Here is a 72089-nt window from a genome sequence, read left to right on the forward strand (position 1 = left end):
TTACTTGACACTAAGTCCATTAATAAGATTGTGCCCCTTCCGATGGGGAAGATCACACGCTATTAATTAACTTCCTATAGTCATCCTAAGAATGGAAGTTTAATCCAGTGATCCGCAAACAAGCTCATCCGATATGGAGAAAGGCACTCAGAGCCAACGCGCAAGCTTGTTGCATCACTTATAAACAAGTAATTGAGACCATGGAATTTATTTAAAAATAAATCCCTCTCCCACTTAGTTATTTAAAGTGAGGAATTTTGACTATGCTAGCCTACTAAACATGCATACTAACAAGCACACACAGTCACAGCATAAAAAGCAATAAATAGAAAAACTAATTTTCAACTATTATGGCTTTTATCTATTGCTTTCCTCCGTGTGTCGCCAACCCTAGCTGCTTCCATCTTTGGCCATTTCCACCGGGTCTAGTTGTCGCATCCATCTTGCCCCTTGTTCCACTGCATCTCTGGTCCTCAAAAAGGTTTCATGCCTTGCAAGATTCGATCCGTGACATAAATAGAATTATACATTTTTCGATCCTATATTCCTCGAAGGAATGTACATGCGAACTAGATCGAACATAAAATAAAAATTTAAATCCATCGATCCTATATTCCAAAAACGGAATGTACATGTAACTAGATCAAAAAATAAAATCCTAATAAAACTAAATACAGCTCCTGCTGTATTTTATAATACAATCATGCACACATAATAAATGCCCTTGACATGTCCAAGGGTCCAATCACACACATAATAACTATAACCCATAATAGTTGGATCCTGCATCCACAAAGTTAGCACATCCTATTATTAACCTGCCTAAATTATGTATGACATGTGCATAATTAAACTAATACCAAATACACAGAGGCAAAACCTCGCTCTGATACAAATTGTTGGTTGCTACTTAGAAAACCCAATGGCTCCACTGTACAAAAATTTTGTACGTGATATGAACCTTTCCTAGCTACCATGTGTTCTTTTAAGTTAAACTTGTATCTCCTGCGGAACTTAACACGTTTGATTCCAAGTTTAACTTATATGTTCCTTTAGGTTTAGATTTGGATCTCCTACGGAACTTAACACGTTTGATCCAAATCACCTAGGTTATAAATTCAATTAAATATTAGTTTCCAAAATTAGCTTCCAGTACTGCATAGCGAGGCACTTGGCCTTCTTGGATATGGGAGCAACCACCACGGACTAGACAAAGCCTTTTAAGGAAAGTTAGTATTTAATTTCCTTATATAACTCTAGGTTAACCAAAAGGAACAATCAAATCACAAGGAAAAAAAACACAACATCGAAATTAAATTCGAAAAACAAGAATCGAATGCCTCTTGTATTTGGTATTTATACAAAGAAAAATTAACTAGTATGATGCGGAAATTAAATACTAGTTGTACCTCTTCCTTGTATGCTAAAAACCTCGAGATCTTCTGCCGTATCCCTCGCCTCCTCTTAGACGTCGTGTGGGCGACGGTCCTCCAAGACGAACACAACCCAGAGAGCTTCTCCTCCTTCTCTAGAATTCGGCCACCACCACCACAAAGGAGCAAAAGAGAGCAAAGGGAAGAGAGGGAGAGGGGCCGGCCACTTGATAATCTCCAACAACACAATATCAATTGTTATGTTTTTCAAGGCCTCCCCTTCCCCCTTTTTATATTAGTTTCCCAATTGAAAATTATGGAAAGAGTTTTATAAAAAACTAGACTCATTCCTATTTCCTTTTAATTTTTTCTTTTTCTTTCTTTTTAATCAATCCTAGATTGATTTATTAATTAAACAACTATTTGTTGATGTTTAATTATTTGACTGGCCCCTTGCTTGGGCACCAAGCAAGGTGGCCGGCCACTTATTAAAAGGGAAAGAAAGAAAAAAAATTTATAAAATTTTAAAAGAAGAAAACTTCTAATAAAATTTTACAAACTCACTTTTTTTTTTCTAATGTGGATATTAAAAGGAAAGTTTTAAAATTTAAAACATCTCTAATAATATTTCTTTTTAAAAGAAAGTTTTATAAATTTTACAACTCTCTTTTAAAACCTTGTGGCCTAATTTAAATTAGGAAAATTTTATAAATTTTTAAAATCTCTCTTTTTACAAATTGTAAAATCTGAGAAAATTTAAAAATTCAAAAACAACCTTCCTAATTTAAATATTGCGGCCGGTCCCCTTGCCCAAGGCAAGGGCCGGCCACTTCTAGAGAATATGTGGCCGTCCATTGCTTGGTCACCAAGTAATGAATCGGCCCCTTCTTGGACACCAAGATAGGCTTTTCTTTGGATGGACTTGAGGCTTTATTGAGGCTACAACAGGGACCTAGAGGAGAAATTGGTTTTGGCCTTCCGATGAGCTTGAGTATCCCGTGCTCGCCCCGAACACACAACTCAAGTTCATCGATAATAACTCATTCCACTGGAGAGTTATTACCGCACTACTGCACCAATCCCAAATTACATTATGGGCTCCTTCTTAACATGAGTGTGTTAGTCTCCCTGTGTTTAAGATTACGAATGTCCACTAATTAAGTGAGTTACTGACAACTCATTTAATTAATATCTATCTCTAAGAGTAGTACCACTCAACTTTATTGTCATGTTGGACTAGGACCACCTGCAGGGTTTAACATGGCAATCCTTATGAGCTCCTCTTGGGGAAATTCTCAACCTAGATAACTAGGACACAGATTCCTTCTATAATCAACAACACATACTATAAGTAATATTATTTCCCAACTTATCGGGCATATTAATTTATCGAGCTAAACCTCACCCTTTGATAAGTCAAAGAAATAAATATTAAATATACATGCTTGTTATTATATTAGGATTAAGAGCACACACTTCCATAATAACTAAGGTCTAGTTCTTTTACTAAGTCAGTACAAAAAGAACTTACCTAAATGATCCTACTCAATACACTTAAAGTGTATCAGTGTAATTTATTAGTCAAGATAAACTAATACTTAATTACACTATGTCTATTCTGATGGTTTGTTCCTTTCCATCTTAGTTGTGAGCAACTGTTTATAATTTATAGAGAACCGACAACATGATCTTCTAAGTGTGACTCCACACTCCATGTTATCTACTATATAAATTAATTGAACAATTACATTTAACAAATAAATATAAACATTTGACCAATGTGATTATTTATTTCAAAATAAATGCGTACAAAAGCTAAACTTTTAAGTATACACTCCAACATAACTGCTGGGAATGAAAGGAAAAAAAATGGTTCAATGACGACTTGACTAAGACTAAGAATTGAAGATTGAGAAATTTAAACGACGATTTACATTGAGCACGGAGAATTCATTCTTAGGCTAATTAAATCCATTTATGATCATTCTCATTATTGAAACTGTTTGATAGAGTTAAATTAATTCACCAAGGATTATGATGCACTTATTCCTACACATGTTTCAAGACTGTAGAATTTTATTTGATAACAATCGAATGCCTTCTTGTAGATCATTCTTGATTATGCTCATTAGTTTCACTACTTTGATAGAACTGAATAGAATCACTAGGGATACTTATTATTAGCTCATGAACCTAGATTATGAAGTTTGCTTAAGGACAAGCAAAGTTTTAAGTCTAGGGGTATGAAGCACGTAGATTATATATGTTATTTTTCACTAGTTGACGCACATCTACTTATATTTCATGTTTAAGATCTATGTGTTCTACACCGTTTTTTCTACCATATTTCAGTATAATTACTATTTTATGTCTATAGATCTGCTCGGTGTCTGTTTTCTTTTTCAGGAGCAGTTTAGAGCGGAAAAGGATTTAGAATAAGCAAAAGGAGACAACATGAAGAAAACTCTAGCCTAGCTATGTCTTCTCCTTGGTGAGGGAAGCAAAGGAGTGGAGTGCCCAAGTCAAGGAGCATAAGCAACAACCATTTCAGAAACAAATTGGACCTAGCCATACCTTGAGGCATGGCCAGGAGAAGCTCTAGGAGTTGGCCGTGCTAAATGTCATGGCCAAGAAACAGAAAAAGGATGCAGGTCGTGCCAAATAGCATAGCTAGGAAGTAGACCAAATACAAGTGAAGACATGACCGTGCCTCAGAGCAAGGCCAAGAGCCTACCCGTGCCAATTTCCAGAGAAGAAATGGACTAGGACATGCCTTGGGGCATGACCATGCTTCCAAGAGTCAGAAAATTATAGAGTTAAAGAACTGGTCTTGCCAAACGACACATCCCAGATAGAGAAAGTAGAGCGGTCTCTATTTTGGCTCTAATATTTAGCATGGCCATACACCAAAGAAAGCGCTGGCCCTGCCATATGACAAAGCCTGGTACCCAAAACTAGAGCCAATTTGGTGTCTATACTAGAATTATTATATTTAGACCTATTTGACTTGCATGGGATTAAGTCAATAAATGGTAACCTGTACTGTCAAGTAATAATTGATTATTATTCAATATTCACTTGGGTAAATTTTTTAAGAAACAAAGATGAAATATTTAGTAATTTTTGTAAACAAACTGAAAATGAAAAAGAACTAAAAATTAAAAGAATTAAAAGTGATAATGGTGAGGAATTTAAAAACTATAAGTTTAAAAACTTTTGTTTAAAAAATGGCTATCACCAAGAATTTTCATGTCCTAAAACACCCCAATAAAATGGAGTAGTAGATAGAAAAAACAGAACTCTACAAGAACCTATTAGGACAATACTTAATGAATATCAACTACCTAAATACCTCTAGACTGAAGCTATAAGTACAGCTTACTGTGTCCAAAATAGAATAATAATTCATAAATATATAATAAAACCTCCTTTGAGATTTATAAAAACAAAAAAACTAACATTAATTATTTTAAAGTATTTGGATGTAATGTTTACATCTTAAATACAAGAAAATATTTTTTGAAAAAATTTTATCAAAAATTGAAATTGGGATATTTGTAGGATACTCACTAAATAGTAGAACCTACTGAGTTTGCAGTACCCTAAATATTGAAGAAACCAAAAATGTAAAATTTGATGAAACCAATAATCCTAAAGAACCTAACCAAAGTCAAACCCAGTTTGAACCAATCGACTTTGTTAGATCTAACTCTAATCAAGGGGGAGATAGTGAAACCTTAAACCAATTAGAAGAACAATAAAATGAACCAACTCATTTAGAAGAAAATCATCCAACATAAATTGAGTCTAAAACAAGTAGAATTAGCCCAGATCATCCAATGGATCAAATAATAGGAGACCCAAATCTCACTACAACAAAAATGTTAAAAGACAATGGATTTTATCCGTTGTCATAGGCCCTTTAAAACCATTCTAATTGGCAGTGTTGTTAAATGTGTGGTAAAAGACAACGGTTTAAAACTATTGTCTTTGAACACAATAGACAACAGTCATGCAAGGGATTAAAGTGTTGTCCATTAATACCAAAGATAATAGTTTTGCAATAGTAAAAATCCGTTGTAATTGTCACACCCCGAGGAGTCCCAACCAGAGGAAAATTCATCAACATCTCCCCTGTACCAGTGACAATCTGAATCATTTCTACATCCACAGATATACATCATCCACACATGGCTGGAATATATACACAACCACGCAGTTTATATTCAGCCCACTCAGCTGTAACATCTAAAATACAACCACACAGTTATATATATATCTAAGAGCCCACTTGGCTGTACTAAAAAGAAGAAACACAGTGAAAATATGATAGAAACCATCACAGACCAAAAATAAGGACCGCTAGTGGGCTAGGCTTACACAACACAACAAAACAATATAAGACACCACATCACAACAAACCATAAACAAAATCGGAATATACAATGCTAAGTGTAAAATATCGAAAATAGGCGAATATTAATAAGGGAATTTTCCAGAATTTTTGAAAATTTTTCGGGAATTTTTCGGAGCTCGTATGGATGAGTTATCAGGGATAAAAAACAGGGTCCCGGGAAAGCCTGTTTAGGCTACCCTGTTTTAATGAGAAAAAGTTTTATTTTCTTTTCCTTTTTCTCTTATTCTTCCCCCGCATACCCGACTCCTTCCCTCGCGTGTGCCGACGCCGATTTGCCCTAACTGACGGCGGTTTCTCCTCCCTCCTTCGCGTATAAGCCTCGGCCAAGTTCTCTTTTGCCTCTCCTCTGCCCGACGCCGACCATCTCTTCCTTCTTCCTCCATGAGCCCTAAATTCCTTTTTTTTCTCAGCCACTTCGTCGAGTGACAGTGTTGATCGACGTTACTGTCGAGCCCCGATCTCCTCTGTGTTGAGCCCTAACGACTTCACCGCAAGTCGACGCCACTACTGAGCTTGTGTCTCGATTTCCCTTCTACTTCACTCTCCTCTGCTGACATGAGCCACTTGTGGAGCGATCTCGACGTCATAGCTGTGCCGACACAATTTCTCCATCGACCATGCCCTAGATCCCTTCAATTGACCTCCGGTAACCTCTATCTGTGCCCTATGTCTCTTAAATTAACCGCTGGCAATTGCTATCTGTGCCCTAATCCGATCTAGTGAGGTGGTTGGTCTTGGCCGAGACCAACAGTGCGGGAAGCTGACTACGACTGAAAGATAGCTTGGTTTTGTACCCCTTGCGCGGCTGAGCTGTTAACCTGAGATCCATTGCCCTTCAAGTTTGGAGAAGAGGATAACCATCGATGATACTCTCCTCGTCAGTTCTGAAGTGGAGGGTTCTTTCTTCCTTGCAATCGCATCTGGATCTCTTCACCAAGTAATGTTGCATCAGATTAAGGTAAGGTCTGTTTAGTACTTAAACAATAGAGGATTTGTTCTGTTGCTATATTAGATTGATTATCGGAAGGAATTGAATCTTTGCTAGGGTTGATTTCAACAGAACAATGTTTGGTTGAGAGATAGGCATCTGATCGCTGTTCGCACATTAGGGTAAGTGTGTTTCTTCTAATCTGTTTTGTTAGGAATGGAACCCTAAGCTTTGGATTAGGGATAGTTAATTGTGATTAACTATTTAATTAGGGTTCTTAAAGGAAAATAGTTTTGATTTAACTATTTGAGTTATAATTAAACTTAGCTAAATTGTACGATTTATTACAGGACATTGATACGAGACGAGTATATCGATTACCGGATTGGACCTTTCTTTTGGAGGCGGGTACTTTTGACTTTATGTCTTTGATATGCATAGTAGTGAATTTAACAAGTAGCAATAATTATGTTCTCTTATTTGTTTCGGTTAATCACTACCTGATACCCGTTACATGATTGATTGATTGCTTGTTTTGCATCTCATGTATTCTTTACCTGCTTATACAAGCTTATAGGGGTAGTGATATACCATGCTTCACCATGTTTAGGACCTAGGTTTTATACCTTCAGTGTACCTTTGATTTGATTCGTTGACTTATGGTGCACTTTTATATATATATGGATTAGCTCAGGATATTTTGTGGTTAGTGTCATGCACCATTTCCATGATTGCATGCTGTGCGATAGTCCACTCTATTATTGTTGAGCACATCGCCAATTACATGGATCTGCACACACCACCACTCATGGGTTAGTGGTCGATTCAGGCAGTGTGTTTTGCAGCAGGGACTTTGTTTGGCTCCGTTGGTCCGCTCATGGGTAGTTTGACACAACGTGGTAGCCGGCAAGGATTCCTCCCCGTCATCGTGTACCGGGAGTTGAGAGCATTGCGCTCCCCCATTTATGATTTGGGGTAGGAGGATAGGTGTACTCCGACAGCATCCCATCCACTCGGTCACCCATCAGGAGTAGTGACGACAGAGTGCACGGTTGTCACAGCCCTACCCACTCGACCTCACTATTGTGTGTGAGATTGTTGACTGGTGTCAGGGGTGACCAGGACGCATCATTGACATCATATGCATGATGCATTTATTGCTTGTGTTTGTGTTTGCTGCATTTATAAGCTGCATATTGTTTGGATACCTATGTTTAACTTGCATACAGGATTTCTATACCACTCAGACTATTTGTCCTTATACCCAGGTCCTGGTTAGTACAGTTTCTCTCTTGTTTACTTCAGTTATATTTTTATCTTCGTATATCAGGAGACTGTACGCATGATTAGTGTTAGGTGTTATTACCCTACTTTGCATATCAGGTGTGCCTGCTGAGTGTTGGACTCACCGTGCCTCCATTGTTGTTATTTTTTAAGTTGATGCTGTCAGGAGAGAATTCCAGTTGCTAGTCCCAGCAGACCTCGAGGATATTATTGGTCTTTTGGTTTTCTAACATAGACTATGCTATATTTGTTTTGTTTGATGGTATGGATATGATATGGATTCTTATCATAAATGGATTTTGGTATGATTTGGTTTTGCTTTTACTACATGCCTGCCTAGACGGCAGAAGTGGTAAATTGATCTTATCGTCGGATTTGTGTTTTATGAGTGTAGTGGAGTTGGGTTATTTTCGAGTCATGGTATTACTGATTTAATTATTTCTTATTAAACGACGTGGAATGCATGTGTGGTTGTATTTTATTATTGTTTTTATTCCAGCCGTATGTGGCTGAGGTATATGAGGATGTAGAAAAGTTTCAGATTGTCCGCTGTACAGGGGAGATGTTACCAAAATTTCTTCGGACAGGGACTTCTCCGGGGCGTGACAATTTAGTGGTATCAGAGCTTAAGTTTTACCATCTTTGTTTTCATATTTTGGATATTTGGGATAACCTGATACCAATTGATATGGTATCAAAGCGCCAAAGTTTGGCGATACTTGTTTGATTTTCGTGTGTTGGATTTTTGAGATTTATCTGATACAAATTTATTGGTATCAGAGCGGGTTATGTTACCTGCTTTTGGTGTTCTGGATATTTGGGTTAGCCCAAGTTTGCGAGTCAAACTGGGTAGTTATTTTGGATTGCACGGATTTTCCATTATGTATATGTTATGGATTTCCGTTTTGGATTTATATGGATTTCCGGTGGTGATTTTCATGTTCTGAATTTTGAGGTCAGAAGTTGGGGACTGGACAGCGATGGAACATCTCCAGACGGCATATAGGTATGATGTTTAATTTTATAGTTTATGACATGTATTAGCATTCTTTATTTAGTACCTGTCTGGTTGTTGTAAAACATATTACATGTGATGGGTTAGCCATTGAGCATGGTTGACCTTAATAGAGATCAAGGATTATAGTCTCTGGTGATTTTTCATATCATACCATCAGTAGTTTTAGCTTCTGTTACTACTAGTAGGAGATGGAGGCACATAACAACCTCTGCTATTGTTAGCTGGGTAGTGGATGATACCTACGTATTCCTGTAGACTTAGCTAGTAGAGTTTTTATACTCATATCTTTTGGATATTAGGGTATCCGATATGATGAAAATTGGTCATTTGGGGAGTTATCATGTTTGATCATTGTTGAGAATGGTTTGAGGTTGAGGGATATTGTGAGATCAGATATTGTGATATGTTGATTTCTAATAATTATGAGAGTAAATGTTATGTGGTTGTCTGATGATCTATTACTAGATATTTGTTTTGATGATCTATTAGTGGATAACTATTTTGATGATCTATTATTTGGGTTGTCATTGATAGTGACATAGTGAGTGTCATGTATGATATTCATAGGTTTGATGATTATAGTTGGTGATCAGATTATAAATCGGGTGCTAGAGAGTTTACGGTTGAGTGTGCCTATGAGATTTTAATAAATCTGGTTAGTTGTGGTTAGTTAACAGGATGATAAAATTGATATTTGCTTCCTCTGATATTGGACTATGTGGATAAATAATGATTTGATGTTTTGAATGCTAACTTGCTCTCATGGGGAGTAGAGACTTATTCATCTGATATTATGTGGGCTGATATTTTTGAGGATAAAAATGAGAGTGTCTTGATGATCTTGAATTCTGACTTTTTCTTTTGGGTCATACACATTTATACATATGATATTATGTGGGTTGGCATTTTCTAGTTTGAGTTGATGTAATTAGTGTTGAATTGACCCATGAACTGATTTAGTTATGTGACAATTTATTTGGGGGTCAAGTTGTTACTTGCTCTGGTGTCTATAAAGATGGATCCCTTCGGATAGTTCTGTATGGATTATGGATCAATGAACTGGTAGGATTTTTGTCGTGCTGCCTTTGGTAGTCATAGTTGAAATTTTTTCTAGGTCTGCTGAGTGGATACGTTGACCGTTGTGTTTGTTTATACAAGAAATTCATTTCTCTTCTCAAATATATATAATCTTATTAAAATTTCCATGAAGCAAAATGTCTCTAAACAATGTATGAGTCGGGAAAACTGAACAGTATTCTAAAGATGTACTAAACCTATGTTTAGTATAAGATGGTTTCAAATTTGCATGGATTTCTTTCAAGTATTACAATTATAATGGATACATGTATGGAACATGATATCCGATTGATTATGATAGGATTGGTTTGTGAATCCTGGCAAAATTTTTGATCATATAAATCCATATGAATGATTAGTAATGGTTTCAGATATTGACGATATAAATTTTATTGAAGTGTTAAATGTAACCAATTTTTCATCAATGTCAAGGTTGGATGAAAATGGTTGAGTATTGTGTCGGATTTGGATAACCTAGAAGGTAAAATAGGGAATGCTAGGTTGATTGGATTAAATATGTTGATTTTTGCATATTTATAAGGTGTGTACATATGATTATTATGTGTTGTGGGAGTTCTTGATAGACGGTTTAAATTGCACGTAGTGGGTGTATACTTGTCCAGTTATGATTATTGTGGGTTTCTAGTAGATTATACCCGACATATGTGTTTGAGTGTTTTGATGGAGGTATCTTGTCGATTTAATCTGAGTTGTGATATGTACATATGTGGTTGGTGTGGTATCTGAGTTATCTTTTTGATTATGTTTGATTTGTGAGTGCACCTGGGTTTAGTATGCTTTATTGGAAGTATATGTTGGTTATACTCTTGGCATAGGTGTATATATGTCATGTGAGTGTTGTTTGAGGTGTATTGTTGATTTTACCTACATTGATTTTGCACACGTGTTCGGTGTGTATTGTTGGAGGTATCATACTGAATATACCTGAGTTGTGTGTGTGTTTGGTGTGTACTAATTAGAGGATTATGTCGATCATACATATGTTGTGTGAGCACGTGTGCCAGGTGTATTATTGGTAGCAGCATGATGATTCTACTTATGTTGAATGCAAGATGTGGAGTGTCTGCATTATGTCATTTGTTGGATTAACCCGTCAACTAATTCTCCTATCAGTGGATGACCCATTGGGATGCTGATAGAGTTGATGATGGATTTGATTAGCTTACTAGGTTGTTATACCCTAGGCTAACCACAGTGATTGGTGGTAGAGAGATCTCGTGCAGTTTCTAGCTGGATAGTTAGGTGCCTTGGGGCACTTATGTATTGTTTTGTGGTGGGGTGTTGCTCCCACATATGTGGTGTTTCCTGTGATGGAGCGTTGCTCTCACACTGGAGGATTTATTCTTTGATGATTTATGTTGTTGATGATCAGATTTTCGACTTATTATCGGAGATCTTATGGATAGGAATGTTTGTGATACGGACATTATGTGTCTTGGTTTTTTCCATATAGGCTTACAGTGCCTTAGATGTTTTCAGGGACTCGATGATCCTGGTATGTCGAGGATGTTTGGATTGGTTTCCATTGTCTTTGTTGATGATGTTGTGATCTATTTCGGATCCGCGGTGAGTCACGCACCTCATCTTTGCATAGTCTAGAGATGTTTCTATGGGAACATCTATATGCGAAGTTCAGTAGTGCGTTTTGGGTTGTCTTCTATGAGATATTTGAGACACACTGTCACCAGTAGGAGTATACCGTGGTTCCACAGGAGATCGAGGTTGTTATCATTGGGAGTAGACGGAGTGTATAGAAGAGGCTTCCAACTTCCTTCGTTTGCCTCGATATTTCTGGAGATACGTTGAGGGTTTCTCTCGGATAGCTATGTCACTGACACGCCTGACCAGGAAAGGCGTAAAGTTCACGTGGTCCGAGGACTGCGAGATCAGCTTTCAGGAGCGGAAGCGGAGATTAGTGTCGGCTCCAGTTTTGGTTTTACCTTCTGGAGAGAACAGAATTGTACTCTACACTGACGCTTCTCTACAGGGTTTGGGTGCTGTTCTGATGCAGCACGGCAGAGTAGTCTCTTATGCTTCTCGTCAGCTGAAGGAGCATGAAAAGAACTACCCAGTTCATGATCTGGAGTTGGCCGCTATTATTTTTGCCCTAAAGATTTGGCGGCGTTACCTTTATGATATTACATTGAGATTCTCACTGACCATCAGAGTCTCAAATATCTGTTCACTCAAAAGGAACTTAATCTTCAACAGAGGAGATAGATGGAGTTCCTGAAGGATTATGATTGTACCATTAGCTATCACCCGAGAAAAGCTAATGTAGTTGCTGATGCACTCAGCCGGAAGTCCAGAGGGACTTTAGCTTGCCACCGAGTTATGGTCACAGACTTGATTCAAGGTTTCTCTGAGTTAGACCTTGAGGAGCAGGGATAGATAGAACAGGGTATTCTTGTTACCATAATTGCTCAGTCGTCGATCAGGATGAGAATCCGAGAGGCCCAGTTGTTGGGACCTCATAGAGCTCAGCGTGAGGCAGATGCTCCATACTATCAGACGGAGGATGTCAAAGGCATAAGACTGCCAAAAGAGTTATGCTGACCGAAGTCAGAGACTCTTAGAATTCTCCATTTGCGACCATGTATTTCTGCGAGTTTCACCCACGAAAGGGGTGAAGAGATTTGGCCTCAGAGGTAAACTAGCTCCGCGGTACATTGGTCCTTTCGAGATCTTGGAGAGGATCGGAGCGGCAGCTTACCGACTGGCACTACCACCGTCCTTGTCAGGCGTGCACGATGTATTCCACGTATCTATGCTGAAGAGATACGTACCCGACCCGACGCATGTGCTGGCAGATATCCCAGTTCCAGTTCAGCCTGATGTCACCTATGAGGAGGTTCCGGTATGGATTTTAGACCGGAAAGAGCGTCAGTTGCGGAACAAGACTATTTGGCTTGTTAAGTCGGATGACAGTATCATTTGGACGAGGAAGCTACATGGGAGCTCGAGAATACGATCCAAGCTCGATATCCCCATCTTTTCACTTGAAGTATGTGATTTAATTTACCGTTCAGCATTTATAATTGTTACCTGTTATTAGTACTTTCTGATGGTAAATACTGAAATTTGGGGACCAAATTTTTATTAGTGGGGAGGAATATAAAATACCAAAAATAGACAAATATTAATAAGGGAATTTTTCAGAATTTTTGAAAATTTTTTGGAAATTTTTTGAAACTCGTACGGATGAGTTATCGGGGATAAAAAATAGGGTCCCGGGAAAGTCTGTTTAGGCTACCCTGTTTTAATGAGGAAAAGTTTTATTTTCTTTTCCTTTTTCTCTTATTCTTCCCCCGCATACCCAACTCCTTCCCTCGCGTGTGCCGACGTCGATTTGCCCTAACTGACGGCGGTTTCTCCTCATTCCCTCGCGTAAAAGCCTCGGCAAAGTTCTCTTTTGCCTCTCCTCTGCCCGACGTCGACCATCTCTTCCTTCTTCCTCCACGAGCCCTAAATTCCTTTTTTTTCTCAGCCACTTCGCCGAGTGACAGTGTTGATCGCCGCTACTGCCGAGCCCCGATCTACTCTGTGCTGAGCCCTCGCGACTTCACCGTAAGTCGACGCCACTGCTGAGCTTATGTCACGATTTCCCTTCTACTTCACTCTCCTCTGCTGACACGAGCCACTTGTGGAGCGATCTCGACGTTGTAGCTGTGCCGGCACAATTTCTCCATCGACCGTGCCCTAGATCCCTTCAATTGACCTCCGGTAACCTCTATCTGTGCCCTATGTCTCTTCAATTGACCGCCGGCAATTGCTATCTGTGCCCTAATCCGATCCAGTGAGGTGGTTGGTCTTGGCCGAGACCAACAGTGCGGGAAGCCGACTACTACTAAAAGATAGCTTGGTTCTGTACCCCTTGTGTGGCTGAGCTGTTAGCCTGAGATCCATTGCCCTTCAAGTTTGGAGAAGAGGATAACCATCGATGATACTCTCCTCCTCAGTTCTGAAGTGGAGGGTTCTTTCTTCCTTACAATCACACCTGGATCTCTTCACCAAGTAATGTTGGATCAGATTAAGGTAAGGTCTGTTTAGTACTTAAACAATAGAGGATTTGTTCTATTGCTATATTAGAATGATTCTTGGAAGGAATTGAATCTTTGCTAGGGTTGATTTCAACAGAACAATGTTTGGTTGAGAGATAGGCATCTGATCGCTGTTCGCACATTAGGGTAAGTGTGTTTCTTCTGATCTGTTTTGTTAGGAATGAAACCCTAAGCTTTGGATTAGGGATAGTTAATTGTGATTAACTATTTAATTAGGGTTCTTGAAGGAAAATAGTTTTGATTTAACTATTTGAGTTATAATTAAACTTAGCCAAATTGTACGATTTATTACATGTCATTGATACGAGACGAGTATATCGATTACCGGATTGGACCTTTCTTTTGGAGGCGGGTACTTTTGACTTTATGTCTTTAATATGCATAGTAGTGAATTTAACAAGTAGCAATAATTATGTTCTCTTATTTGTTTCGGTTAATCACTACCCGATACCTATTACATGATTGATTGATTGCTTGTTTTGCATCTCATGTATTCCTTACCTGCTTATACATGCTTATAGGGGTAGTGATATACCATGCTTCACCATGTTTAGGACCTAGGTTTTATACCTTCAGTGTACCTTTGATTTGATTTGTTGACTTATGGTGCACTTTTATATATATATGGATTAGCTCAGGATATTTTGTGGTTAGTGCCATGCACCATTTGCATGATTGCATGCTATGCGATAGTCCACTCCATTATTGTTGAGCACATCGCCAGTTACATGGATCTGCACACACCACCACTCATGGGTTAGTGGTCGATTCAGGCAGTGTGTGTTGCAGCAGGGACTTTATTTGGCTCCGTTGGTCCGCTCATGGGTAGTGTGACACAACGTGGTAGCCGGCAGGGATTCCTCCCCATCATCGTGTACCAGGAGTTGAGAGCATTGCGCTCCCCCATTTATGATTTGGGGTAGGAGGATAGGTGTACTCCGACAGCATCCCGTCCACTCGGTCACTCATCAGGAGCAGTGACGACAGAGTGCAAGGTTGTCACAGCCCTACCCACTCGACCTCACTATTGTGTGTGAGATAGTTGACTGGTATCAGGGGTGACTAGGACGCATCATTGACATCATATGCATGATGCATTTATTGCTTGTGTTTGTGTTTTCTGCATTTATATGCTACATATTGGTTGGATACCTATGTTTGACATGCATACAGGATTTCTATACCACTCGGACTGTTTGTCCTTATACCCAGGTCCTGGTTAGTACAGTTTCTCTCCTGTTTACTTCTGTTGCATTTTTATCTTCGTATATCAGGAGACTGTACGCATGATTAGTTCTATGTGTTATTTCCCTACTTTGCATATCAGTTGTACCTACAGAGTGTTGGACTCACCTCACCTCCATTGTTGTTATTTTTCAGGTTGATGCTATCAGGAGAGAGTTCCAGTTGCTAGTCCCTGCAGACCTTGAGGATATTATTGGTCTTTTGGTTTTCTTACATAGACTATGCTATATTTGTTTTGTTTGATGGTATGGATATGGTATGGATTCTTATCGTAAATGGATTTTGGTATGATTTGGTTTTGCTTTTACTACATGCCTGCCTAGATGGCAGAAGAGGTAAATTGATCTTATCGTCGGATTTGTGTTTTATGAGTGTAGTGGAGTAGGGTTGTTTTCCAGTCATGGTATTACTGATTTGTTATTTCTTATTAAACTGTGTGGAATGCATGTGTGGTTGTATTTTATTATTGTTTTTATTCCATCCGCATGTGGCTGAGGTATATGAGGATGTAGAAAAGTTTCAGATTGTCCGCTATACAGGGGAAATGCTGCCGAAATTTCTTCGGACAGGGACTCCTCCGGGGTGTGACACTAAATGCACCAAATACATAAACTAAATAAACTATAAATAAAACCAGAAACCAGGTCTTCGGATGCGATGTAGGACTGGAAGACAGGATACTCTAAGAGACTCCACAAATATCTACCTGATGCCTGAAATTGAAATAGCTCAACGGTGTGAGTTCAAAGTGAAGGCGCTGGAATTTCGTTCTGTTTAAATTTTCCTATACAAAAATTGTACAAGTACAGAACTTTTCCTAGCAACCCGCATGTTCGATCAGATATGTGTTTGATCAATCAAGCAAGTTCTTAACAGATCAAAGTACACCTTGATCAAAGTACAAAATTGCTGGCCTCTTGTGTTGGTATCCATAAACGATACAAAGAAAACTAACTAATTACGCAATGGAATTAAAGAACTAGTTGTATCTTTTCTTTGTAGCTAAAGACCTCTTGATCTTCGGCCATATTCCTCTCCTCTTCTTGGATGTCGTGTGGATGATGATCTACCAAGACAACACCACCCTCCTTCTCTTCTTGGTTTCCAAACCACCGGCTACAAAAGGAGCTCTTAGGATGGGGCACCTTCTCTTCTTCTTCCTCTTCTTCCTCTTCTCCAAGATGCCCCCCACGAAGGAGTAGAAGAGGGGGGTGCCACCCTTAGTAAGGAGGGGGTCACCAGCCCTAGCAAGGAGAGGGGCCGCCGGCTCTTAGCAAGGGAGAAGGGGAGGGGCTCCAGCCCTAAGCAAAGAGGAGGGGAGGGGTGCCAGCCTTAGCTGAGTAGTAAAGAGAGGGGCGCCGGCCATAAGGAGGAGAAGAGAGAAAATTGGGTTTTAGGAGCCACCACCTACTACTCTTTTATAGGCTTGCCGTCGATTACAAAGAAAGAAAAATAATAAAATTCTGTTTAGAAAAAATCTCTCTTTCTATAACCAATTTAATCCAAACGAAGTTAATTTAAACCAAACCAAGTTAAGTTAAACCAAAACAAATTAAGTTAAACTAAACCAAGTTAAACCAAACCCAATTAAACAAACCAAGTTACAGATGGGTGGATGCGAAGCTTTATATAGAGGCTACAACAGGGACCTAGAGGAGGAATTGGTTTAGGCCTCCTGATGGGCTTGGGCTTCCTGTGTTCGGCCCGAACACCCAACCCAAGTCCATCAATAATAACCATACCACTAAAGGGTTATTATTGAACTACCGCGTCAATCCCATATTATAATATGGGCTCCTTCTTATCATAAGTGTGTTAATCTCCCTGTATTTAAGATATCGTATGTCCATTAATTAAATGAGTTACTGACAACTTAATTAATTAACATCTGATTCCAAGAGTAGTACCACTCAACTTTATTATCATGTCGGACTAAGTCCACCTGCAGGGTTTACATGATAATCCTTATGAGCTCCTCAAGGGGACATCATGAACCTAAATAATTAGGACACAGATTTCTTCTATAATCAATAACACACCATATAAACAGTACTATTTCCCAACTCATTTGGCCTATTGATTTAACGAATAAATCTCACTCATTCATAAGTTAAAGGAATAAATAATAAGTATGCGTACTTGTTATTATATAGGGATTAAGAGGACGCACATCCATAATAATAGAGGTTCTATTCTTTTATGTAGTCAATACAAATCGAACAACCTCAAATGGTCCTGCTCAATACACACATAGTGTACTAGTGTAATTTTATAGTCAAGACAGACTAATACCAAATTACATTACAATCATTCCAATGGTTTGTCCCAATCCATCTTGGTTGTGAGCTACTACTTATAATTTATAAAAAATCGATAACATGATCTTCTGTGTGGCACCACACACCATGTTATCTACAATATAGATTAAATGGACAACTACATTGACATATATATAAATATAAAATGCATACATTTGACCAAAGTGATTCTCATTTCAAAATATTTCAAAACAGATGTTCATACAAAAGCTATGCTTATAGTATACATCCCAACAATCTCCCATTTATACTAAAAGACTATGCTGCCATTAATACTGTCATACATTTGATTCCCATCCCTTCAACATGCCTATCAAAAGCTCTCGCCGGAAGGGCCTTAGTGAAAGGATCTGCCAGGTTATCTGCTGATGTAATCTTGGCGACAACAACCTCTTCTCATTTTATAATGTCTCGTATCAGGTGGTACTTGCGCTCAATGTGTTTACTTGCCTTATGGGCTCGTGGTTCCTTGGAGTTTGCTACTGCACCACTGTTGTCACAATAAATTGTGATAACTTTGGGCAAACCGGGAATCACATCTAAGTCCATCAAGAAATTTCTGAGCCATACAACTTCTTTGGTTGCCTCAGAGGTTGCCACATACTCAGCTTTCATGGTGGAGTCTGAAACACATTTCTGCTTAACACTCCTCCATGCTATGGCTCCACCTCCCAAAGTAAACATATGCCCCGAGGTTGATTTACTGCTGTCCCTATCTAATTGGAAGTCTGAATCCATGTAACCCAAAGGGAGCAAATCATCTACCTGGTTAACCAACATATAAACTCTAGTCCTTTTCAAGTACTTTAATATATGCTTTACGGCAGTCCAATATCCTGATCCTGGGTTACTTTGATATCTACTAACCATGCCCATGACAAAACAGATATCCGATCCTGTACATAGCATCGTATACATTAGGCTTCCTATAACCGAAGCATAAGGAACTGTCTTCATCTCCTCTATCTCCTTTGATCTATTAGGACACATCTTTTTTTTTTAGATAAAGCTACTCCATGCCGAAAAGGTAGAAAATCTTTCTTGGAGTTTTGCATACTAAAACGAGCTAAGATAGTATCGATGTATGAAGCTTGGGATAAGCACAACATCCTTTTCTTACAATCCCTTATTACTTTGATTTCAAGAATATGTCCACATTCTCCCAAGTCCTTCATATCAAACTGCTTGGACATCCATACCCTTACATCTGACAACACTTTAGCATTGTTGCCAATGAGCAAAATGTCATCTACGTATAGTACTAGAAATACCACCATGTTTACGTCAATTTTCTTGTATACACAAGACTCATCCGAACACTGAATGAATACATAAGACTGGATCACTTCATCAAACCGGATGTTCCAAGATCTCGAAGCTTGCTTCAGTCCATAAATGCACCGATTGAGCTTACATACAAGATGCTCTTTGCCCTTCGCAATAAATCCCTCTGGTTGCTTCATATAGATGTTTTCTTTAAGACTTCGGTTAAGGAAAGCCGTCTTGACATCTATTTGCCAAACCTCATAATCCATATGAGCAGTAATAGATAAAAGAATCCGGATAGACTTAAGCATGACTACCGATGAAAAGGTTTCCTCATAATCGATTCCCTCTTTCTGAGTATACCCCTTCGCAACAAACCTCGCTTTAAAGGTTTCCACATTCCCTTCTTTTCCTCTTTACCTTTTGTAGACCCATTTACATCCAATGTCATTTACACCGTTTGGTGGTTCTAAAAGCTCCCAGACCTTATTAGAATGTATAGATTCTATTTCAGAGTTCATTGCACTTTTCCAAGATGCTGCATCTTTATCTTGGAGTGCTTCATCATATGTCCAGGGATCAGGTTCATGTTCACCAGGGATCAAGTCTGAAGACTCTCCCAAAAACATGAATCTTTAGGTTTTTTAACAACCCTCCCACTACGACGAGGCACTACCTATAATTTTGCATCATTTATGACACGTATTGCAGTTACTTGTGTTATCTCATCTTGTACCGTTGGTACTAAAGTAGAAGTGTCCTCTCTTATTTCCTCAAGAACAATTTTACTCATGGGCTTATGGTTCATTACATAATCCTCTTCTAAAAATTGAGCATTGGTGCTAACAATGACTTTCTGATCTTTAGGACTATAAAACAAACCACCTTTTGTTCCTCTAGGATATCCCAAGAACAAGCAAACTTCTGTACGTGATTCCAACTTATCAGCGTCTCCCTTTAGCACATGTGTTTGACTACCCCAAATCTGAATGTGTTTCAAACTAGGCTTATGCCCATTTCACAATTCTGTGGGAGTAGAGAGTACTAACTTAGAAGTTACCAAGTTTAGAATGTACGTCGTCATTTCCAGAGCATATCCCCTAAACAAATTTGGTAATTCTCAATAACTCATCATTGATCTAACCATTTCCATAAGACTCTTATTCCTTCATTCCGCCACACCATTCTGTTGAGGTGTACCAGGTGCAAACAATTAGGATTGAATCCCGGCCTTTGATAAGTAACTCTAAAACTCTCCTAAGAGGTACTCGCCACCACGATTAGACTGTAGTGTCTTGATACTTTTACCATGTCGTTTCTCCATATCAGCCTTGTACTCTTTGAACTTATCAAAACACTCAGACTTACGGTGCATCAAGTAAAATATACCCATATCTTGAATAGTCGTCTATAAAAGAAACAAAATATTCAAAACCACCTCTTGCCTGGATAGTCATAGGCCCACACAAATTAGAATGAACCAATTCCAACACTTCTTTGGCTCTATACCCCTTTGCCTTAAAAGACCTTTTGGTCATTTTTCCATCCAAGCAAGACTCACAGGTCAGAAAGTTTTCCACTACCAATGAATCCAAAAGTCCATCGGTTATTAACCTTTGAATCCTACTCAAGTTAATATGACCCAACCTTAGATGCTAAAGATATGGTTGGTTCATTTCCGAAGGTTGCTTTCTCTTATTAGAATTAGAAGATGTGTTATTAATTTCCATTTGTTGCGTCGTGGGAGTTATTGGATTAAGAGTATATAAATTACCAACCAACGCACCAGAACAGATAACCACCCTATTTTTCTTCACAACCACTTTATCATCAAAAGAAATAGAATATCCATCCATAAATAGTTTAGAAACTGAAATTAAGTTCTTTCTAAAACATGGTATGTAAAGACAATTTTTCAAAATCAAAGTTTTATTCATATCAAAAGATAGATAAACATCTCCCACTACAACAGCCGCCACTCTCATAGCATTACTCATGTAAACAGTGATCTCCCCTTCATGTAGTCGTCGGGTGTTATGCAACCGCAAGTGTACGGTTTCGTCGTCAGTAATAAAAATATCGAATCCACAGGGATTGTTGATTAAGCACTAGATATGTCACAAGTAGGTTATCTAGACGGTCAAAAGTTAGCTTTGGTGCTTGCAAACTAACTAGAGTGATTGAAGAGAGAAAAAGGTTGAGAGAGAGAGACGAGATCTTGGAGGGAATGAGCTTCGGGAGATGGATTCTAGGATTTCGGTTTCATTGTAATACTAGAAGATACTACATAGATTACCTAGTTTCTACCCTCTATGTCCATGCTCTTGTAAGAAGTTAGATTGGTCAATATCCCTAAGTATCGAATAGAGACGATCCTTGAGAAATCCTGTAACGGTTAACCCCTGTCACTAGGGCGCCTCGGTAGATCACAGGAGTTCGTGTCTAGTAAATAGCAATAAGGATAAAGGTAGATGGTACGGGTTCCTACTTCCTTATGGAGGAATTACCTCTCCTTTCAAGAGAATGTCCTAGACATCCGTGAACAGGTTACCCTTGTCACTAGGGCCCCTTAGGTATATGATCTAGAGCACTCTCTCTATGAGAGCAGCAATTCCTAAGGGATTGTTTCTCCTTTCAAGGGAACGTCTTAGACGTCCGGAAAGGGTTACCCCTGACACAAGGGTACCTTTGTCAATACGCTCTAGGGCATCCCCTTGCATGATCAACAATCCTCCACAACAATCAACGAAGCATGCATAGTCACACACACAACTCATCAATATGAACAAAAGCATTAACAAGTCATTGAATAGAAACAAGATGAATCTACATAGTTTTGCATCTCCATCATAATACAAATACTCCCTAATCCTAGAAGAGGACGTCTACTCCATTGTAGGGGAAGAACACCCCCAAAGCATAAAGAAAAGCATACTTACAACCCTAGAAGGAAAGGAAGAAGAGATGCTTGATGATTCCGATGTCTTGGGGATGCTTCCTTGCTCCAGAGATGGACGGATCATGAAGAGACGGCGGTGGATGAAGCTCAACGTCTTTCCCCGAGAGTAGTGACAAAGTCCCAAATGAAAGATAATCAAAGAATAGGGTTCTTGAGCCTTTTATACCTCCTCCACGCGGCCCAGGAAAACCAGGATTTACAGGCGTCCGGTAAACTAGGTTTTCTCGTGATTCACCCTGAAACAAAGTTGTAGCCCTTGAAATTATCTTCAATCTAATACTTGGATTTAGCCCTTGCTCAAACCAAGACGAAAGTTATGGCAGTTCAAAGTTTGGTCTGCAGTCTAGGCGGAGGTCCAGTTGAACCTGCGGTTGGGAGGCACGGCCGTGACATTTAGCACGGGAAAATAATTCTTTCTCTCTGTTGGATCTGAAGAAAAGTTGTAGAACTTGAAGTCAGATACGTTTCAGTATAAAGAACAGACCAAACTCCAACGGAGCACAAAATTATGGCTGAATTACGAACGGTCTACAATCTGCCCAGAATTCAGCACAGCCCTATTTTGGCGTGGCACGGCCCGTGTTCTTCTTCGCACATCTGTGTGGAATCCACACGGTCTCACACGGCTTCCTCTCGGATTGAGTCACACGGTCGTGGCCTTCTTCGTCTTTGCCGAGGTCACACGGTCGTGACCTTCTCAAGCTCTGGAATGTTGGCACGGCCATGTGCTGCTTGGCCTCGGGGTGGGGTGGCACGGCCATGTGCTGCTTGGCCTCGGGGTGGGGTGGCACGGCCATGCAAGGATGCACGGCCGTGTGATGATCCTCCTCTGTCCTGGTCGCACGGTCGTGCAAGGGTTGCACGGCCGTGCACTTCTCCTCCTCGGTCTTGGCCGCTTGGCCGCGCCAAGATTGCACGATCGTGTCCTCTGGCTTTTTTCAGTGCGTCAATAATCGCTATTTTAGCTCCAAAAGTTGTTCCTGTCAACACAAAACCAAACAAGGAGCAGATATCCAAACAAAAGAGTATATATAATGAATACAAGGTGAAAGAGGCAATCATGCAACGAATATATATGCATAAAGTACGTGAATGTACGCTAAAACATGCATAAATGATCATAATATTTACGCACATCACACCCCCAGACTTGAACCATTGCTTGTCCTCAAGCAAAACCTGCAATCTAGATTCATGTGGTTAGACAGTGCATCATAATCTCTAGCAAGTCAATCTAATTCTATCAAATTATTTCATTAGTGAGCAAGATACAAAAGTAGTTTAAGTATGACCTAAGTAGTAGTCATCCTTGCTCAGTGCAAAAGTGGCCTAGATTTATCAAGTTTCAATCCCTAAGTCTAGTCAAGTCGTCATAAAATTGTGTTCCTTATGATTCCGGCGATAGGCACTTACCTGCCACACGCAAGGTTCGTTCCCCTCAAAAAATGCTATGCATCGTCTACACAAAATCTCAAAGAAATACTCAGTATCAAGAGAAACATAGCATTCATTTCTCCAGTAACCTAACTCAGTCTCAAAGGGGTGAATTGCTAATTTCCACTCATGACAACTATTTTTTTATCCCTTATTATTTTTTTCCATTTTTTTTGAATGTTTGCAAAGTATCAAACTTTAACAAATCTTCAAATTTTTTTTTTTTTTTGGATTAATTTTTTCCCAAATGAGCTTACATGATCTGAGTTTATCCAGTAACCAAAATGTAGTTGAGAGGTCACCATAGAAGCACAAGTACTAGTTCAATTCTATGAATCATGACTATTTTAGAGTTATCAACCATCAAAAATAGGCATAGTGTATAGAGATCCTAAAACAAGGTCAATACTTAAACTCTTATAGTAAAACATTGCTCACTTCATGCTATCAAAGATAGAAAAGATAGATCACTAAACATAAGTAACTCATGAACCACATAAAATCTAGAATAGACGTGCTAGTATTTTACATTAAGGAACAAACAATCATACTATGATGATGTGATGTAAGATGCAACTAGCAAAAATTTTATTAAGAAAAAAGAAGAAATAAGCAAAAACTAAACAAAACCAAATGCATCCAAATGCATCCCCCCAGACTTAAACTTTTCATTGTCCCAATGAAAACTAAAAATAATGTGGAGGAGATTTAAAGTAGGAGAAGTTACCAAATGATGCGTGTCAAATGCCCATGTCATTAACTTCTCCACCATGTAGTTGCACTCCTCCTAATCTTTAAGTCCTATAAAAGAAAGTAGACAACAAAAGTTAAGTAGAGGATACATGTTTATTATAAAGAAAGAATTGAAACTGGATAGAACTAAACCAATGAATGAAAACAAAGAAAATGAACTTGGGTTGCCTCCCAGGAAGCGCTTGTTTAAGGTCATTAGCTTGACCACCTCATTAAATTCATCGAAATCTCGCTCTTGGAGGAGTAAGATATTTCAACACCCTCCTACCAAGGGCTCTTATTATGGAGGGAGCTTTCAATGTAGGAGTTGAAAAATGAGGTATCGCTCTCTCCATCTTCGTCTTCTTTGAAGTTCTTTCAGGTGGTCGAAGACGGTTCAGATTGAACTTCCAATTAGCAACCCAGGTGAAATATGCACAAGCAAAAGAAATACAAATCTCCCACAAACGTGTTAGATAAGATGAAACCATAATCATATTAAAATAAGAAGAATAAGAAATAAAAACTGAATCACATCCAATAAATCAATGATGGGTACCTCTATAATGTTTTCCAAAGGATCACAAAAAATACTAACCTTGCTTTGCTGAGTGATACCTGATACTACTAAACCTATGGATGTGACTTCCTCTGAAGCAAATGTTGGTTCTGGCTCTGGCTCAGGTGTTAATGCTACAAAAGGTGGTGATTCTTGGGGCTTCGCTTCCATTGCAAAAGTCCCTACACATTTATCATCAACCAATTCCATTCTTACAAATTCCATATCATCAATTGGTTGTGTGATCAAAGGAGGTTATTCTTGAGATGTTGCTTCCAAAACACAGCACTGTACACATTCTTCAATATTATCATCATCAACAAAAGCATCAAAAAATAAACCAACATCAATATCCTCAGTGGGAGAATCATCTATAGGAGGATCACTAACTTCATTTGAAGTTTTAAGTTGATCTACCACATCACATTCATCATCTGAAAACTCAATTTCATCATAACACCCTGTAAACCCAGAAGGTAGATCTGAAAACTTGTTGTCTGCTACATTATCATCACAATCATCATCTGAAGAGTCCTCATCTTCATATACATCTAGAAATCTACACTCAATCATATTAGTGTCACAGAATTTGCCAAAGTCTTTGTTTTCATTAGACCTCACTAGCCTTTGTGGAAAAGGAACCTTTGGTGAAGGTCTTGGGAATGGTTGAGCTTGTGATAGAGGTACAAACTGCTTGTCTAGTGATGGTGTGATCAACCATTGAGGGAAAGGTACTTGTGGCCTTTGGGAACTTCTTAGAGAAATGGAATTGAGCTATTGTGATCTTCTATTATTTTTCTCCTCAATTCTAAACATGTCCTTCTTCAGAAGTTCTTCATGATTCTTTCCCTTTCTCAACTCAATATCATTACAAATCTCACTAGATTTTGTCTGCAAAGGACGGGGATCTTCTTTGAACCATTTTGAAACTATGCTCTTAATCCTTGCCCCCAAATGTTTAAACTCCTCATTCTGTGACTTCTGAATTTCGACATTCTTAGGTGGTTGAACTGCATTTTGTTTGACAGGCTCTCTTGTATATATGGCGTGTACTTCTTGAATTTCTGAGGGAGATTCCATCCAACTTTTGCTCAACCATCCATGGAGGTTCAATGCCACTTGATCAATCAATATATAAGCTTCTTCTATACTCTTTTCCATAAAAAAACCTCCAGCTGATGAATCTAACAAGCACTTATCTAAAAAAGAAACTCCCCTACAGAATATGTGTAGAATCAGCCATTTCTCCAAACCATGATGAGGGCACTGTCTTTGAAGACTCTTGAATCTATCCCATACTTCAAATAATGATTCTCCATACGCCTGAGCAAAATTTGTGATGCAATTCCTCATATACACTGTTCTGCTTGGAGGAAAGAAATGATTTAGAAATTGCTCCTCCAATTGTTCCCAACTTGTGATGCTTTGAGGACGGAGAGAATATAACCAAGTCCTTGCTTTATCCTTGATACTTAAAGGAAATGCCATCAACCGAACTGCATCTGCTGATACTCCTTCACAATTCACCATATCACAAAGCTATAGAAATGTCTCAAGATGAAAATAAGGACTTTCTAATACTTTTCCTCCAAATTTGTGACCTTGTATCATGGAAATTAATTCTGGGTCTAGTTGGAAATTTTCTGCTTCAATATGAGGCTGCACAATGGGAGACATAAATCTTGAAGAAATGGGTGCAGAGAAATCTCTTAAGGGACTGCTTGACATGTTAGTGCTCATAGATATCCAAAAAAAAATTTTGAGAGAAAAGAAAAAATAACAAAAAAATGAAGAATTAAGAGCAAGAAAGAGAATGCAAAAACAAAGAAAAAGAAAAATTGAACCTTAAACTAATAACAAGAAATAAATGCAGAGTTTTAAGATAAAAAAAATGCAGATTTTTTTTTTGAATTATGAAAATGGAAAAACAAAAGCTATTCACAAGTATAGATTAACTAAGTTACTAATCTACTAATGTTAATGTGAACAATCCCCGGCAACGGCGCCAAAAACATGTTACGCAACCGCAAGTGTACGGTTTCGTCGTCAATAATAAAAATATCGAATCCACAAGGGCTGTTGATTAAGCACTAGAGATGTCGCAAGTAGGTTATCTAGACAGTCGAAAGTTAGCTTTGGCGCTTGCAAACTAACGAGACTGATTGAAGAGAGAAAGAAGGTTGAGAGAGAGAGAAGAGATCTTGGAGGGAATGATCTTCGGGAGATGGATTCTAGGATTTCGGTTTCATTGTAATACTAGGAGATACTACATAGATTGCCTAGTTTCTACCCTCTATGTCCATGCTCTTGTAGGAAATTAGATTGGTCAATATCCCTAAGTATCGAATAGAGACGATCCTTGAGAAATCCTATAATGGTTAACCCCTGTCACTAGGGCGCCTCGGTAGATCACAGGAGTTCGGGTCTAGTAAATAGCTATAAGGATAAAGGTAGATGGTATGGGTTCCTACTTCCTTATGGAGGAATTACCTCTCCTTTCAAGAGAATGTCCTACACGTCCGTGAACGGGTTACCCTTGTCACTAGGGCCCCTCGGGTATACGATCTAGAGCACTCTTTCTACGAGAGCAGCAATTCCTAAGGGATTGTTTCTCCTTTCAAGGGAACGTCTTAGACGTCCGGAAAGGGTTACCCCTGTCACGAGGGTACCTTGGTCAATATGCTCTAGGGAATCCCCTTGCATGATCAACAATCCTCCACAGCAATCAACGAAGCATGCATAGTCACACACACAACTCATCAATATGAACAAAAGCATTAACAAGTCATTGAATAGAAACAAAATGAATCTACATAGTTTTGCATCTCCATCATATTACAAATACTCCCTAATCCTAGAAGAGGACGTCTACTCCATTGTAGGGGAAGAACAACCCCAGAGCATAAAGAAAAGCATACTTACAACCCTAGATGAAAGGAAGAAGAGATGCTTGATGATTCCGATGTCTTGGGGATGCTTCCTTGCTCCGAAGATGGACGGATCACGAAGAGACGGCGGTGGAGTAAGCTCGACGGCTTTCCCCGAGGGGAGGGACGAAGTCTTAAACCAAAGATAATCAAAGAATAGGGTTCTTGAGCCTTTTATACCTCCTCCACGCTGCCTAGGAAAACCAGGATTTACAAGCGTCCAGTAAACTAGGTTTTTCACCCATTAGACCAGGTTTTCTCGTGATTCACCCTGAACCAAAGTTGTAGCCCTTGAAATTATCTTCAATCTAATACTTGGATCAAGCCCTGTCTCAAACCTAGCCTAAAGTTATGGTGGTTTGAAGTTTGGTTTGCAGTCTGGGTGGAGGTCTAGTTGAACCTGCAGTTGGGAGGCACGGCCGTGCCATTTAGCACGGGTAAACAATTCTTTCTCTCTGTTGGATCTGAAGAAAATTTGTATACCTTGAAGTTATCTACGTTTTAGTATAAAGAACAGCCCGACAATCCAACAGCGCACAAAGTTATGGCTGAATTACGAATGGTCTGCAATCTGCCCAGAATTCAGCACAGTCCTATTTTGGCGTGGCACGGCCCGTGTTATTCGTCGCACGGTCGTGTGGAATCCACATGGCTTCCTCTCGGATTGAGTCACACAGCCGTGGCCTTCTTCGTCTCTATCGAGGTCACACGGCCGTGTGGATTCACACGGCCGTGACCTTCTCAAGCTCTGGAATGTTGGCATGGCCATGCCATTTTGCAAGGTCGTGTGCTGCTTGGCCTCGGGGTGGGGTGGCATGGCCGTGCAAGGATGCACAGGTGTGTGATGATCCTCCTTTGTCCTGGTCGCACGGTCGTGCACTTCTCCTCCTCGGTCTTGGCCGCACGGCCGTGCCAAGGTTGCATGGTCGTGTCCTCTGGCTTGTTTCAGTGCGCCGATAATTGCTATTTTAGCTCTGAAAGTTGTTCCTGTCAACACAAAATCAAACATGGAGCAAATATCTGAACAAACAAATATATATAATGAATACAAGGTGAAAGAGGCAATCATGCAACGAATATATATGCATAAAGTACATGAATGTGCGCTAAAACATGCATAAATTATCATAATATTTGTGCACATCATCGGGTTTCCTGGAACCCCTGCAATGAATTGCAAACATGATCAGTGGCTCCCGTATCTACACACCAGGTACCGGTAGATAACGCCGCTAAACATGTTTCAACAACTAGTGAATAAGATATACCTTTATTGTTCTACTTTTTGCGAGAACGGCCCACCTTCCAATGTCCAGACTGCTTGCATGTGAAGCACTTGCCTTTCGTCTTCTTCACACCTGCCTGCAGTCCAGTCCCTAGACGTCGAATCACTTTCTTTGCCGAACCAACTTGTTTCTTCTTCTTCTTTCCGCCTTTCGACTTAGAGGCAGAAATGTTTTAAGCAATGTGAACTTGAGAACTTTGACGAAATAGTCCTTCTGCTGCTTGGAGTTCTGTCAGAAGTTCCACCAACGAATAAACGCTTTTGTTCATGTTGTAATTCAGGTGGAACTGCACAAAAATTTTGGACAGCGTTTGGAGAATGATATCGACCTGGGTTTCCCCATCAATTTCAGCTCCAAGGACTTCCATCTCATTCAAATGAGTCATCATCTTGAGGATATGATCCCTCACGGGTGTCCCCTCAGTCATGGTGGTCGTCATTAAGTTTCTCATGGCCTCCTGCCTGGTAGCTCGATTCTAGTATCTGAAGAGTTGCTTGAGATTGAGCATCATGTCATAGGCAGTGGGTAGGGTCTGATGCTGATGTTGTAGTACATTTAACATAGAAGCTAAAATGTAACACCGCATCATCTCATCTGCCTTGACCCATTTCCTATGTCTCTCTATCTCCTCTTCACTAGAATCCTTATCAGGCACGCTAGGACAAACCTCAAGAAGTACGAACTTGTATTATTCAGCAGTTAAGACAACGTCCAAGTTCCATTTCCAATCAATTTAATTTAGACAAGTAATTTTGTTTTCTTTTAAAATAATAACAAGAGGATTGAAAGCCATTGTGAAATCCTGAGAATCACATAATAAAATATTTGGTCAAAACTTTAGGATTTAAAATAATATTGATTCCTCAAACAATATAATTTAAATTCACCAACACCTCAAAACATCGTGAATTTCGTATGCCATGATAGTGTGGACGTATACTAATTCAAACATTTGTAAGAGGAGGTTTTACCCATTAATTTTATTATCTTGTCAACCTAACTTTATGACAAATAAAATTAATAGTTGGTTTATCTTCGGTCACATAGATAATAGCAGTGACTCCGATGGGGAGGATACTATTAAATGTGTCTAAGTATATACCATTACTTGATACTTAGTCCATTAATTAGGATTGAAGGGGCGGGGAGGATACTATTAAATGTGTCTAAGTATATACCATTACTTGATACTTAGTCCATTAATTAGGATTGTGCCCCTTCAGATGGAGAAGATCATACTAACCTAAATAATTTCCTATAATCATCCATAGAGGAAATTTAATCTAATGATCTGTAAACAAACTCATCCGATATGGAGAAAAGCACTTAAAGTCAACACGCAAGTTTGAATGCATCATTTACAAACCAGTAATAGGGACCGTGGAATTTATTTAAATAATCCCTCTCTTACATAGTTATTTAAATCAAGGAATTTTAACATACACACACATCACAACATGCACATCACAGCACACACATCACAGCACATAAAAAAAAGCATATAAAGACAATAAATATGAAAATGAAGTTCCAACTATTATGGCCTCATACAACGCTATCCACCAATATGTCGTCAATAGATCAATTCGTCGCGTCTATCTTGCTTCCTTCTTTGTTGTGCCTCTGGTTCTCAAAACAGCACCACGCATAGCAAGGATACAAGCCATAACAAAAAAAATAAAATTTTACATTTATCGATCCTATATTCCACAAAGAAATGTTCATGTAATCTAGATCGAATAGAATGTAAAAAATAATAATACGACAACCGGACATATTTAATTATTACAATCATGCACACACAACAACCTCGACATGCCCGAGGGTTCAAATCATACACAAACATAAAAAGTGATAATAGTTGGACTTAGGACGCCTGCGACCATAGAGTTAATCTATCCTGCACATCCTACTATTATCCAGCCTAAACTTGTAAAATACCGAAAAATAGGCGAATATTAATAAGGGAATTTTCCAGAATTTTTGAAAATTTTTTGGGAATTTTTGGGAGCTCGTACGGACAAGTTAACGGGGATAAAAAATGGGGCCCGGGAAAGCCTGTTTAGGCTACCCAATTAAACGAGGAAAAGTTTTATTTATTTATTTCCTTTTCCTAAATCCTTTCTCTTATTTCTTTTTTCTTTTCCCCGATTCTGTGTCGTTTCCCCGCGTGCCGCTTGCCGGAGCCCTAACCGCCAGCCGCTGCGGTTTTCCTCCTCTCCTCCGCCGTTGTTCCGACGCCGAGCCCTAGGTGCCGACGCCGCCGACGCCCTCTCTGATCTCCTCACGCGGGCCACCGCCATTCCGACGCTGAGCAGTGCCAACCTTCTTCTCCTCTGCCGACACTGAGACCTCCTCTTCCTCCATCTCGAGTGCCTTAGCAGACTATCTTCCCGACGCCCTCTGCCCTAGATTTGGGCCACAGCCGCTGCCACTTTGCCCTAGCCGAATTCCTTCCACCGTCGGCAGTCCGAGTTCCCTTCTGGTGTTTGTGCCCTAGCCACAGCCTACACTGTCGCGACTTCCTCCACTTTAGGTCAGGCCGACTCCCGACTTCCTCTCCTTCCTGTGCTCACGACCCGCCGCACCTTTGTACAGTGTCGACGCCGCTTCCTAGTGCCCTATGCCCTTGATCAAATCCACGGTGAGGTTTAGTTTGGTTGGAAATTCTGAAGGTTCAAGGATCTTGATGAATTGTTGATTTGGTTTGTTTGTTTTGATGCCGGCAGCAACTTTGTTGGATCCTAGGTCATCACAGGCAGTAAGAGGGAAGAGGTATTCTGTGTAATTATTGCTAGAAATTTGTTGGTGTTAGATTATCTGGTTGGATTTTTGATCTCCTATTTCGTTCAGTGAAGGGTTCCAGGAAGTGTTGTTCGGTGGGTTGTTCTTGGGTTCCAGCAGCAATCAATCTGTGCTGGCAGCAACAGTCTTGGCAGTGGATCAGTGATCACGACTGTGGTTTTGAGGTAAGGTGTAATAATTTGGGATTTCTTAATGTGATTAGGAATTCGAATATGTATTATAGTTAGATCATCATGAGGAGATTAATTCTGATAGAAAGGATGATGGTAATATGATTAGGGTGTTGCCCTAATTTATTATTAGAGATTTTAATTAGCTATTTAGAAGAATTGTAACTAAATAAAAATATATGTGTATTGGTGACATAGGACATTGACGTGAGACGAGCATCTCGACATCGTATTTGGACCATATTTGGACTTTTCGATTGGAGGCGGGTACTTTTGACTTATTGTCTTTGATATGCATAGTAATGAAATTAACAAGTTGCATTAATTGTGTTCCTCATTTGTTTCGGTTAATCACTACCCGATTACCTGTTACCTGCTTGATTGATTGTTTGTTTTACATTTCGTGTTGTTATATATCTGATTACACATGCTCATAGGGGTAGTGATATAATCATGTTTCATCCTGTTCAGGACCTAGGTTTGATACCTTATTTGATCAGTGTACTTTGATATGATTTGTTCACTATGGTGCACATCATTATGTGTCCATAGATTGGTATAGTATATTGTCATGCTTAGTATCATGCACCATTCGCATGACTAAATGTTGTGTGAGAGATTGCTCCATTATTGTCGAGCACATCGCCAGTTTCATCACTGTTCGGTGCTCCGTTGTTGACGCTCAGGGGTAGCGTAACGCAGCGTGGTAGCACGTCAGTTTGCTCTTCCGGTGCTCCGTTGGTCCGCTCATGGGTAGTGTGACGCAGCGTGAAGCACGTTAGAGATCCCTCCCCGTCATCGTGTATCGGGAGATGAGTGTTGGTGCAATTTCCAGTAGGTCAAGGTTGACCTAGTTGACCAAGCGTAAACCTTGGTCATGGTTTCGATTTTTGACAATACAGAAAGACATGTAGACATGCACAATGCAGGTGCAGTTGTCCATGCGGAGAGATACTGATCAAGGTCTGATCAGGTTGAATGAAGAAGAGTCAAGTAAGTCAAGGTTGACCGGATACTTGACTGGGAAGTCTTAACTGGGATGTTAGGCAGAGTGAAAATCCTAGTGAGTGAAGCTAGGTGAAAGGAAAAGTCCTGGTGAGTGAAGCCAGGCAGTTCGGAAAGTCCTGGTGAGTGAAGCCAGGCAGTCGGGAAAATCCTGGTGAGTGAAGTCAGGTGAAAATCCTAGTGAGTGAAACTAGGTGAAAGTGAAAGTCCTGGTGAGTGAAGCCAGGCAGTTGGTGAAAGTCCTGGTGAGTGAAGCCAGGCAGTGGGAAAGTCTTGGTGAGTGAAGCCAGGCAGATTAGAAATCCTGGTGAGTGAAGCCAGGTGAAAACCCTAGTGAGTGAAGCTAGGTGAAAGTCCTGGTGAGTGAAGCCGGGCAAGGGAAAATCCAGATGGATCAAGGGTGATCAGACATCTGGTGTTGTGAAGGTCAAGTAGGTCAAGGGAGTGACCGGATACTTGGCACGAAGAGAAAAGTCCAAGTGGGTCAAAGGGATTGACCGGACACTTGGTGGGGAGTCTTAGCAGGTCAAGGGAGTGACCGGATGCTAAGCATGATGTACCAACAGGTCAAGGTTGACCGGATGTTGGTTTGGAAGGCTTGGGACTTGGTTTGGGCAAAAACCAAGTTCTGGATCGATCTGGGGACCGATCCAGTGATACGGCTGATCGGTCTGGTGACCGATCAGTAACCAAACAGAATGCTTCTGTGGATTATCTGATCGGTCTGAAGACCGATCAGGAAGCAAACAGAAGAGAAGAAGGAGAAAGGCTGATCGGTCCTAGGGACCGATCAGACTCCTCCTGGATCGATCAGGACATAGCCTGATCGGTCCCCAGGACCGATCAGAGGTTCCCTGGACCGATCAGGCTTCAGCCTGATCGGTCCAGAACTATCCGTTGTGAGCCAACGGTCTTCTGTCTTCTTCTGTCTTCTGGCTTCTTCTTCGCAGGTGGATGCAGGTATAAGAGGGCTGAGGGCTTCTACAGTGCGGCAACACTCTCACTCTTCCTCTGGTCCGAAGCTTCTGCTTCTTCACTGCTGTGCTCTTGATCTTTGTTGAGCTCCGAAGCTTCGGGTGAGCTTCTTCGACTGAGTTGCTTGTTGGCATTCGTCCGTGAAGTTGGTGCTTCATCCGGGACTTCAGTCGACAAGAAGGCAAGCGAGTATTTGTACATTCATTGTGTATTTTGATCTTGCTCTTCTTTGTATTTCCATATTGTTGTTGCAAGCTATTGTGGCGAAGTTTCTCCACCCACAAGGAGTACTTATTAGCCGGTTTTCTGGAGACTCATCCACCGACGGATTGATAGGCTTTGTCCACCGTACGGACACGCCAAGGAGTAGGAGTTTCATCTCCGAACCTCGTTACATCGTCGAGTTCGAGTTCGAGGTTTGATCTTTGCTTTTTGCGTTTCTATTTAGTTATTTCCGCTGCGCTAACCCTAATCGTAGGAAGAAACGCGAAGATTTAGGGTCGGCTATTCACACCCCCCTCTCTAGCCGAGTACATCTATCCTAACAAGTGGTATCAGAGCGAGGTTGCTCTTCGCCGGATTAACACCCGAGGGAGCACAAGCTCGAGATGGATCAACTCGGAGAAGACATCACCATCCCACCTTTCTATGATCGCGACGACTTCGCGTTTTGGAAGGTAAGAATGAAGTACTTTCTTATGACTAACCTTGAAAATTGGAGTTGTGTTCAATTAGGTTTCAAGCCTCCGATGGACAAGAAAGGACAAACCCTAGAGAAGAAGGAGTGGACCAAGGAACAAGTCCATCAATCCCTAGTCAACAATGAGGTATTGAAAATTTTTAAATTTTCTTTACCTAATGATGTTTTGTGTAGGATAGGTGGATATAACGATGCCAAGGAGTTGTGGAACAACTTGGCAAAGTTCCATGAGGAGAACTCCACTTCAAGCCATGAAGAGGAGTCAAGCGAGCCAAGGAGTTCACATCATGGAGGGATGGATTTAGAAGTTGAGGGCTACTCAACATCTAAAGAAGAAGAGGAGGAGAGTTCTTCTTCAAGTTCGGAGCAAGAAGAAGAAGCGTCTACCTCCGGGAGGGATGAAGGAGAGAGCGTTCATCCATCCTCAACCCTAGGTAACTCAAGTCATTTAGTTTCTAGCAAATTACACATAATGTGCTTTGAGTGTAGGGAATTTGGACATTACAAGAGTAAATGTCCAAAGAGGGTTAGAAAGACTCCACCGGCGGCAAAGGTCAAGGAAGCTGGAGTCCCAACACGCAAGGGCAAGGAGCACGTGGTGTGCTTTCAATGCAAGCGAAGGGGACACTATAGGAGTCAATGTCCGAGGGGGAGGCAACCTCACAAGGACAAGAGACCGAGCACATTGATAGGGGGAGCTAAGGCAAACCCTAAGGTATCTTTTAAGGCACATTATTGCAATTCTAATAAGACACATGCTAGTAGTTTTATTGCAATTGCTAATAATGATAAGCATGTTAATTATAGGAATCAATATATGTGTTTAGGTGCTAAACATGTTAGCTTGAATAAGGATAGCACTAGGAAAGTCAACCCTAGGATTAACTCATCTAAGGTTAAGGGAAACCTAGATAGGAATCCCAAAACTACTAGACATATGTCTAGGAGTACCTCAAAGAACAATGACAAATTAAAAATTGAGGTATTAGAGAAGGAGAATCAAGTCTTGAGGTCAAGACTTGATACTTTGGAAAAGACCCTTAAAAATTTTGAGAAGTCAACTCTAGGGTCTAAGGGTCAAAAACCCAAGTCCAAGGACAAGAAAGGTTTGGGTCACAAACCTAAGTCCCAAGTGGTCAAGCCCACTTATCATAATGTTCCATTCGATTATGGAACAAAATCTAGGGCTAGGAAGAACATCACCAAGGTCACAAGGGGAGTCACCCCTAGAGTGGATCTTGATGAGTCCCAAATGACCAAGGCTTTAAAACCTAGGAGGGTCATTAGGAGGGTTGCTAGGGAAGTCATCCCTAGTGAATATTTAGTGAACCCAATGAGCTCCAATAGGTATTGGGTTCCTAGGAGCGTGATTCCATCACGCTAGATGAATTAGGGTGTGCCAACCTTAATTGAATAGGTAGTTAACCTAATCATGGAAAAAGGTGGCACTTTAGGATTTTTCAAGGTATAATCAAGCCTTGAAAATGAAATTAAGAATTATTCCTAAGGTGATTAGAATGTGCCAATCAAATTTGAGGAGTTTTCTAGAGTCAATCTAGTTGGCACATAGTGATCTAAAAATCCTTGGTATATGATTTTAGGTCTATTACACTTAGGAATATAGAACCTATGGCAAAATGATCAAAATTATCAAAAATGGCAACTAAGGCTAGAATTAGGTATTTTCTATACCTTGACATGTTATTTGCCATATATTGCTTGCCATATGTCATGTCATGACATCATACTTAATTTATCATCATTTGAAATGTCATGATAATGCTTAAGTTAGTTTAATGTCATGCTCTATTTAAGTTTCATACTTTATGCCATGACATCATGACATTGGCACATGTTTTTACTTATGATATCATTATATGCCATGTCATCATCTCTTGCATGTATGATCAATTAATTTGATTTAAGGACAAGAACACAATTTGATATAGAGATCAAATTGTTGTTTAGAAAATGTATGAAAACTTAGCCTAAGATGACCTAAACCCATATCTCACATCAAAATTGACTTGGATGTGTTTGATACACCTTAGATGTGTGTGAGATATTAGGATCATGAGTTAGGATCAAGGTGCATAGTTCTTGTACCTAGATGAGCCTAATTCTAATTGGGGATCATAGGGAAAGCTTGTGTACAAGCATGTACATTTAGCCCTAAGATTGTGGTCCCAAATTAAAGGGTTTAAAATCATTTCAAAATTGATTTGAAAAACCTTGATGAAGCTTTTCTAGTAATAACCTTCATCATTGAACAAGTTGATACAAAGATGACTTAACTTTGAGCTATTTCAAAGTCTTTTGAACTTTGTATCAAGATTGAAAAATGGAAGATATTTTCATAGAAAACTATTTTTCCATGATAGTATGTGGTATGAGGAATGTATCCTCAAAATTTCATAATTTTTTGAATTTTCTGTGATTTTCTAGAGGTTTCTAAATTTCGGGAAGGAAAAATTCAGAAATCTGTCCATCAGTGTCTGGATCGGTCACTGGACCGATCCAGGGCTTTCCTGATCAGTCACTGGACCGATCCAGAGGAAGCCTGATCGGTCCGGTGACCGATCAGGGCGTGCCAAGTTGCTGAAATTCGACTGGTTGTCTGAAATTTCAGCTCGGGAATTGGTGTTTTAGAGTTCTAAAGGTTTGAAACTCTCCAAGACATTGTTGGTGCAATGGTCAAGGGGGAGTTGACCTTTAGGGGGAATTTTACCTATTAGTCAAGGGGAGTTGACTTTTAGGAGGAGTTTTTACTCTTAAAGACTTGAGTGATATGGGATTATCACTAAGTTAATTGTTGGACCTTAGTATCAAGGGGGAAATTAAGGGTTTCAATGAAAGGTATGGGACTTTCATTAGGAAGAAACTCTTGACCTTGATTCACTCTTTTTGATATGTGTCAAAAAGGGGGAGAATGGAGAATATCTAGAGGATGTTCAAGGAAGAACATTGGAGTTAGTGGGAGAGTTTGTTGATCACAACGAGTGAAGTTGTGAACAACGATAACTTACTCTTCAGGGGGAGAGTTTGTTGATGTGTGCCAATAGGGGGAGAATGAAGGGTTTAAGTTAGGCCTTCATTATCTAAGAAGGAGGCTGCCTTCTTAGAAGGAGAATGTAAGGTTGTAACTTATGTTTCATTACCTAGTGGCATGAAGAAAGTTGAGGCTATTGGATTAGCCTAACTTAAAGGTATTGTCAAACATCAAAAAGGGGGAGATTATTGGTGCAATTTCCAGTAGGTCAAGGTTGACCTAGTTGACCAAGCGTAAACCTTGGTCATGGTTTCGATGTTTGACAATATAGAAAGACATGTAGACATGCACAATGCAGGTGCAGTTGTCCATACGGAGAGATACTGATCAAGGTCTGATCAGGTTGAATGAAGAAGCGTCAAGTAGGTCAAGGTTGATCGGATACTTGACTGGGAAGTCCTAACTGGGATGTTAGGCAGAGGGAAAATCCTAGTGAGTGAAGCTACGTGAAAGGAAAAGTCCTGGTGAGTGAAGCCAAGCAGTTCGGAAAGTCCTGGTGAGTGAAGCCAGGCAGTCGGGAAAATCCTGGTGAGTGAAGCCAGGTGAAAATCCTAGTGAGTGAAGCTAGGTGAAAGTGAAAGTCCTGGTGAGTGAAGCCAGGCAGTTGGTGAAAGTCTTGGTGAGTGAAGCCAGGCAGTGGGAAAGTCCTGGTGAGTGAAGCCAGGCAGTTGGAAAGTCCTGGTGAGTGAAGCTGGGCAGATTAGAAATCCTGGTGAGTGAAGCCAGGTGAAAACCCTAGTGAGTGAAGCTAGGTGAATGTCCTGGTGAGTGAAGCCGGGCAAGGGAAAATCCAGATGGATCAAGGGTGATCAGACATCTGGTGTTGTGAAGGTCAAGTAGGTCAAGGGAGTGACCGGATACTTGGCACGAAGAGAAAAGTCCAAGTGGGTCAAAAGGATTGACCAGACACTTGGTGGGGAGTCTTAGCAGGTCAAGGGAGTGACCGGATGCTAAGCATGATGTACCAACAGGTCAAGGTTGACCGGATGTTGGTTTGGAAGGCTTGGGAATTGGTTTGGGCAAAAACCAAGTTCTGGATCGATCTGGGGACCGATCCAGTGATACGGCTGATCGGTCTGGTGACCGATCAGTAACCAAACAGAATGCTTCTGTGGATTATCTGATCGGTCTCAAGACCGATCAGGAAGCAAACAGAAGAGAAGAAGGAGAAAGGCTGATCGGTCCTAGGGACCGATCAGACTCCTCCTGGACCGATCAGGACATAGCCTGATCGGTCCAGGCTTATCCTGATCGGTCCCCAGGACCGATCAGAGGTTCCCTGGACCGATCAGGCCGAAGCCTGATCGGTTCAGAACTATCCGTTGTGAGCCAACGGTCTTCTGTCTTCTTTTGTCTTCTGGCTTCTTCTTCGCAGGTGGATGCAGGTATAAGAGGGCTGAGGGCTTCTACAGTGCGGCAACACTCTCACTCTTCCTCTGGTCCGAAGCTTTTGCTTCTTCACTGCTGTGCTCTTGAGCTTTGCTGAGCTCCGAAGCTTCGGGTGAGCTTCTTCGACTGAGTTGCTTGTTGGCATTCGTCCGTGATGTTGGTGCTTCATTCGGGACTTCAGTCGACAAGAAGGCAAGCGAGTATTTGTACATTCATTGTGTATTTTGTTCTTGCTCTTCTTTATATTTCCATATTGCTATTGCAAGCTATTGTGGCGAGGTTTCTCCACCCACAAGGAGTACTTATTAGCCGATTTTCCGGGGACTCATCCACCGACGGATTGATAGGCTTCGTCCACCGTACGGACACGCCGAGGAGTAGGATTTTCATCTCCGAACCTCGTTACATCGTCGAGTTCGAGTTCGAGGTTTGATCTTTCCTTTTTGCGTTTCTATTTAGTTATTTCCGCTGCGCTAACCCTAATCGTAGGAAGAAACGCGAAGATTTGGGGTCGGCTATTCACACCCCCCTCTCTAGCCGAGTACATCGATCCTAACAATGAGAGCATTGCGCTCCCCCATTTATGATTTGGGGTAGGAGTATGTGTGTACTCCGACAACATGACTGGCGTCAGGGGTGACCATGACATTGGCATCATATACATGATGCATTTATTGCTTGTGTTTGTGTTTGCTGCATTTATATGCTGCATATTGTTTGGATACCTATGTTTGACATGCATACAGGTCTTCTATACCTTTCGGACTGTTTGTCCTTATACTCAGGTCCTGGTTAGTACAGTTTCTCTCCTGTTTACTTTGATTTGCATTTACCTTTATTTTTATCAGGAGGCTGTACGCATGATTAGTGCTAGGTGTTATTTCCTTACTTTGCATATCAGTTGTACCTGCTGAGTGTTGGACTCACCCCGCCTCCATTGTTGTCATTTTCAGGTTGATGCTGTCACGAGAGAGTTCCAGTTGCTAGACCCCTACAGACCACCAGCTATAGTTATCTTTGGTTTTGTTTATGCTTCTCATTTGACTATGTTTTAGACTTGGTTGATTTGATACTTGGATATTGTATGGTTTGTACCTGTCGATGGATTCTTATCGTTTGATGGATTTATTTGGTATGATTTGGATTTATTCTACTACATGCCTGCCTGGACGGCAGAAGAGGTGAGTTCTTCGGATTTGAGTTTTACGAGTGTAGTTGAGTAGGGTTGATTTTGAGCCATGGTATTACTGCTTGGTTTGCTTATATTTATATAAACTGCGTGGTGATGTTTTATTTACCTGTTATTATTCCAGCCGCATGTGGATGAGGTATATGAGGATATAGAAAAGTTTCAGATTGTCCGCCGTACAGGGGAGATGCTGCCGAAATTTTCTCGGACAAGGACTCCTCCGGGGCGTGACAAAACTTATATATGAACAGTACATAATTTAACCAAAAACCAATCACACAGAACCAGAAAATGCACTATGATACCACTTGAAGGCGCTGGAATTCCGTTATGTTTAAATTTCCCTGTACAAAAATTGTACAAGTACAGAACTTTTCCTAGCAACCCACATGTTCGATCAGACATGGTTTGATCAATCAAGCAAGTTCTTGACGGTTCAAAGCACACCTTGATCAAAGTACAAGATCGCTGGCCTCTTGTGTTGGTATCCAAAAATGATACAAAGAAAACTAACTAATTACGCAATGGAATTAAAGAACTAGTTGTATCATTTCTTTGTAGCTAAAGACCTCTTCATCTTCTGCCGTATTCCTCTCCTCTTCTTGGATGTCGTGTGGGCGACGATCTACCAAGACAACACCACCCTCCTGTTGGTTGGTACTAGGAAGATTGTATCGGCTCCACTGTACAAAATTTTGTACAAGTGTCGAGCCTTTCCTAAACAACCTATTGTGTTCTTTAGAAATTAAATTAGGAATCACAAACGGAACTTAACATTATTGATTCCAAATTAAACTTATCTGTTCTTAATAGTTTAGATTTGGATCGCAAATGATGTTTAACATTATTGATCCAAATCCACCTATGTTATAAATTTAATTAAATATTAATTTTCAAAATTAGCTTCCAGGACTGCATGGCGAGGCACTAGTCCTTCTTGGGTATGGGATCATCTGCCACCGCCTAGACAAAGCCTTTTAAAGAAATCTAATATTTAATTTCCTTATATAACTCTAGGTTTAACCAAAAAGAACAATCGAATCATAAATTCAAATAACAAAAAAAAATATAAACTCGATTCTCAAATTCAAAACTCTAGAATCATATGCCTCTTGTGTTTGGAATTCATACAAAGAAAAAACTAGCATGATGCGGAAAATAATTACTAGTTATACCTTTTCTTTGTATGCAACGACTTCTTGATCTTCTACCGTATTCCTCTTCTTATCTCAGACGTTGTATGGGCAACGACCTACCGAGATGTGAACCACCAAGCTCCTTCTCCAAGTTTCGGCCACCGCCAAGAATCTCCTAGAGATGAAGGTTCGGCCACCACCACCAAGCTCCAAGGGATGCTAGAAACAAAGCCTCCTATCTCTCCTTCTTCTCCAAGAAAAATCCGGCCACTAAGCTTTCTTCAAGAGGATGATGTCGCCGGCCACTTGAGAGGAAGAATAGGGGAAGAGGAGAAGAGAAATCCGGCCACACCAAGGAAGAGAGGAGAAGAATAGAATAGAGTTCTTAGCCATGAAGGTACCTCTACCCCCTCTTTTATAATCCTTGGTCTTGGCAAATAAGGAAAATTTAAATAAAAACTTCCTTATTACTTTGCCATGAAAAGGAAAATTTTAATTTGATTTAAAATCAAATTCCTTTTCTTAAACTTTATTGTCGGCCACTCTAAAACTCCAAACAAGGAAAATTTTAACAAGAATTAAAACTTCCTAATTTGTTTCCGAAAATTTTAAAATAAAAATTTCTCTAACAATTTATCCCTTCATGGTTGGTTATAAAAGGAAATATATAATTTAAAATTTCTCTATTAAAACATGTGGATGATTTCCAAAAGGAAAGTTATCTTTAAAATTAAAATCTCCTTACAATCAATAAATAAGGAAAGATATCAAATCTTTTCTTAATTTTTTTTTTGTAGAAACTTATAAAGGAAAATTTTATAATTTTAAAACTCTCTTTTAAATCTTGAACATGGTTACAAAAAGGAAAGTTTTCTTAAAATTAAAATTTTCCTTTCAATCTACAAATAAGGAAAGATATCATATCTTTTCTTAATCTTTTGTAGAAAGCTATAAAAAGGAAAAGATTTAAATTTTAAACTCTCTTTTAAAACCATGGAATCCACATAAGAAAAATTTTAAAAATTAAAATCCTTTTAAATTGATAAGGGCCGGCCACTTATGCTTGAGCTCCAAGCATTGGCCGGCCACCTACTTGGCTCATCCTATTGGTCTTGGCCAGCCCCTAGCTTGGGCTCCAAGCTAGCTTGGCCAGCCCCATTAGGATGGGTATAAAGGTGGGTATAGGTGGGTATAATACTTTATAAATAAGAGGCTACGATAGGGACCGAGAGGAGGAATTGGTTTTGGTCTTCCGATAAAATTAAGCTTCCCGTGTTCGCCCCGAACACCCAACTTAATTTCACCAATAATAATTCATACCACTAAAGAATTATTATTGAACTACCGCACCAATCCCAAATTACATTTTGGGCTCCTTCTTATCATGAGTGTGTTAGTCTCCCTGTGTGTTAAGATGTCGGATGTCCACTAATTAATCGAGTTACTGACAACTCATTTTAATTAATGTCTTAGTCCAAGAGTAGTACCACTCAACCTTATCGTCATGCCGGACTAAGTCCACCTACAGGGTTTAACATGACAATCCTTATGAGCTCCTCTTGGGGACATTATCAACCTAGATTACTAGGACACAGTTTCCTTCTATAATCAACAACACACACTATAAGTAATATCATTTCCCAACTTATCGGGCATATTGATTTATCAAGCTAAATCTCACCCTTTGATAAGTCAAAGAAATGAATACTAAATATATGTGCTTGTTATTATATTAGGATTAAGAGCACACACTTCCATAATAACTAAGGTCTTGTTCTTTTATTAAGTCAGTATGAAAAGAACTTACCTTAAATGATTCTGCTCAATACACTTAGAGTGTACTAGTGTAATTTATTAGTCAAGATAAACTAATACTTAATTACACTATAACTATTCCAATGGTTTGTTCTTTTCCATCTTAGTTGCGAGCTACTATTTATAATTTATAAATAATCGATAACATGATCTTCTGTGTGTGACACCACACACCATGTTATCTACAATATATATTAATTGAACAACTACACTTAGCATAAATGTAGACATTTTTTACCAATGTGATTCTTTTATTTCAAAACAAATGTTTACAAAAACTAGGCTTTTAGTATACACTCTAACACCTCCTTCTCTTCTCGGTTTCCAAACTGCCGGCTACAAAAGGAGCTCTTAGGATGGGACACCTTCTCTTCTTCTTCCTCTTCTTCCTCTTCTTCCTTTTCTTCCTCTTCTCCAAGCCGCCGCCCACCAAGGAGTAGAAGAGGGGGACGCCGACCTTAGCAAGGAGGGGGTCGTTAGCCCCAGCAAGGAGAGGGGTCGCCGGCTCTTAGCAAGGGAGAAGCGGACGGGTGCCGACCCTAAGCAAGAGGAGGGGAGGGATGCCAGCCCTAGGTGAGGAGGAAAGAGAGGGGCACCGGCCACAAGGAGGAGAAGAGAGAAAATTAGGTTTTATGAGCCACCACCTACTCCTTTTTTATAGGCTTATCGTCGGTTACAAAGAAAGAAAAATAACAGAATTCTGTTTAGAAAAAATCTCTCTTTCTATAACCGAATTCTGTTTAGAAAAAGTCTCTCTTTCTATAACCAAGTTAAATCAAACCAAGTTAAACCAAACCAAGCTAAGTTAAACCAAACCAAGTTAAGTTAAACTAAACCAAGTTAAACCAAACCTAGTTAAACCAAACCAAGTTATGGATGGGTGGATGCGAGGCTTTATATAGAGGCTACAATAGGGACCTAGAGGAGGAATTGGTTTAGATATCCTGATGGGGTGTGTTTAAGATATCGTATGTCCGTTAATTAAATGAGTTATTGACAACTCAATTAATTAACATCTGATTCCAAGAGTAACCACTCAACTTTATTATCGTGCCGGACTAAGTCCACTTGCAGGGTTTACATGATAATCCTTGTAAGCTCCTCAAGGGGACATCATCAACCTAAATAATTAAGATACAGATTCCTTATATAATCAACAATACACCATATAAACAGTACTATTTCCCAACTCATCGGGCCTATTGATTTAACAAATAAATCTCATCTATTGATAAGTTAAAGAAATAAATACTAAATATGCGTGCTTGTTATTATATAGGGATTAAAAGGACGCACGTCCATAATAACAGAGGTTCTGTTCTTTTATATAGTCAGTACAAATCGAACAACCTCAAACGGTCCTACTCAATACACATATAGTGTACTAGTGTAATTTTATAGTCAAGACAGACTAATACCAAATTACACTATAACCGTTCCAATGGTTTGTCCCAATCCATCTTGGTTGTGAGCTACTATTTATAATTTACAAAGAACCGATAACATAATCTTTTGTGTGGCACCACACACCATGTTATCTACAATATAAATTAAATGGACAACTGCATTGACATATATATAATATAAAATGCAGACATTTGACCAAAGTGATTCTCATTTCAAAATATTTCAAAATAGATGTTCATACAAAAGTTTGGCTTATAGTATACATCCCAACACAAAGAACTCAACGGATATCAAGCTGACATGCCTAGTAAGATATAACTATCAGTAATAATCATGGATTACAGTCTTCTGATCAATAATAAGAAATGCAAACTGAAACGATAACAGAAGAAGAATTATACTCACCAGGACCTCCGATCCAGATGTAAGGGTCGTCAAACTAGATATATAATGTCTCCTGTATGCATGTCAATCATATGCAACCACCAAAATGTAGAAACCAATATACAGCAATCACAAGTAATAAATGGAATCATGCAATATGATGCAAAAGGACATGTGTCACTCCTGACGCCCATAAGCGGACCAGCAGAGCCTAACAGAGCAAAACTACCACACACCCTACCTAATATACCACTAACCCATGAGTGGTTGTGTGTGCAGATCATGTAACTGGCGATGTACTCAATAATAATGGTGTCGACAATTGCATAACATGAAATCATGCAAGATGGTGCATGACACTAAGCATGTAAATCCTAACCATAATCACCTCCACATAATATGTACCAAATAGGAAAATAAATCATACTATGACCTAGGTATCACAGATCTAAGTACACATGCCTAATAATAAAATCTAGAAAACTAGTTTTATACTTAGTGAAGCCTAGTATGTCACTTCCTCTAGGAACTAAGGTACACATGGTAATAATCAAGAGATATAAACATGGATACATAACAGGCAACAAACAGAATGTACTATAGGTATCAAATAGTGATATACCAAGGGCAAATCTAAGCATGATCATTGCTACTAGATATAAATTACTATGCATATCAAAGTGATAATATCATAAAAGATAAGTCATGAGATACCCACCTTTATACGTAGATCGTATCGGAACAAATCCCACGTTGAGATGCTCGTCTCGAATCAGCGTCCTTCAAATCACATGATATACAATTTAGCTAATCACATCTACAACAACTAGCTAAAACCAAAACTCAATCCTAATTCAATTAGGAAACCATGTTTAATTCCACATAATGATCCAAATCCAATAAATTGATAAGTCCATCCTTAATCCATAAACCTCTCATTATCTCTTATCCAATATTTGATTAAGCATCAGGAACCATTTAACCAAATCAATTCCTTAATTCTCACTAATCAAATCTCCTCATAGGTCCTTCTTCAACCCTAATTGAATCAATCGGATAACAAATCCATATTTCAAAACACCCCACATCATATAATCAATCCAATGATCCTTGATAATGATCATAAACTCAACTATTAATCACCCCTTCATCGACTGATCCATATATAGAAATCCACCCAATTAAATCACAACATCAATTAGATTAACAATCCATCATAACAAATCTAATACCAATTCCACAATCCTATTAATGATCATGTAAGCATCTACATCAACTAAATCACTAAAAATAACCCTCAATCATATTATAATCAACTGAAATAAATCATGAATCAATTACCAAATCTTTCCTAGCTTCAATTCCAGGTGTAAGCTACAACAAAGACAAAATTCTCTACACATTACCTCAACTCTAGCCACCCCTGTAGATTCACGACCGGAAAACGCAGCTGCCAGGAAACGCTTGCCAGAAAAAGCTATTGCCAGAGATTTATGGCCGACACCTCCCAAAAGCCACTGCCAGATCTTGTTGTTTGTTGTTTCCTCCCCAATTGAAACTAGGGCCAGCAGCGATCGGGGTTGGTAAGGAAGAAGTCGACGTTACAATAAACCCCTTCCAGGAAGCAACTATCCAGTTAACACAACATCCTATCCTGAATTCAAAATCCAGAACTCTACAAAACCTAGGACTCACAATCAACAGATTTACCAAACCAGCAGTTCCTCTCTGATGAAGACCAAACCTAGCAGCTATCAAGAACAGTGATGAAAGGATCGGTCGGCGCTCGGGTGGCTGGCGACCGGGAGAGGGGAGGGCATCAGCGGCACCAACGATTGAAAGGTGAAGAGAAGGCTTCGATGCTGCTCGGCTATGCGAGAGGGAGAGGGAGAGGAAAGGATTGGGCGGGGGAAGAAGATCGGTGTAGCCTAACGACATCAATCCAGGCTAGGGCATGTCACCAACCAATGATCGACGCCGGAGATGAGTCGAGGAGGAGGCTAGCGCTCGCGAGGTGGGACGGAGACGGGAGAGAGGGGAAATCGGGAGAAAAGAGAAGATTGGAATCGAGCGGATGAATAGTGAGGAGTTAGGGCTTAATTAAATACTTAGTTTATATTTAATTAAGTCCTAAGATAATTTCTTAATCAACTCCATCTTAATAGTTATTCCGAACAGGCTTTTCCCTATCCAACTGATTCATCCCCTTAAACCATGTCATTCGGACTTTGTTTAATTCCCAAAAAAATTCTAAAAATTCTTGAAAAATCCAATAAAATTATCTATCAAATAACCTTATTATTTAATTATTATTTTTTTCAGTATTTTACATTCCGTTGTAATTGCTAGTTTTGCAATAATTTTGATTGCACACAATAGATATGCTTTTGACAACAAATAAATATTGTTGTCTTTCTTTAAAATTTAGTTTAAAACCATTGTCTTTAAATACTTTTCACAATGGTTAAAAAATTATTGTCTATCTTGATTAGAAAATGCATTGCGAATAGATAAAAATGTTTTTTACACACACTATTTTAAAACTGTTGTCTTTGATAAGAAACATCTATGGTTATAAACAATTATGTTTGTAAGAAAAACTATTATATATTTTCAATATATATACATTCAATTGTCTTTTATACATCCTATCTCAACCAAAAACTGGTACAACATATATACATTCACTTCAGTTAAGTTTATAAACTTCTACAATTACTACAAGCTATCCAAACATGACCACAAGTATCCAATCATGACAACCACAAAAGATGAGACCACAAAATTAAGTTTATATAGAATCAGACCACAACCATGCAAAAGTACTAGTCCTTTTTCTGAATAGATCAAGTCAGGATGTGCAACATTCTTCACGTACCGGTCCTTTTTCTGCATATAGAATTTCATAGACTTAGCTTGCAAATTCTCCCTTTTTTGAAAAAAATATAGTTAAAGTCATAGAAAAATGTAGACACAGGCATGTATAAACTGATAATAATTGCAAACTGATAATTGAAATGGATAATCTGATAATCACTACAAACTAAAGTGATAATTGAAACAAACAAGCCCTAAAAGTAGAAAACTTATCAACATGTATAAACAATTAAAAACTTCTTGCAGTTTTGCATCTTTTACGCAGTAGAAACCAAATTAAGTGAAGTCACATGAATCTGGACCTTCTGAAATGTTGAAGTAAAAGAATGGCCAAATAAGCACGAGAAAAGTTGCAGCTTCACATTTTCATGAGTAGTCAAGCAAGTGAGCACGAGAAAAGTTGATGAATATATAAACTTGACATTATATCTTAAACCATGTATTATGTGCAAGCAACTAGAATAGCTGACAGCAGCAACAGAAGAAGGAATCATAGAGGAAGTCATGTACCTTATGTCTCAATATTACAGCAGCAACACTCAAGTAAGATCTCAAATCTTGCGGATGTACATTTTGCATAAAACCACAAAGCAGTATACAAAACTAGTTTCAATATTACTTTTTTTCTATAAAAAAGTAAGAACAAACTAATCCATTAAACTATCTAAACTATTAATCACTTTATGCAGTTTAGAATATAATTTTCTAAACTGATAATCAATACCATCTAAACTTATAATCACTACAAACTTAACTGATAATCTTCACAAAAATGTTAGTCCTACAAAAATGTGTTTATCAACAAATGATATATATGTTTAAACATCTCAAAATCTTAAGATGTTGGAAATCACTTCATGCATTCCAAAATAAGAATAATAATAAAACAGAGATGTTCTGTTGGATCGAAAAGCGCTAGACGGGGGTGAATAGCGCTCATGGCTTTCACTTATCATTTCAAAAAAATAACGAGTAAAGGCAGCGGAAATATAAAAAAAAACACAGAAAGACACCAAGTGTTTTACTTGGTTCGGAGCCTTGGGCGACTCTTACTCCAAGGCCCACGCTCGTTGAGTATTTACTTTGGGCAATAACTATAATCTCGCAAAAGGTTACAAATGAATATTATAATTAATCTGTACTAAAAAATTATACCGACACAAGTGAATCGTAAAACTGATGCTTCTGGTCGTCGGTGTCTTGTTGAAGCTCAATCAAATCATCTCGTTAGCAGTGCACTAAAGAAGGATTGCATAGAAGGTTTTGTACTCAGTTGCTGGTCAAGACTGGCTGATATAAGTCATTGAGGGCACCTTCAAGGCCCTTGAGGGTGCCTCCATCACCAGTGGATTCACAGCGCGGATAAACTCCACTTCGCCCGCTGCTTATCCTCTTGAGGGTGCCTCTGATTCCCTTAAGGGCGCCTCCAAGGCCATCTGAGGCGCCTCTAGCTCCTTAGGAGGGTGCCTCCAACTCCGCTGTGTACACTCCTCAGCCCTTGCACCCGAGACGCCTCCAAGCTCCATGGAGAGCACCTCGGGTACTATTCATCTGAGACAAAACTTGCTCTTTTATCCCTGCAAGATATGTTAGTCCCAAAATATCAAGCAAACCATGCAACACAAAGTTAGCACATAATAATAACATAAACATAAATGTCTGACAGTCATCGAACTATCTGGTTCTAACTTCGGATTTTCGTCTAGAACCCTATGTTGAACCGACGCCTATTGTTCCCTCAGTAGGGAACGCATCCTCACCTACTCTACTCAGGAGAGTATACCTGTTGCCAGTTCGATCCTTCAGATTGACTAGGCTTTTGCTCAGTGCCTAAGTTTTTAGGTCTTTCCGCTGGGCGTCCGCTCCACAACCCGCCTAGACTTTTCACCCGATCCACAACACCGGGATTTTCACCTAGAGTTTTTGACTCTAGGACTTTTACCCAAAGATCTTGACCCGCCAAGGCTTTTCACCTACGGTTACTACCCCCTAGGACCTAGGGTTACCGCCCCCTAGGATTTTCTCTTTTCCTAACCGTAGCTAGAACTTTTCTTCACTTAGGGTTACCACCCCCTAAGACCTAGAGTTACCACCCCCTAGGGTTTTCCACCCACCTAACCGTAGCTAGGACTTTTGCCTAAGTACACTTAGGACTTTCCTGCAATCTCATTCAAATATGTTAGATCAAAAGACAACCTAACTTTGAACTCTTTCACATAAACAAAACACAAGTTCGAACGTCGGATGCTTCCCGCACCAACAATCTCCCCCTTTTTTATATGGTAACATGGTTCAAAGTTAAGTAAAAATATAACAAACAATAAATAAATAAATTTAAACATAAGCATCAATGTAACGAAACTTATGCTATGCTCCTTTTATTTTGTTTAAATTCTTAATTTCTTAACTTTGACTATTCTCTCCCCTTTGACATAAATCAAAAAGACTACTAAGAAGAGAGAAAAAAATTTCATTCTATTTAACTTTAAACTCCCCCTGAAGAGTAGCTTTTAGCGAAATTAGCTTTGAAAATACTTAACTTTTTCAATAAAATTTAAATGAACTTAAGTTTTGAAATTTTCATAGCTTTAAAATAATTTTTGAAGAGATGCTTAGCTAAATTGGAAATACTTGAACTTTTTCAGCAAAATTTAATCCCTTTTTTTAAAAACAAACTTAGTTAACTTTTTTAGCTTTGAAAATACTTAGATTTTACCAAAGACTTAGCTAATTGTTTTGAAAATAATTGTTTTATCGAGTATTTAGCCTTTTAAATTAAAAAACATTAGCTTTAAAAAGACTTTGAGAACTTTAACACTTAGTTTGAAGAAAATTTTTAAAAAAAAACTTAAAATATTTTATCAAATACTTAGTTTAAAAAACTTTATATACTAAAAACAACTTTAACCCTTAAAAAAAATTTAACTTGACTCCTTTCACTCCCCCTTGATTAATGCCTTAAACATTTTGAGGATCCTAGAGTCCAAGCATGTAAATAAAAATAAAAAGAATAAAAGTTATTACTTTCCTGATTTATTATCTCACTTATTCTAGGTTATCAAGCATGTTCAATTTATGAGTGCGTGTGAGATGGAGTTAACTTTATTTAATTTTATTAATATTTGATATTGAGATAAGTTTGAATTTTCAGTGAGTTTGAATTTCAAATAAGTAAACATTTAAAATTTTGAAAATTATTCAGTTTGAAGTTATAACTTGAAAATATGATTTAAAAATTAATCATCATTAAGATTTTGAATCAAATATAATTTGAAAATTAAAGATCATATGATTTGAAAAATTAATTAAAGTTTTGGATTAATTATCATTAAGACTTTGAATTATATATAATTTGAAATTTAATTATCATATGATTTGAAAATTAATTAAGATTTTGGATTAATTATCATTAAGACTTTGAATTAAATATAATTTGAAAATTAATTATTATATAATTTGGAAATTAATTATCATATAATTTGAAAATTAATTAAGATTTTGGATTAATTATCATTAAGACTTTGAATTAAATATAATTTGAAAATTAATTATCATATGATTTGCAAATTAATTAAAATTTTGGATTAATTATCATTAAGACTTTGAATGAAATTAATTAGCCTTTTCAAATTAATTATGATTTCAACCTTAATAATAATTAACATTTTGAAAATAATTTAAGAAATAATTTCATTATGATTTAAACATTTTGAAATTAATTTTTCAAAATTAATTAAATTAATTTAATTGAATTAATTTGGAACTACTTTAACCCTAGGTCCATCTCACCCTTTTCTAAGTTATCAATTAGGGAACCTTAATAATTTTGTAAGATGATTAACTTTAATCTTCAATTAAATTCCATCTAAGGTCAATTTATATTTGGGTTAGACTCAGGTTTTAAAACAAGTTAATTAAATATTTATTTCAAAGGTCGGCTACCAGACTGTGGCGAGGCACTAGGCCTTCTTGGGTATGGGATCATCCACCACTTCTAGACAAAGCCTTTCAAAGAAATTGAATATTTAATTTCCTTATTTTAACTCCTAGGTCTAACTAGTCAAGTGTAAATCATGTCTAGGTCCTTAACTAGCCTAACCTAAGCATGTATCATGTAAATAGTAAAGCAAGTATCAAACAAATCTATCTATTGATAAAAATAGTCTTTTTATTGGCTCCCCATGGATCATAGCCTCGATAGGGTCTATCAAGGTAGTAGATTTGATCCTTGGGGATCCAATATAGTCTAAGTCCAGCTTGATTAACCAAGTTCGACTTAGGGATCCATGCTTGGACTATGTTTCTATTTGATCTATTTATAATTGACAGGTATGATTTGAATTTTTGTTTACGCTTAAACCCAAGTCCGGATTTATTATAAACGGCTCTTTGTTTTCCAAGAATCAGATTAAGATTCTTGGAACACAACGTGAATTGTTCCAATGTCTCTTTAAGTTCTTTAACTTGAGTTTTTAAATTAGAATTTTCTTCCTCAAGTTGTTGGACTTGAGTTGAGCTTCCAATTTGAACTGGCTCAGCCAAAGGACTCGAGTTAGTCGCTTCCTTAAGGGTTGTTACCTCCTTTTGGAGTGACTTGACTCGGACATTAGATTTAGCCAATTTCTTTAACAAATAAGAAATTAAGTTTTGTAAATCATCTAATTGAGTCCCGACGAATAGAGAACTTACAGTGGGGTTAGGCCCTTCGGAAACGAATACGGATCCGTGGCTTCGCTCGGACTTGGTTTCTGATTCGCTCTCAGTTTCTGAATCGGACTCGGTTTCGGCAATATGTGCTTGTACTGGTAGAGCGAGGAAGCGTGCTTGTTCTTCTTGTCAGACTCGGATTCATCTGATGACTCGGACCAAGTTGCCTTTAATACCTTCCTTCTTCATTTCTTCTGGTTTGGAAAATCTGGCTTGTAGTGTCCCTTCTGGTTGCAGCCATAACATGTAACTTCAGTCTTGACCTTCGTGTTTGTTTGAGTCACCTTTTTCTTTTTGTACATCTTTCGTACGATCTTTATGAGCTCGACAGTAATCTCATCGTCGTCTTCTAAATCTGATTCATCTTTGGAATCGGATTGGGTTCTGCACTTCATTTTAGGTTCCCGGGTTTTGCTTGTACATGCAATTAAGGCAATACCCTTCTCAGTCGATCAAGCATTAATTTGTTCATGTAATTCAAATTCAGAAAATAATTCGTCAAGTTTAATTAAAGATAAATCCTTAGATACCTTATAAGCATCTACCATGGATGTCCATAAGGTATTCCTCGAAAAGGCATCTAGGGTGTACCTTAGGACGTCGCGGTTCTCCACTTTCTGTTAGATTGTGTGGAGTCCATTGAGCAGATCTTGTATATGGGCATGAAGCTGGCTAGCCGTCTCACCTTCCTGCATTTTAATGTTATATAATTTATTAAACAGTAAGTCACGCTTACTCACCTTTGTGTCAGACATGCCCTTGTGTAGCTTGATCAGCTTTTTCCACAATTCTTTAGCGCTCGAGAATGGGCCGACGTGATTCAGCTCCTCCTTTGTTAGTCTACATTGGAGGGTGCAGGTCGCTTTGGCGTTGGCCTCGACCTTCTTGATTATGCTTGCATCTCAGTTCTCGTATGGTACCAGTTTTCCCAAGTCGACGAGTGGAAGAATGATACCAGTCTTGATGATCATCTACATCTCGAACTATATTTGAAGATATGACTCCATTCGGCCCTTCCCATAATCGAAATCTTCGCCGGTGAAGAGTGGAGGGTGAGCAGTGTTGTAGCCTTCTTGATGGGCTATTACAGTAGAGAAAATCTCGCACACACGGGAAAACAAAAAGTTGTTCCAAGACTTAGTCTTGGATTAGTAGTATGGGATAAAAAGATAATAAACTCACGAACTTGAGTGGTGTTGCACCAACTTCGAGGAAAAAATTGATTATGAAAAAGAAATAGATCAGAAGGTGGCAATAATACCGATTCCGATCGACTCCGAAAAATTGAAAATTACCATGAAAAAATTACTTGACTGATGGTTGCACCAAATCGAAGCAACCCCGCTCTGATACCAATTGTTGGATCAAAAAGCGCTAGAGGGAGGGTGAATAGCGCTCATGAATTTCACTTATCATTTCAAAAAAACAATAAGTAAATGAAGTAGAAATATAAAACAAATATAGAAAGACACCAAGTGTTTTTACTTGGTTCGTAGCCTTGGGCGACTCCTACTCCAAGGCCCACGCTCATTGAGCGTTTACTTTGGGCAACAACTATAATCTTGGAAAAGGTTACAAATGAATATTACAATTAATCTGTACTAAAAAATTATACCGACACAAGCGAATTGTAAAACTAAATCTTCTGGTCGTCAGTGTCTTGTTGTAGCTCAGCCAGATCGTCTCGTTAGCAGTGCACTGAAGAAGGATTGCTTAGAAGGTATTGTACTCAGCTGCTAGTCGAGACTGGCTGATATAAGCCGTTGAGGGTGCCTTCAAGGCCCTTGAGGGCACCTCCATCACCGGCGGTTTTGTAGGACGGATAAGCTCCGCTTCGCCCACTGCTTATTATCCTGAGGGTGCCTCCGATACCCTTGGGAGCACCTCCAAGGCCGTTTGAGGAGCCTCCATCTCCTTTGGAGGGTGCCTCCATCTCCACTGTGTTGACTCCTTAGCCCTTGCACCCGAGACACCTCCAAGTTCCATGGAGGGTGCCTCGGGTACTGTTCATTTAAGGCAAAACTTGCTTTTTTGTCCCTGTAAAATATGTTAGTCCCAAAATACCAAGAATACCATGCAACACAAAGTTAGCACATAATAATAACATAAATATAAATGTCTAACAGCCATTGGACTATCCGATTCTGACTTCGGACTTCCGTCAGGAAACCCTAGGTTGAACCGACACCTACTGTTCCGTCAGCGGGCAACACGTCCTCACCTACTCCACTTAGGAGAGTATACCTATTTCCAATTTGATCCACCAGATCAACTGACTTTTGCTTAGCACTCGAGTCTTCAGGTCTTTCCGCTGGACGCCCGCTCCATGACCCGCCCAGACTTTCCACGCGATCCGCGACACCGGAATTTTCACCTAGAGTTTATAACTCTAGGACTTTTTCCCGAAGACCTCAACCCACCAAGCCTTTCCACCTAGGGTTACCACCCCCTAGGACCTAGGGTTACTTCCTCCTAGTGTTTTTCCTTTGTCTAACCACAGCTAGGACTTTTCTTCACCTAGGGTTACCACCCCCTAGGACCTACGGTTACCACCCCCTAGGGTTTTCCACCCGCCTAACCGCAGCTAGGACTTTTGCCTAAGTACACTTACGACTTTCTTGCAATCTCATTAAAACATGTTAGATCAAAAGACAACCTAACATTAAATCCTTTAACATAATCAAAACACAAGTTCGATCGTCGAATGCTTCCCGCACCAACATGTTCTACTTGGATGTCCTACACACTAAAGTTTTAATAATCATGATGTTTCCAGGGGCATATCTGTTAGGACCAGATTATGTAATTTGCATGATAAGCAAACACTTTCCGAATAGATCTAGTCATTGTATGACTATACATATACTTAGTCATAAATACAGTCTTGTTTGCATTCTGTCCACTTGGAACGCAATTCATCAATTTCTTCTCTAGAGTACTATGTTTTGATGAATTGTGAACAAAGACATAGATTAAATTAGTAAAAAACAATCAAAAGATGATAAGTTTAAAATGATAAATACACAAATATTTGAGAAGATTGAGAATTGAATGTCAAATATTACTATTGATCGAAGTGAATCTCTCTCGATAGTTTCCACTTCTTCAATAATATCTCTCATATATCTCATCACATAAAAACCACATTATTTCGAATATGGTTGGCGAGGACCCTATGTTAAAAACAAATTGTAAATGCCTAATATACATGTTTAATTTTTTATTATTTAATCATAAGTTGACATGCATACCTTTATTACTTCCCATGTAACATGTTTTTTTCCTTTCTTTTCTATGTTTGAATTAAACAATCTTATGCTCTTTTATACATCAATAAGAATGAACATATGAGAAGTCTCTTATTGGTATTGATGGAGTCTATCTGTTGGTCCATTCTATTGGATTGTAGGTTATTTTCTTTGTATCGACTTGGATGCTGAGATCTCTAGTTATGGTATCATCTCCTAGAAGCCAACATGACTGCATGAAAGGCAAGAAGGTCATGGATTCTAGTGAGTACTTAGATAGACTTGAACCTTCCTATAGTATCATCTCTAGTAATGGTACAATCATTTTTTTAGAAACTTTAGGGGAAGTTGTTGATGTAGTTGTACTTGAGTTGGGCTCATTTTAATGTGTTGGCAAAATCTATGACGTTATGTTTAAGTTGGACAAAACTTCTATATTCTCAAGCTTTAATCCATACAACAAACTTTAATGAGAAAAGTAAATGACCAAATTAAAGATAAAAATATGTTATAGCTACATATGCAAAAGGTAAAAACAACATATTCTGATACATAAAGTAGATGGTCAACAAAACATGCACTTGTCTAAGAGTTTTCATACCTAATACAGAGCATGACTCAACTCTTGCCTAGCTATGTGTAATTGATTCTCAAGTGCAAAATTAGATAGCATCAGAGCATCTCATTCTTGTTTCAGTAGAAGAAAAACAACATTAAATTCTTTAAGGATCAATACATTGGTTGTAAAGTATAAAAAAGGATTATTCTAGAAAAATTAGGATAAGGACAAGCCATGGCAACAAACTGATACAAGTAAATGATCTCACCACACAATCAAATCTATACTAATTGATGCATAATAATCAGGATTAAGTTCTAAACTAACACAATTGAAGAGGTGGAATTACTCAAAAGATCTTTTTTATATTATCCACCATTGCCATCTATCTATCTTACAAGTCGTGCAAAGATTAAAATTATATCATAGGAAGAAGAAACTCATCCTCAACCCATTTACTAGAAAAAACATAAAAGTAGGTCAGATTATTTAAAAATTCATGTAACACATAGAATTCAAGGGAAAAGACATTTATTTCATTCAATTGATAAGACAACTAGATAGTTAAGGTAACTAAAAGAATATATTGCTATCCATATTCAAAACAAAGAGTTTAGAATATACACATTCTGGAACATTCCAAGCATCCTAGGAATGTTGGCAGCTTACAACAGTCTTGGCTTCGTCACCTACCAGAAGAATAATTTTTAAAAAAAAGACATGGAAGACAATAAAATATAAAAAAAAATAGCATTGTTCAATTCCATGCATTAATTTATTAACTTGCAATGATTGTAACATTTCATATATCTTATTTGTTTACTGCCTAGCTTTTTCATGCATAGTACCTCAGTAATTTCTTATGAATTAGACATACAGTAGGATGTTCAATTGCTTGCATATTTATCAAGAATTTTTAACTGAAAAGACAATGGTACATCATATTTATCACGATAAACACTTTTAGCTTCTAAAATGAATACAAGAGATAATAGGAAGAACATTGTAGAGCAAGATACAAGATGGTCCACATATCTATTTTTGTCAATAAGAAAAGATCATGCAAATCTTAGCAAGTTAAACATTCAATACTGTACTCATGATGTTAATGCATTAGCCAGTTAGAAATCTTGTGTTATATGCATAACTATGCTGTTGAACAAGGACAAAGATTATATCATGAATGGTAGGAAAAAATCGAAAGTAGAAAGGAGGGGAAGTGTGGCTAGACAATATAATATATCAGATATTCTCTCAGCAGAGTTAAGGAATCAACAGCGCATGGGGTTGTGAAAATTCTTAACCAAACAAAATGGGATTAATTGTTGTTTATGCACATGGTATTTTGAAAGTAGAGTTGATCCTCCCACTACAATGAACAATCAAACAAGACAAATTAGTGAGTAAGATAAGGATGGACACTATTAATGCAGTGATATTAATATTGTACCTTTTCTAAGACATACATCATCAATACATACATAATAACACGAAAGAATAAGAAACATAGGCTAGCAAGACCATATAGCATCATAACAGCAAAAGGAAAGTGAACCTCAAACTCCTCCAAGTTCTCCTTCCATGTGTCTGTGCCCCAAAAATCGACACCCATCTCACCCCAAAATTTACCAACTTTAAGAGCAGTGTGCATCTCAATGACTTTGGCTTGCTACCGAAGCAAAAAAAAATTGAAAATGCAACTAATATAACCAAGCAAAAGAGAACAAAGATAGCCAAGGAAAGTATATGAGGAGCACGTACATGGGTGACCAGAATGACAGTTGGGATGAGGAAGACGGCAATGTGCCGCGAGGGCTTCCAAATCGCGAAGGCGTAGGAATGAAATAATATGACGACGATGAGTGTCTTCCCAGAACCCGTCTCCAGGAAGATGATCATGTTCTCCTTCTTTGTTTCTTCAGCACCTCCAGCTGATAGATGTGGTGATCAAAGGAGCAGACAGATGACTCTGGGACACAACAAAACAAAGGAAGATGTAGGCAGAAGGAGAAACGGGAACCTGCGGGTGAAAGTCTCGGGATCAGGTGGCAGGTCAGTGCTGTTCATCTCTACTACTTGTGTTGTTCCCCGAGCTAGCACCCAACTTCATGAACTCGTTTCACCCTCTCGACCTGTTTCTGGTGGTCCAGGATGATGGCGACACAGCTTGGAAAGGAACAAAGAAGGGGAGATGGGTTTAGGGCTTAGAGAGGAAAGGAGAAGGGGCGGTGGGTTTAGGGCTTGGAGAGGAAAGGAGAAATAAAAATGTGAAGTAGGTGAAGAGATAGGTTGGACGGAAATGCTTAGGGATCGAGAAGGTAAAAGGGGGAATGCGGGGGAAAAAAATTTTGAGAGGGAAAGAATAAACGCAGCGACAAAAAATGGCGAAGGGAAAAAAATGACGAAGGAAAAGAAACAACGGTATTCAACAACACTTAATAGACAACGGTTTTCAAAAATCGTTGTCGTAATCCCAAAAAAGCGCACATAGACAATAGTTTTCAAAAACTATTGTTGTAGCCTTTAAAAACTATTGTCGTAGCCCCAAAAAAGCATAAATAGATGGTTTTTAAAAACCATTGTCGTAACCTAAAAAAAACTTCTAAAAGACAACGGTTTTTGTTAAAACCATTGTTAAAAGGAAAAAAAAAATAATGATTTGGCATAAAATCATTGTCGTTTGAGTGTTGTTGAATGAGAATTTTTTTGTAGTGTCTAAAAGATCAAACTAGGCAAGCCTTTATAAATCCAAGTCAAATTGCCTTAATTTCAAAGATTGAACCCAAAACTATTGAAGAATCCTTACTTATGTTGGTGTTGTTGGTGCAGGGAGCACCAGACGATCGAACTTAAGTTTTGATTATGGCAAAGAGTCCAAAGTTAAGTTATCTTATGATCTAACAAGGTTGATTGAGCTTACAGGAAAGTCCTAAGTTGTCTTAGGCAAAAGTCCTAGTGGATTCTAGGCAGGAGGAAAACCCTACGGGTGGTAACCCTAGGTCCTAGGGGTGGTAACCCAAGGTGGAAAGTCTTGGCGGGTCGAGCATTTTGGGTAAAATCCTAGAGTCGGGGACTCTAGATGAAAACCCTAGTGGTTGCAGACCAGGTGAAAGTCTGGATGGGTCGTGGAGCGGGGGTCTAGCATGAAGACCTGAAATCTCAGGCGCTGAGCAAAAGTTCAGTCAGTTTGGAGGATCGGTCAAACAAAAGGTAAACTCTCCTGAGACGAGTAGGTGAGGACGTGTTCCCCAAAGAGAGAACAGTAAATGTCGATTTGACCTAGGGTTTCTAAGAAATCCAAAAGTCAGAACTGGACAATCCGGTGAATTTAAATTGAAGATAAAATTTGTTGGGATTTTCGGGCCGCGAAAACTGCTTTTCGCGTCACGGAAACCCCGAATCTCCCTAGCCAACGGATCCGTGCGAAGAATAAAATTCGAAAACCTTACGAGTATGAGTTACAAACTCTAGATCTACAGTAGATAAGAGTATTACCCTTGTAGCGAAGCCCTTCGCGTTCCCGCTCGTCCAAACGGTGCCGGATCTCGAAGTTGTCAACGTAGACAACTCTCTATACGTATCCACACGAACACGTAGATGGAAAAATCACACAAAAAGGTGTGGCAGCACCTTTTGATGATTCGGCCAAGTTGAGGAGGAGAGGGAGAGGGAGAGCTAGAGGAAGGAGATGAAGTGAATTGCCTTGAATGAAATGAATCCAATTCATTCCCCATAAGTGGCCGGCCACCTTCACACGGTGTAACCCCCATCCTCATTAAATGTAGCCATTAAAGAGAATAGCTTTGTAACCCCCATGAGGTGGCACACTTTGATGATGTGGCACATCATCATTAGTCCTCCTAATGCCAAATCACTAATGATGTGGCAAATAGTCAAGTCAAACTTGACTCTTCCTCTTCCTCTTCCTCTCAAGTCAAGTCAAACTTGACTTGATCTCTCTCATGGTTGATCTAATCCAACCATTTAATTCAAGCCAATTTAATATAATGAATCTAATTCATTTAATTAAATTGATTCAATGAGCCATAATCTAAATTAGACTCATTGAACACATGAATTAACTTGAGTCCAACTCAATTAGCCCAATTAGGATTACTCTTAATCCAATTTAATTCATCAAATGAATCTAATCCTCTTGGTTCATCATATGAACCTAATATCCATCTAATTGTCCTTAGTGTGTGACCATATATGTTCTTGTAACGTTGGAAATGCCCCTAAACCCATTTAGGAGCATAATTAATGAGCGGTATCTAGCAACACATCATTACTAGCCAATGTTACAAGAATGTTGAGATCCAACATCACCTTGTGACTACTAATTGTGACTCCTCACAAAATATGACAAGTGTCCTACTATCCTAGACATCTAGATTGATCAATGTGAGGCATAAACCGTGTCATCCTCTGATCAATCTAAATCCTGAACTCCAAGTAGACTCACTAAATCAAATGAGCTCAATATCTCATATTGACTCATTTGGCCATGGCCATGCACTTCGTGGTCTCACTCTATCAAGAATACCAATGTCTCTCCCGTCATATAGGAGGGATAGATCTCATCTACCTCACTCACATCCCTCCGCATAATTTGTTACATACCCAGTAATCGCCTTTATAGTCCACCCAGTTACGGGTGACGTTTGACGAAACCAAAGTACATAACTCCTTATGTAGGGAACCATGGTGACTTCAAGTCTAAGGACTAGTAGTCATACTAATAGCCACATGAGAAAGTATATGACACTCATATAACGATCTATGATACTTTCTCATGGCGGGTCATTCAGTATACATTCTCTAATGCATACCCATGTGTCAACTTGATATCTCTATATCCATGACTTGTGAGATCAAGTCATTGAGTTGACCTACATGCTAGTCTTATTACATTAACATTGTCCCTGAATGTTAATACTCGACTAGGAATGATTAAAAGTAGTGTTCCCTATATCATCTCACTATCGATTCAACCAATCGATTGATATAGGTAAGAACCTTCTACTCAAGGACGTTATTATACTTAGTTTATTTGGAACCAATTGTAACACCCACTAAGCTTTTAAGATAAAATAAAAGAATGATGAATTTGCCTTAGAAAAATATTAGTAGAATGTTGAACCAAAAAGAAATAAAAAGAAATAAAAATAGGGAGTTGTCAAGGATTGAACCTTGAACCTCTCATGATGTAAATGATAGGATTAATGAGTAATAACCAGTTGGGATAGGAATAATATATTGATATCAAAGGAGGGAAACTCATGATAAGGATGAAAGTAAAAGCTAGCCAAAAGAAAACAAGAAAAGAACAAGAGAAAGGCAACTTGCCTTCCTTCTTTTCTCTCCCTCTTCCTCTCTCTTTTTGCCGTGACTTAAAGAGGACCATTAAGGGGATTCATTTCCCCTTGTTTCATCATGAATGATGAGAACAAATAAATAAATAAAATAAAAAGGAAATGAAAAAAAAAGGGCTAAGGGAGAAGGAAAGCAAAAACCAATTTTACTACCTCTTCCCCCTTAACATAAAAGGGAGCATGTGAAGAGAAGATTTGATTTTTCTCTCATTTCTCTCATTCTCCCCTCTCCATCACCGAGAACCTCAGCCCCCCTCTCCTCCATTTTCGGCCCCCAAAACAAAGTTCCTCCTAGGATACAAAGGAGGGCTACCAAGGGAAATCAAAGGAGGAGAATAAGAAGAAGAGACCCTTTCTTCCATCACCACACTTTAGAACCACAAGCGAAAAGGATGTAAGTATCCCCTCACCTGTGGTACAAGTAGTTTTGATGTGTTTTTGGATTTTATGAGGATTTTAAAACCTAGAACAAAGTTGTGAAAAATTCGGCCAAAGGAAGGACTTGTGATCCTAGGAATGTTTAAAATAAGCCTTGATTCATGATAATTTTTCTATGCTTTGTAAGAAGGTTTTCTCTCATATTTTTATATATATGTGATGTTGGATTAGAGATGTATCTAACCCTAGAATTTCGGCCAAAAAGGTTTTATAAGGGCTAGGGAATTTATTTGTTTACCTAACTTGCACAAAACCCTCTAAATAAATGGTTAAGGATCCATTATTGTTTTCATACTTGAAGGTTACTTGGAACCAAAAGTATCCCACTCACAAGTTTCGGCCAAGGAAGGGTTTAGGGTTAGGAATACTTTGAATTTAAACTCACCATGTTTATATGATAGAATATAGAGTTTCTTAAAGAAGTTGCATGCTTGTATGTTGATAGAAACTCATGAACACTACTCTTAATGTTTCGGCCATGGTAAGGTGGATGACTTAGAATATCTTAAACAGATTTTTAACATGCTCAAAACCTCCATGACAATAAGATATGAAAGTTTTTCAATGCTCCCATGCTTAATTAGAGTATAGGAAAATTGGTTGCATGATATATGATAATTATGACCACAAGGGTCCTAGCTTGTTGTGAACCAAATTTATATGTATAGTTCTTTGATATTTTTGCCATAAAACTTGTTTAGGTTTTCCATACTTTAGGCCACCTAAAACCTAGTTTAAAGACTTGGAAGGTTTCGGCCAAACATATGCTATGAGATAAAGAAAGGAAAAACCTAGGAAACCTAAGACACAATTTAAATGTATGCTTATAGTGCTTGACTTTTATACATGTTATGAAATGTGTTATGACTTTCTATGCTTTTATGCCATTTGAACAAATTGCATGCTTGATGAGGTTCGGCCATGTAGGGTTTAAAGACCTAGAAACCTTAAAATTTAGACCTCATGTGTTAAAGATGCTTCTTATGAAATTGAGAGAACATGTTGATTGTGTTCACATGCTTATACATTTAACTATGATTCAAATGGACACCTTAAAGTCTCGGCCATGAAGGGATACATGCCTTAGAAACCCTAGAACTTACATTGAACATGCTCATGTCACTCTCCATGAAATATGAAATGTAGAAAGCTAAAAATTCACATGCTATATGTTGTTAGTGACCTAAATTGATGCTAAGGGAAGTTTCGGCCATGACCACTTGTATGATGCCATTTATAAATTTATACATGATGTTTGAGTAAGTTCACATGTTTGTATGCTTGCTTGAAAACCTAAATGAGTACTTGTAAGTTTCGGCCATGACATAATTTTAAGGGCTTAAAGGATTTAGGAACTAACTCAATTGTGCTTACCATATTCCTTGAAACAAATGCTATAAATATGGTTAAGGTTTCCATGCTTTATGTCATTTAGAACCTTGTTTCACACTTGTTAAGGTTCGGCCAAATGAGGTTTAAGGACTTGGAGAACTTAGAGTCCAAGTAAATCTTGTTTATAATACTTCCTATGAAAATGATATGTGGATGAATTAGGTTCTACATGCTTGGTTGTTGTTTAAAACCTAGATTGGCACCTAAGAGGGTTTCGGCCAAGATAAGAACCCAAAGGATTAGGAAGCTTAGTACCCAAATTAATCATGTTACATTGTTCCTTATGATTGGATGAGCACATGATACACTTTTATGCTTAGAAATGTATACTTGTGAGCTATACAAGATGAGAATTTCTACGATATGTTATGAGTTCAAAATATGCATGCTTTATGTTATGATATGTGGGTAAATTTTACATGCTTTGATGATATGATATGAGTTGAAAATATGCATGCTTATGTTATGATATGTGGTTAAATTATGCATGCTTTGATGCTATGTTTAGTGCTTAAAATATGCATGCTTTCATGATATGCTATGTGGTTAAATTATGCATGCTTGATGATATGCTTTATGCTTAAGATATGCATGTTTTTATGATCTATGCCTAAGTGATGCATATTGTTATGATATGATGTATGCCTAAGTGATGTATACTTTTATGGTATGATGTATGCCTAAGTGATGCATACCTTTATGACATGATGTATGCCTAAGTGATGCATACCTTTATGATATGATGTATGCCTAAGTGATGCATACTTTTATGACATGATGTATGCCTAAGTGATGCATATTTTTATGATATGATGTGTGCCTAAGTGATGCATGCTTTTATGATGTATGATATGTATAAGTATGACATGTACTTTACTTTATATGGCTTGTACCAAGGGTGGGCTCCATAAGCGCCCCGGGGTCGATGGAATAAGACTCGGGCCTCGTTAGGGATAGGCTCCTAAGTGCCCCTAGGTCGATGGAGTAAGACTCGGGCCTAGTATGTTTACCTTGTAGGGTTCAAGACTTGCTACCTTGGACCTATATAGGTTGCGCGCAATATGTAAGTGGTACATAGACGGGATCCCCTTTAAGTTGAGATTATGTTCAAGTATATATATGTAAGAAGAAATGGTTTTAAAGATCATGAGACATACACATGTTTTTCGGATACATGTTTTTCAAAATCATATGCATATACCTTATGATGATTTATATGCCATGGTTAGATATGATTATGTTATGTTCCATGATATGTTCATGTGTATGATATGCCATGACTCCTTATGATGATATGCCATGATTAGATACGATTATGTTATGCTTCATGCTATGCTTTACGCTATGATATGCCATGACTAGTTATGATTTCTTCATGTTGCATGATATGCTTAAAAGAGTATGTTACATTATGTCATGACTAGTTGAAGTGATGCCATGTTGAGACATTCTTTGATTATATTATGATTTTCGGTTTTAGTGAGTAGGAAAGGAACTTACTGAGCCATGAGTGCTCACAGCTTACTGTCCTTGTACCACAGATAAAGGAAAAAGCTGGATGAGCTAGAGGAGCAGCAGGAGAGGCAAGGAGATGTGTGTGGCAGTGGATAGGCAACCAAATAAGAACCTGCTTTAAAACTTTTAAAGAACTACGCTTTGGTATCATGAATTGTAGTACCATATTTGTGACTTGATGTTATGTTTCTACTAAATTTGTTATCATGTTATTAAGGCACTGATAGTGTAGTTCGGATTTGATAAAAAGGAAAACAAAAGAAAAGTTTTTATTAAACTAAGAAAATTATTTTAAGTCTTCCGCTGTTATTTGTACATAGAGTATCGTAGCCCCGTCCCTTAGGGTTAGCAGGGAGGGCGGGCGTTACACCAATACAAGTAAGTATAATAACCAAAAACCAAATGCCTTTATTTATATAGAATATGATACAACAAGTCCAAAATACAATCATCAAATAATTGGCTCTAGGGCTCTAGCTAACAATCTCTCACTAGCATTAGTGCCAATCAGTGTAGGCTCTAAGCCCCAATGACCTAGTGTGACCATCATGCTTCCTCTGTGCCAAAGCCTTGGTCAAGGGATCTGTGATGTTAGCCTCTGTAGGTACTCTGCAAATCTTCACATCTCCTCTCTCGATGATCTCTCGAATGAGATGGAAGCACTGTAGTATGTGTTTGGTCTGCTGGTGTGAGCGAGGTTCCTTCGCCTGTGCTATAGCTCCATTGTTGTCACAATAGAGCTCAATAGGGACAGCAATACTAGGAACCACCCCAAGTTCAGTGATGAACTTGCGAATCCAAACGGCCTCCTTTGCTGCCTCTGATGCAGCAATATACTCGGCCTCTATCGTAGAATCAGCTACTGTGTCCTGCTTCAAACTCTTCCAGCTCACAGCACCACCATTAATGCAAAGTACGAACCCTGACTGCGATCTATAGTCATCCTGGTCGGTCTGGAAGCTAGCATCACTGTAACCCTTTACAGCTAGCTCATCATTTCCTCGATATATCAAGAAATATTCTTTAGTCCTTCTTAAGTACTTAAGAATATTCTTGACCGCTATCCAGTGACTTTCACCTGGATCTGACTGGTATCTGCTCGTCATGCTCAAAGCATACGAGACATCAGGTCAACAACATAGCATGGCGTACATGATAGATCCTATGGCTGAGGCATAAGGGATCTGATCCATGCGGTCTCTCTCCTCTCTAGAAGAGGGACCTTGAGTCTTCGAAAGACTCACGCCATGTGACATCGGCAGAAATCCCTTCTTGGAGTTCTGCATGGCAAACCGAAGGAGTACCTTGTCAATATATGTACTCTGACTTAGGCCAAGCAATCTCTTAGATCTATCTCTATAGATCTGTATCCCTAGAATGCGGGATGCTTCACCTAAGTCCTTCATTGAGAAACATGTCCCTAGCCAAGTCTTGACAGACTGTAGCAAAGGGATATCTTTCCCAATGAGCAGTATGTCATCCACATACAATATGAGGAAGACAACTATGTCCCCTACAACCTTCTTGTAGACACAAGGCTCATCTTCATTCTTGATGAAACCAAACTGTTTGATTGCATCATCGAATCGAAGATTCCAGCTCCGAGAAGCTTACTTTAGTCCATAAATGGACCTATGCAGCTTGCATACTCTGCTAGTATGCTTTGGATCTACAAAACCCTCAGGTTGTGTCATGTACACATCCTCGATTAGGTTTCCTTTCAAAAACACGGTTTTGACATCCATCTACCATATCTCATAGTTATGGTAAGCTGCAATAGCAAGCATGATCCGAATGGACTTAAACATCGCTACTGGAGAAAAGGTTTCATCATAGTCAATACCATGAATCTACTTGAAACCTTTAGCTACCAAGCGACCCTTATAGATAAGTCCATCCATGTCAGTCTTTCTCTTAAAGACCCACTTACACCCAATGGGTTTTACCCCTTCAAGTGGATCAACCAAAGTCTATACTTGGTTGGTGTACATGGATTCCATCTCGGATCTCATGGCCTCTAGCCATTTCTCGAAATCTAGTCTCATCACAGCTTCCTGATAGGTGGTAGGCTCATCCTCTATGAGCATAATGTCATCATGGTCAGACAAGAGAAACGAGTATCTATCAGGCTGACGATGTACCCTATCAGACCTGCGAAGAGATATGTCTACTTGAACTGGTTGTTGTTCATCAACTCTTTATGGAACAACATCATCCACAACACTTTGTGGTTCAAGTTCAACTTCCATCGAGGCTTCAGTGCTATTGTTCGCATCTTAAACTTCTTCAAGATCGAACGTGCTCCCACCAGTCTTTCTAGAAACAAAGTCCCTTTCTAGAAAGACCCCAGTCTTTGCCATAACTACCTTGTGCTGACGGGGAATGTAGAAGTAGTATCCCTTAGTTTCCTTGGGATATCCAATAAAGTAGCACTTGTCGGATTTGGGTCCTAACATGTCTGAGACTTGACGTCGAACATAAGTCTCACAACCCCAAATCCTCATGAAAGACACCTGGGCATCTCTCCCAGTCCATATCCTATATGGTGTCTTTATCACGGCCTTGGTAGGAACTCGGTTGAGTATAAAAGCTGCCGTGTCTAGAGCATAGCCCCAAAGGTATGTCGGAAGATCTGTGTGACTCATCATAGATCGTACCATATCTAATAGGGTACGATTCCTCCTTTCGGATACACCATTCCAGTCTGGTGTTCCAGGAGGAGTGAGTTGGGATAGAATCCCACACTCAGCTAGATAGTCACGGAACTCATGGCTAAGGTATTCTCCACCTCGATCGGATCGAAATATCTTAATACTCTTGCCAAGCTGGTTCTGTACTTCATTCTTGAATTCTTTGAACTTTTCAAAGGATTCAGACTTATGTGTCATCAAGTACACATAACCATATCTACTGAAGTTATCAGTAAATGTGATGAAGTACCTATAACCGCCTCTAGCAGCGACATTGAAAAGGCCACATACATCACTATGTATGAGTCCTAACAAATCAGTCGCTCTTTCGCTGTGCCCACTAAAGGGAGTCTTGGTCATCTTGCCTAGTAGGCATGACTCGCACGTCTCATAAGATTCAAAATCAAATGAGTCCAGCAAACCATCCTTATGGAGCTGGGATAAGCGCTTGTCATTTATATGACCTAAGCGACAGTGCAAGAGATAGGTTTGGTTCAGGTCATTTGACTTGAACCTCTTGGTATTTATGTTATAGATAGGGCTTTCAAGGTCTAGAATATAGAGTCCGTTTATCAATGGTGCACTACAATAGAACATATCGTTTAAATAGAAGGAACAACATTTGTTCTTTATTGTAAACGAGAAACCTTTCTTGTGCAAACAAGAAACTGATATAATGTTCTTAGTTAATGCAGGCACATAACAACAATCGACTAACTCTAGTACAAGCCCAGAGGGCAGAGATAGAAAGTAAGTCCCTACAGCAACAGCAGCAACCCGTGCTCCATTGCCTACTCGTAGGTCCACCTCGCCCTTTGTCAATGCCCTGCTATTTCTCAACGCCTACACATCAGTACAAATGTGAGAAGCACATCCAGTATCTAATACCCATGATGTAGAAATAGATAGATTGACTTCTATAACATATATACCTGAAGTGGAAGTCTCACTTCGCTTCTTCTTAAGATCCTCCAAGTATACCTTGCAGTTCCTCTTCCAGTGCCCGGTCTGACCGTAGTGGAAGCAGGTAGCATCCTTAGCGACCCCTCCTTTAGGCTTCAGTGCCTTGACTTTGCCCTTGGCTTTGGACTTTCCCTTGCCTTTGGGCTTTCCCTTGCCCTTATGTTTCTGAACCATCAGAAAAGTGTTAGGCTTAGCTTTCTTAAGGTTCAGCTCAGCAGTTCTCAACATGCTAAGAAGCTCAGGCAGTGGCTTGTCAATCTCATTCATGTTGTAGTTTAGAACGAACTGACTATAGCTATCCGGCAAGGATTGCAAGATCAGGTCAGTGGCCAGCTCTTGGCCAAGTGGGAACCCCAACCTTTGTAGGTTCTCTATGTACCCAATCATTTTGAGTACATATGGGCCTACAGGAGCCCCGTCTGACATCTTGCACTAAAACAGTGCCCTTAAGATCTCAAATCTCTCACGCCTCGCTTGACCTTGATATAGTTGATGAAGATGTTTAACCATATCATAAGCGTCCATTAATTCATGTTGCTTCTGAAGCTCAAGGTTCATGGTCGCGAGTATTAGACAAGACACATCTAATGCGTCATCTTAATTCTTCTTGAAAGCATCTCGGTCAGCTCGCGGGGCAGTGGCAGGAGGAGCCTTCGGAATGGGCTGCTCCAGAACGTACAGTTTACGTTCCTGAGTGACAACTATTCTCAGGTTCCTGTACCAGTCCAGGAAGTTTGCTCCGTTGAGCTTGTCCTTCTCGAGGACAGATCGCAGGGAGAAGGTGTTCATATTCGACGTCATGGTAATCTACAATAGAAATAAATGCAGAAATAAATATCATATTCTTAATCATTTAATTAGGACTTTAACTAAATGATGCTCCCACTGAATTCTATAATTCATATGGGACAAGATCCACATCATACTAACCCTTGAGTTAGCTTTGGCTAATACGCCCAAGACTTAGTATGATTGGTAGGTAACGATTTACCAATTACATCTCTATGCAACTCTTGTTTATAGGATCATTATCCACAGTTATATTAAAACTTGAGTTAGCTTTGGCTAATACACCCAAGAATTAATATAAATGTGATTTATGTCCTATTTTTCCAACCGTTGGAAGAATGTCTATAGTTGTACTCGATCCAACCGAGTTAACTAGTTACTCAATCTAATTGAGTTGTACTCACCCATGCGTTGATAGGTGGGACCAAGATTGTCCCTCCGTACCCTACCAAGATAATATGTGTTGCTCTGCTTTGGCAGATTCAACAACGACATGTGATCGAGGTAGTAGTAGGTATCACAGCACGGTAGGCATTTTGAGTTGTCGTGATTTATATCTAATCTAAATATCAATGTTGTATCATATACTCGATATAGATCTAATCTAATCGATGGAGTGCATCTTGTACATGATGTAGATCTAATCTAATCGTAAGGGTGCATCTTGTGCACGATTTAGATCTAATCTAATTCGTTAGGCACTAATTAATTACTTAATTAAGCATGCATCACATACACAAGTAATTAACTAAATTTTGTGATTATATCATGGCCCTACTACGATCTTCTCAAGTCAATGAGAAGATCGGATGGTCAACCTAAGGTCAACAGCTTCTCAAGCTCCTTCCTTTGACCACCTCGTGTTGCTCGCGCCCTCCTCGTAACTCCGTCTCGAGTGGACCTTCCACCGCTTCAAAATTTACATTACAATTTTGAAACTCAAGTTACATTCGAGTCTAAATCTAATTTACAACCAGAATATAAATAGGGAGGCACGACGCGCAGGTCGCGTATCAAATACAGCACACACAAACACATGACGGCACGCAGGCCGTATTATAAATTACAACACAAATTATCCAATAGAATTGGGTCTTTGGGCCATGACTATCACAAAAATAATATATAATTCGAAATTATATATTTCTATAATTTTCTGTAATTTTTTCTATAATTTTTACAATTTTTACGAGTACAATTTCCCGGTGATTCCGTTTAGCAGTTTTCGGTCGCAATCGCGGAACGAATCCCCTTGCGGGGCCAGGGGCAGCGCCCCTACCCATGATCTAACCATCGCGAGGGTTCCTTTGCGATCTAACAGCGCCTTAGCCCACTATCTCAAAAATTTTTGGGGCGAAACTTGGTCGTTTTGGGAAAAACTTCTCGGTAGTCGAAGCCTACAAGTGTAGAAACACTTGTGCTTCGCTTCTACAAGAAAAACACTCATAAAAACCATTAAAAACTTAAAATTATAGAAATTCACAGAATGTTTATTTTTCATAAAAACCAAAATAAACTCGTATTCGTCTTCACACGTGGCTCTGATACCACTGTTGAGATTTTCGGGCCGCGAAAAATACTTTTCGCGTCGCGGAAACCCCGAATCTCCCTAGCCAACGGATCCGTGCGAAGAATAAAATTCGAAAACCATATGAGTACGAGTTACAAACTCTAGATCTATAGTAGATAAGAGTATTACCCTTGTAGCAAAGCCCTTCGCGTTCCCGCTTGTCCAAACGGTGCCGGATCTCGAAGTTGTCAACGTAGACAACTCTCTATACGTATCCACATGAACACGTAGATGGAAAAATCACACAAAAAGGTGTGCTAGCACCTTTTGATGATTCGGCCAAGTTGAGGAGGAGAGGGAGAGGGAGAGCTAGAGGAAGGAGATGAAGTGAATTGCCTTAAATGAAATGAATCCAATTCATTCCCCATAAGTGGCCAGCCACCTTCACAAGGTGTAACCCCCATCCTCATTAAATGTAGCCATTAAAGAGAATAGCTTTGTAACCCCCATGAGGTGGCACACTTTGATGATGTGGCACATCATCATTAGTCCTCCTAATGCCAAATCACTAATGATGTGGCAAATAGTCAAGTCAAACTTGACTCTTCCTCTTCCTCTCAAGTCAAGTCAAACTTGACTTAATCTCTCTCATGGTTGATCTAATCCAACCATTTAATTCAAGCCAATTTAATATAATGAATCTAATTCATTTAATTAAATTGATTCAATGAGTCATAATCTAAATTAGACTCATTGAACACATGAATTAACTTGAGTCCAACTCAATTAGCCCAATTAGGATTACTCTTAATCTAATTTGATTCATCAAATGAATCTAATCCTCTTGGTTCATCATATGAACCTAATCTCCATCTAATTGTCCTTAGTGTATGACCCTATAGGTTCGTGTAACGTTGGCAATGCCCCTAAACCCATTTAGGAGCATAAGTAATGAGCGGTATCTAGCAACACATCATTACTACCCAATGTTACAAGAATGTTGAGATCCAACATCACCTTGTGACTACTAATTGTGACTCCTCACAAAATATGACAAGTGTCCTTCTATCCTAGACATCTATATTGATCAATGTGAG

General features: G+C 39.0%; 1 non-coding gene across 1 annotated transcript; it reads left to right on the forward strand.

The window, feature by feature from the left end:
* Positions 1 to 25941: 25941 nt before the first annotated feature.
* Positions 25942 to 26047, forward strand: LOC122054331. Its single transcript, XR_006132657.1, has one exon. It is a non-coding gene; the product is annotated as a small nucleolar RNA R71 (small nucleolar RNA).
* The last annotated feature ends 46042 nt before the right edge of the window (positions 26048 to 72089 follow it).

The sequence above is a fragment of the Zingiber officinale genome, chromosome 3A (genome assembly GCF_018446385.1).
Source record: "Zingiber officinale cultivar Zhangliang chromosome 3A, Zo_v1.1, whole genome shotgun sequence".
NCBI classification, from domain to species: domain Eukaryota; kingdom Viridiplantae; phylum Streptophyta; class Magnoliopsida; order Zingiberales; family Zingiberaceae; genus Zingiber; species Zingiber officinale.